At 39.3% G+C, this 67,844-nt stretch overlaps 11 protein-coding genes and 1 long non-coding RNA gene across 15 annotated transcripts in view; 7 read left to right on the top strand and 5 right to left on the bottom strand.

Moving 5' to 3' along the window:
- Nucleotides 1–7,175: 7,175 nt before the first annotated feature.
- On the top strand, nucleotides 7,176–13,204 carry chrnb1 (cholinergic receptor, nicotinic, beta 1 (muscle)). The gene is made up of 10 exons (XM_087788313.1): nucleotides 7,176–7,310; nucleotides 8,040–8,084; nucleotides 8,161–8,270; nucleotides 8,999–9,107; nucleotides 9,177–9,321; nucleotides 9,453–9,638; nucleotides 10,472–10,695; nucleotides 11,230–11,423; nucleotides 12,794–12,941; nucleotides 13,007–13,204. The coding sequence occupies exons 1-10, from the start codon at nucleotides 7,284–7,286 to the stop codon at nucleotides 13,151–13,153; spliced, it is 1,335 nt and encodes a 444-aa protein (XP_087644439.1). The 5' UTR covers nucleotides 7,176–7,283; the 3' UTR covers nucleotides 13,154–13,204.
- Nucleotides 13,205–18,324: 5,120 nt separating this feature from the next.
- chrnb1l (cholinergic receptor, nicotinic, beta 1 (muscle) like) lies at nucleotides 18,325–24,536 on the top strand. Its single transcript, XM_087788312.1, has 10 exons — nucleotides 18,325–18,450; nucleotides 18,527–18,571; nucleotides 18,765–18,874; nucleotides 19,521–19,629; nucleotides 19,693–19,840; nucleotides 19,902–20,087; nucleotides 20,163–20,386; nucleotides 20,470–20,648; nucleotides 24,138–24,276; nucleotides 24,337–24,536. The coding sequence occupies exons 1-10, from the start codon at nucleotides 18,409–18,411 to the stop codon at nucleotides 24,475–24,477; spliced, it is 1,323 nt and encodes a 440-aa protein (XP_087644438.1). The 5' UTR covers nucleotides 18,325–18,408; the 3' UTR covers nucleotides 24,478–24,536.
- Nucleotides 24,537–26,912: 2,376 nt separating this feature from the next.
- On the top strand, nucleotides 26,913–33,399 carry cldn7a (claudin 7a). The gene is made up of 4 exons (XM_087790147.1): nucleotides 26,913–27,169; nucleotides 30,257–30,421; nucleotides 31,051–31,135; nucleotides 31,667–33,399. Exons 1-4 carry the CDS (start codon nucleotides 26,947–26,949, stop codon nucleotides 31,833–31,835), a joined length of 642 nt encoding a protein of 213 aa, XP_087646273.1. The 5' UTR covers nucleotides 26,913–26,946; the 3' UTR covers nucleotides 31,836–33,399.
- Nucleotides 32,514–35,173, bottom strand: LOC148082917 (uncharacterized). Its single transcript, XR_015710949.1, has 3 exons — nucleotides 35,009–35,173; nucleotides 34,550–34,797; nucleotides 32,514–33,786 (listed from the first exon to the last, which is right to left on the bottom strand). It is a non-coding gene; the product is annotated as an uncharacterized LOC148082917 (long non-coding RNA).
- Nucleotides 35,174–35,202: 29 nt separating this feature from the next.
- Nucleotides 35,203–37,562, top strand: LOC148082916 (placenta-specific gene 8 protein-like). 2 transcript variants are annotated; one of them, XM_087790149.1, is made up of 5 exons: nucleotides 35,203–35,283; nucleotides 36,450–36,512; nucleotides 36,715–36,822; nucleotides 36,912–37,066; nucleotides 37,262–37,562. In XM_087790149.1, the coding sequence occupies exons 3-5, from the start codon at nucleotides 36,723–36,725 to the stop codon at nucleotides 37,439–37,441; spliced, it is 435 nt and encodes a 144-aa protein (XP_087646275.1). In that variant the 5' UTR covers nucleotides 35,203–35,283; nucleotides 36,450–36,512; nucleotides 36,715–36,722; the 3' UTR covers nucleotides 37,442–37,562. The 2 variants fall into 2 exon arrangements, with proteins under 2 accessions (XP_087646275.1, XP_087646276.1); XM_087790150.1 differs by lacking the exon at nucleotides 35,203–35,283 and adding an exon at nucleotides 35,434–36,009.
- Nucleotides 37,563–37,803: 241 nt separating this feature from the next.
- Nucleotides 37,804–40,883, top strand: LOC148082915 (cornifelin homolog A-like). Its single transcript, XM_087790151.1, has 4 exons — nucleotides 37,804–37,857; nucleotides 38,596–38,730; nucleotides 38,799–38,953; nucleotides 39,935–40,883. The coding sequence occupies exons 2-4, from the start codon at nucleotides 38,625–38,627 to the stop codon at nucleotides 40,055–40,057; spliced, it is 384 nt and encodes a 127-aa protein (XP_087646277.1). The 5' UTR covers nucleotides 37,804–37,857; nucleotides 38,596–38,624; the 3' UTR covers nucleotides 40,058–40,883.
- A 665-nt stretch (nucleotides 40,884–41,548) lies between these two features.
- On the top strand, nucleotides 41,549–43,975 carry ugt5g1 (UDP glucuronosyltransferase 5 family, polypeptide G1). The gene is made up of 2 exons (XM_087790146.1): nucleotides 41,549–41,610; nucleotides 42,040–43,975. The coding sequence occupies exon 2, from the start codon at nucleotides 42,043–42,045 to the stop codon at nucleotides 43,615–43,617; it is 1,575 nt and encodes a 524-aa protein (XP_087646272.1). The 5' UTR covers nucleotides 41,549–41,610; nucleotides 42,040–42,042; the 3' UTR covers nucleotides 43,618–43,975.
- Nucleotides 43,976–44,974: 999 nt separating this feature from the next.
- On the top strand, nucleotides 44,975–47,317 carry LOC148082913 (G protein-coupled receptor 4). Its single transcript, XM_087788311.1, has 3 exons — nucleotides 44,975–45,106; nucleotides 45,169–45,854; nucleotides 46,340–47,317. The coding sequence occupies exons 2-3, from the start codon at nucleotides 45,274–45,276 to the stop codon at nucleotides 46,731–46,733; spliced, it is 975 nt and encodes a 324-aa protein (XP_087644437.1). The 5' UTR covers nucleotides 44,975–45,106; nucleotides 45,169–45,273; the 3' UTR covers nucleotides 46,734–47,317.
- Nucleotides 47,318–48,076: 759 nt separating this feature from the next.
- LOC148082912 (uncharacterized) lies at nucleotides 48,077–51,531 on the bottom strand. The gene is made up of 6 exons (XM_087790251.1): nucleotides 51,515–51,531; nucleotides 49,531–49,898; nucleotides 49,132–49,470; nucleotides 48,897–48,989; nucleotides 48,464–48,492; nucleotides 48,077–48,377 (listed from the first exon to the last, which is right to left on the bottom strand). Exons 1-6 carry the CDS (start codon nucleotides 51,529–51,531, stop codon nucleotides 48,327–48,329), a joined length of 897 nt encoding a protein of 298 aa, XP_087646377.1. The 3' UTR covers nucleotides 48,077–48,326.
- Nucleotides 51,532–52,006: 475 nt separating this feature from the next.
- LOC148082911 (uncharacterized) lies at nucleotides 52,007–53,667 on the bottom strand. The gene is made up of 6 exons (XM_087790157.1): nucleotides 53,313–53,667; nucleotides 52,901–53,245; nucleotides 52,502–52,840; nucleotides 52,326–52,433; nucleotides 52,222–52,253; nucleotides 52,007–52,157 (listed from the first exon to the last, which is right to left on the bottom strand). The coding sequence occupies exons 1-6, from the start codon at nucleotides 53,347–53,349 to the stop codon at nucleotides 52,017–52,019; spliced, it is 1,002 nt and encodes a 333-aa protein (XP_087646283.1). The 5' UTR covers nucleotides 53,350–53,667; the 3' UTR covers nucleotides 52,007–52,016.
- Nucleotides 53,668–59,782: 6,115 nt separating this feature from the next.
- Nucleotides 59,783–63,484, bottom strand: LOC148082910 (RNA-binding protein 4.1-like). Its single transcript, XM_087790145.1, has 4 exons — nucleotides 63,374–63,484; nucleotides 62,399–62,817; nucleotides 61,680–62,326; nucleotides 59,783–61,504 (listed from the first exon to the last, which is right to left on the bottom strand). Exons 2-3 carry the CDS (start codon nucleotides 62,805–62,807, stop codon nucleotides 61,707–61,709), a joined length of 1,029 nt encoding a protein of 342 aa, XP_087646271.1. The 5' UTR covers nucleotides 62,808–62,817; nucleotides 63,374–63,484; the 3' UTR covers nucleotides 59,783–61,504; nucleotides 61,680–61,706.
- A 1,822-nt stretch (nucleotides 63,485–65,306) lies between these two features.
- The window catches only part of LOC148082909 (RNA-binding protein 4.1-like), a 3,055-nt gene continuing 517 nt past the window's right edge, over nucleotides 65,307–67,844 (bottom strand). For all 3 annotated transcript variants that reach the window (XM_087790144.1, XM_087790142.1, XM_087790143.1), the window contains 3 exons: nucleotides 67,320–67,746; nucleotides 66,607–67,249; nucleotides 65,307–66,404 (listed from right to left, as the gene is read on the bottom strand). In XM_087790144.1, the coding sequence (XP_087646270.1) occupies nucleotides 66,612–67,249; nucleotides 67,320–67,728 (1,047 nt within the window). In that variant the 5' untranslated portion in view covers nucleotides 67,729–67,746 and the 3' untranslated portion in view covers nucleotides 65,307–66,404; nucleotides 66,607–66,611. The remainder of the gene's footprint in view (nucleotides 66,405–66,606; nucleotides 67,250–67,319; nucleotides 67,747–67,844) is intronic.

Raw genomic sequence — 67,844 nt, 5'->3', positions numbered from 1 at the left:
GAGAAATTTGATGCGTGGTGACGCATGCAGTAAATAACACTGGAGACACTGAGCGGAAATCCTGCTTGCAAACAATTCTAAGACTGTTTACATGTACCTGTGTACTTGTGGAGACATGCATCTGAGTGTGACATGCGATGAGCCACGAGGGGTGACTGTCGCCTAGGTTTACACCTGCTTGACCTCGCGTGTGGGTTGCAGTGGATCCTGGCATTGTTTTGTCGGTTTATGAACGCGAAAGCGATCATATGTCCAAATGAACCGCTAGGAGCTGATCCACCCGCTGCCCGGTAGGCCTAGATAATGGCCGATCTCACCCAATGAGAGACCTCTGAGGGGTGGCCCACTCACCCACCCAACATCTACCATGGCAGATGAATAAGGCATCAAAACAAAACCCTCACAGGACATACATGTTCAGTTCAGTGTATTTAAAAGGGAAAATGTGCAGTTCCATTAAAAAGATGGCTGCACCAGATTTAGCAAAATGCTTCTTTCCATCTGAAGTCCTCAACAAAGATGCAGACAGTTTACATAATACATCAACATACAAATGAAGCAAAAACACAATAATATACAAAAATACAGTACAATCTAATAAAGTCATCTGATGGCCAAATACTCGTCTGGTAATATTAGTGCGAGCAGGAGGTGGTCTTAAAGCCAGTCTTTGACACCCTTTGTTCCTTAGATTGTCTGGGAGCAAGTTCCATTCTTTGATGGCTTTGTATGAAAAGGCTGATTGAGAGAACGCAGAGTTTCTTTTGGGAACATTGCAGTCACCCCTGGACACTGACCTTAAAGCTCTGCTTTTTAGTTGAGAGCGTGGCTTTATAAAGGTCTCTAGGAGAGGAGGGGCAGCATCATGCAGGATTACTCAAAGTAAGTAAGTAAGTAAGTAAGTAATATTTATTTATATAGCGCTTTTCGAGACCAGAGCTCAAGATTTGATCTTTTTCATTGTTGCTATCACTTCCTCTACATTTCTGATAGTGAAATTATCCATATAGATATTTGGAAGGACACTTTGGTTTGTCTGTTTGAGAAGAACATTGAGACCGTCTTCTCCGTGTTCTGTGTTGGGCAGTACCTGTCAAGCCACTCAGGTGAAGGCGATCTTGACTCGGGTCCAAGTGAGACAGCAGTTGGAAGGCCCGCAGCGTAAGGAGAGGTTGCAATGACACTGATGACTCCTCAACTAAAAAGGAAAGACACTCAAGGCTAATTGGGAGCGTACAGAGCTCACTCCCTCTCTTCGTGGATGTCAAGACCAGAAGAAGCGTATCCTTAAAAGATAAAATGTCACTCATTTTTAGCAGGCCCAGCCGCACCGCCTTGTGAGCTGATGCCATGAGCCCCAGGAGGGACACAACAGCACCTGATGTCAAGCTTCCAACAACTGTGTTGTCAGCTGGACTAATGGAGAGAGAACAAATCTCGCTCGCTCTCTTCATGTATGTCAGCACCAGAAGGAGCAAGACCTCAAAAAACAAAATGTCCAGTTGGACGTGGTCAAATGGCTTAATGGTCAGGCCTGCGAGAGAATCCAGCACCAGTTGGAGATCCCGCTGAGGGCTGGAAGGCCTCACAGGAGGTCGAGGCGTAGATCTGACCCGAAGTGCCTCCCCAACCTGTCAGGGATGAGTCTTTGAACACCTGAGTGTAACAAGGAGGCAACCTAAAAGGAACTTTCCGCCTGAGAGTGTCAAGACTGGATGTCCTGCAAAAACCTGTGCGGTAAGTAACACTTTTCAACCTTGGTACCGCTTGGGATTTAGCTTTAGACGACCAAACCATCTCTGGCGCTCCCTCATTTTCGCTTTTCACTTTCAGGAGCTTTCTGCTGAGTTGAAAAGGAGGAAGTGCAGTGGGGATTCTCCACATCTTATAGTAAGTGGGCTGCACCCAGCTGGGTGGCAAGTTCATTTAACTTTCTCAGAGACAAGGCAGGGCCTCAAGGATAAACCAGTAACAAAGCAGTTAGAGGGCGGAGTACCAAATGGCGTAGAAGTAATGTGGCAAGTAAAAAGGTCTCAAACTCAAACTGCCTTCATTTCGATGTCTGGGCAGCAGTTAGCCCGCCTCCCTTTCTTTTCTGGCTCATCTTCATCCGGTCCGCCCGTAATAAAGAAAATAATTAATTGCGTCCTTTTGGTTCTCACTCAGCCACGTAAGTAATAAGTAAGTAATTTGTATTTATATAGCGCCTAGACCAGGGTCACAAAGCGCTTAAACAGTGAAAAAGAAACTAAAAAATATATACTTAAAAGATCAAGATAACACCAAGAAAAACACAGGTGTCCGAGAAAATCAGGTAAAGCCTGCACAAATGAGAAAGTCTTAGGATGTTTCTTGAAGGAGTCAGTAGATCCATCAAGTGCAAAGAGAGAGGAAGATCGTTCCAAAACTTAGGAACAACAACCTTGAAGGATTTCCCTCCTCTGGTCCTGAACCATCTAGAGGAACCATCAGTAGATTCTGATCCACAGACCTCAGAGCCCGTGCTGGGGTGTAAGGCTGGATCAGATCACTGATTTAAGGAGGAGCCTGACCATGAATAGCACTGAAAGTAAGAACCAGAATTTAAAAATTGATCCTGAAAGAAACTGGAAGCCAGTGAAGATTTTTAAGGATCGGAGAAATGTGAGTTCTTCTACTAGAGCTGCTCAGAATTCTCGCTGCAGAGTTCTGTATCAACTGCAGGCGAGACAGCTCTTTCTTGTTAAGAAAAGAAAACAAACTGTTGCAATAGTCCAGACAAGAAGAAGAAATGCATGGATTACAAGCTCCAGATCATGTTGTGACAACATTTTCCTAAATTTTGAGATTTTTCTCAGTTGAAGGAAACAGTTTTTTGGTCAGTTTTCTGCAGTGTTGAACTAGAGACATCTCTTTGTCCAATACAACACCCAGGTTTCTCAGGCTCAGATTGACAGACTGACCTAAGTCACCCAAGTACTGACTCAACCCTGGAATCTTATCATCAGGAGCAATAACCAGAGTTTCAGTTTTTTTCCACATTTAGCTGCAAAGTGTTTTCTTGATTTGATTTCTAGTAAACAATTGACTAAGCTACTTAGCCTCCGGGGCTCAGTTGGATCTAAAGAGCAGTAGAGCTGGATGTCATCAGCAGAAATGTGGTAAGAAACATCAGGAAATGATTTTACTCAGGGGAATCAAGTACAGCAAAAACAATAAAGGACACAGAACAGAGCCTTGTGGGACTCCACACAACAGATCCATTTGATTGGCAGATACACTGAAACTGTGCCCAGAAACGTATGAAGAGAACCACTGTAACACCCAGACAGTCCCATTTCATCCCTCAGTCTTCTCAGCAGGATCTGGTGATCAACTATGTCAAAGGCTGAGGACAGATCCAAGAGAACCAGAACAGTGTATTGACCCGAGTCAGCCGACATCATGATGTCACTGGACACTTACAGTAAGGCTGTCTCTGTAGATGGATGTTTACGTAAGCCAGACTGAAACTTCTCATGAATGTCGCTCTGAACAATGACAGCTGCTCAGACACCACCTTCTCCAAGATATTGGACAAGAAAGGGAGCTTAGAAATAGGCCTGAAATTACTGAGGTCAGTCGGGTCTAAGCCTGGCTTTTTGAGTTAAGGCTCCACAATGGCATGTTTAAATGCATTTGGAAAAACCCTGTGGAAAGGGAGAGGTTCACCATATTGGTAACCCAAGGGCCAATTACATCAAACACTGTGATGAAGAGCCTACATGGAAGGACGTCGTCTGAGCAAAAGGAGGGTTTCATCTTGTTCACCAGTGCCGAAATATCACCCAGAGATACAGCACTGAAGGAAGACCTCGAGGTGGAGACAGGCTCAGTGACAGCAAGGGTTCCACACAAAGGGTGAGAGATTTTCTCTTTGATCAATTTAATTTTGTCAATGAAAAATCTCAACAATGCATTGCTGTCAGCTTCATAGAAGACAGGCGTGATTTGAGGAGCAGGAGATACGAGAGAATTGATAATGTCAAACAACACTTTTTCTGAATTTTCAATTTCGATTTAACAGGTGCCACTTAATTCAGTATTTCAACACAATGAGTAGTGAAACAGTGAATCAAACTGTTCACGTGTGGGCAGTCATCAAAGGAAAGAGCGTCAAACATAGCAGAAAAACTGTCTGCAGTATCAGCTGAGATAACACGCCTCTGAGACCTAACTTTCAAGGGCTTAGGTTCAGGGATGAAGGTTAAACATCCAGGTTAAACAAGACAAGAGAATGATCACTCAGATGGACATCATGTACAGATACATTAGAAATGTCCAGTCCAAGAGTAAAAACTAAGTCTAAAGTGTGGCCTTTTTGATGAGTGGGTTCAGAAACATGTTTTACAAAATTAAAGGCTTCTATTAAAGTTAAAAGTTATTTAGCAGAGCAAGATATGATGTCATCAACATGAAGATTAAAGTCTCCAAGAATAAGAACAGATTCCATTTGAATAATGGAAGATAAGAAGTCACTAAAGTCTTTCAAGAACACCGCCGCAGGACCAGGCGGGCGGTAGATTGACACACAATAGAAAGGTCTTGTAGAACCAACCAAGATCATCTGAGACTCAAAAGAAGTGAATTCCTGTGTCTGAATTACTTTGCAAGAACAACTCTCCCTAAAACTGTAGCAAGACCTCCCCCACGACCAGAGAGGCGAGGCTTCCCCAGGACAGCGCTCCCTACTGGACAGAGTTCATTTAGATGAATAAACTCTTCCTTTTCTTTGCCAAGTCTCAGACAGACATAATAAATCCAATTTTACTCTTGTGAAAGGATCATTCAGAGAAAAAGTATTTATTTGTAATGGAGCGAACATTCAAAAGTCCCACATTCAGCACCGATGACGTCACTGATGACACCGAGTCACTGACAGGTGTGCAGAGCAGGATCTTTTGGAGAGAACAGCTGCGGTCACGTGGATGACGGCTGTCACTCACGTTCAACTCTGTTGTAAAAGCCGAGTTAAAAAGTGTAAATGAAACGATCTGACCACCACTCGTTGAGGTCCAAGGAGACGGCAGTGCTGACGTGTCGTCACACTCTTCAATGAGAGGAACGTTGATCAAACATCGATCACATGTCCGTGAACATAAGCATGCTGCACCAGCGAAATTGCCGCTTAAACCTGGTTGCTGCTGTGCGTTCATCCATCTTGTTGGGGAGAGATCTTACGACACCTCTTCATTAATTCTGAAACGCCTTGTGTCCGCTTCATTCTTAATTACTCGCTTGGTTATTTACCAGCCGCTGAAGCAGACCACCAGGGGCAGTAAAGAATCAACTAAAGTCTCAATATTGAGGCCATCAAACTGTCATGTGTGCGATACTGTGGACTGCCATTAAGCATCCAATCATCCCCCAGTCTTGTATAAACGATGACTCTGGAATTTCACTGAAGCAGCAACATGTGCAAAAAGAAATTTATTTTCACACAAACATGTGAGTTATTAAAATAAATAGTCTACACTTTAACCACACGATTGTTTAAGCCTGTCAGCTGCTACAGAGCCATTACGTGTTGAATTTGAAATTATTAGGCAAATTCTTAATAATAACACATAATCATAAAAACATTAAAACAGAAATGATGCATTTACCAAAAAAAAGACCTGGCAACAGCTGATTCTGCTGCATCGGCCTTATTCTTCTGCTGCTAATAAATTCCAGAAACACATTCGAGAAAGAATTGTTCCCAAGGGACACTTTGTCTTAAAATCAGACTCAGGTTGATGCTGTTAATTGTTAGTTTTGTGTTAATTAAATTGGCCAGAATCCAAAAGCAACTGTGTTACGCATATCTATGAAATTACTTGCATTACATATCTATGTGTCTGACCAGACAGAGAACATAAAGGAAGTTCAATCTTTGTCTTTAATAAAGAGAAGTTCATATTAAGGGATCCTTAGTTTAGAGCAACATATCGATGAAATAGTAAATTTGTTAAGCTAATACTGGAGACGCAGAATATATGGTAGAAGATAATAAAATATGAATGTTGCTGAATTGAGAACAAATTAATAGAAAACAATTGAAAACATGTAAAACCAACATGTTTTAATGTAGTTATCTTAACAAACTTGAATTAACTGTAACAACTCATTTGCATACTACAGTCACATGGAGGCTCGTTTATAAAATGAATTTCATGAATTTATTCCTGTTCTGTGTTTTATTGATTCATGTTTTCAGATGTTTGGGAGTTCTTATCAGGACTGACAAGCCCTTTATGTACACAACCACACATGTCTTTCCACACACAAACATATACACAAATTCACCTGCACACAAATTAACTTGCATATGCACCTACACAAACACACACACATGTACCAGGACTAACACACATGCACCACCTTCACACATTCACGATCACACACACACGCACACACAGGGACAGAAACACACACATGCATACACACAGCCCCACACACTTGCACAGGGACACATACATTTTCATCTACACACACACGTGCAGGGACACACACACATACATCTACACACAGTTTCACACACTCGCACAGAGACACGTACACACTCATTCATCTGCACACACCTACACACAGGGACACACACACTGTAATTGGAGCAGCAGCAGCAGTTGTCAGCTCTCTGACTGACAGACAACAACAGTTCAGTGAGTCACAGTGAAAAAGTTTCCGAGCTAAGCATCAAGACAGTCCAAAGAACATTAAGTAATCTGGATCTTTGAGCTACAGTCGTGTTCGTTGGGACGTACGCGATGAAGTACCAGGATTTGGCTCAGTTGCTGTGTCTGTTCTGCTGTCTGAGTCCAATCCAGGGTAAGGCATGAATAAGAAACCATTATGTCGTCATCTGACACTTTTACTACACAAAGAGACACAAGCCTTGATTTAATATAATATAAAAGTCTTGTTTAGAACTGCCAAGGAACTATCAACTGTTTGACTTGAGCCAGCTAGCTTGTGCTGCTTGATGTTTATCTTAAACATTCCCAAATAGATATTTTGACTTAATTATGATCCGTCTGTGTTATTTAATAAGCGTTATAGTGCACATTTAAAATCAACTCATTCTGTATTGTTTTCTGTTCAATATTTTGTGATGTTTATTATTATTTTGTATCTTCTGCACAACAAACCCCTTCAGAGCTGTGTGTGTGTTTACAGTGAGTGCAACCGTGGAGAAGGAGCTGTGGGATTTTGTCTTCAAGGACTACAATGTGAAGGTGCGGCCAGCTCCGACCCCGGAGCAGAGAGTGGTCGTCCGGGTGGGAATGACGCTTTCCTCATTTGTGGGATTGGTGAGATGCTAAATCAACTTCACTTCCACACCATGGTTAATCTTTTGTTTTATTCTTTAGACTATGACAGAACTGACATTTTTGGTTACTTGTTTGGCCTTTTTTTTCTTCTGTGTCAGTTTAAAACTTATTTGAGGTTATATAGAATTCAAATATTATGGAAATCAGTGTGCCCTCTCTTGGCCAGTAAATTTAGGACACTCCATAACCATCCCACTTCTGCCACCATTTATGGACAATAGAAACTGAATATCCCAAATTATCCTGAAAAAGAAAAGTTTATTTTCAACAGTTATCAACAAATTGTATTTACCTTGTATGTGTTGATGACGCCTCATGAAACAGCTGATGTTGTGTTATGATGCAGTATCTTAATTTTTAATGACCACTAGATGTCACTTTCTGCTTTTTTATATTTATTTTAAGTTTTCATTGAACTGGTAGATCATAGCCAAGTATTATAAAACAGAGAGTGCCATCTAGTGGTCTTTCAAAATGAATATCTCATCAGCTGTTTTATGAGGCCATATCAACACATCAGTAGTAACTACATAACAATGTTTTTGTGGGACAGATGGACAAAATATACTGTAGGTTGTATTTGTAATGGTGCAGTAGGTTAAAAGGTCTCATCTGACTTGTACAGGTCATTTCTTTTGGTATTCAGTCTATTATTTTCAACACTAACAATACCTTATGACACTCTGACGGTTTGATTCCAACTTTCAGAACATGAAGAATGAAGAAATGAGCACCATCGTGGTGATGGACCTGGTAAGTAACTGTCGCGATTCTTCGCCTTAGGAGTAGCGAGTACCTCTATTAAACCTTTTTCAAACCCTACAAACAGGAGTGGACAGATTACCGGTTTAAATGGAATCCAAGGGACTATGACGGGGTTCAGGTGCTGCGCATTCCATCTGCTAGAGTTTGGCTGCCTGACATTGTCCTCATTAACAAGTAGGAAAAAAAGAAACTTTCTTTAAATACTTGGAAATTGTTTGATGAACTGTGAAGTTCCAAAGCCTGGTTACTTTCAGATTTCTGCCTGGAATTGTCACACTCTGACTACTTATTAAACATAGTTCATAAATCTACATTTTGTTCAGCCCTAGACTTAGACTGTTAATAGACTGTTTAAATATTTTGGCCCCTTGTGTTAAAGTTCGACAAGCCTGGTTTGAACTGTCCAACATTGGGAAAGAAATAATTTACCAGTGAGGTAATAAAGGACCAAAATAGAGAGTTTCTGGCTTCAATCTTCTCATAAAAATCTCCTCTTAACCTAGCTACATACATTACACTAAGTTAACTATAATTTCAGCACATTAATTAATAGTGATTTAAGAAAATTCAGCTGTGTTTCCTGGCTCCAGATATGATTTGTACTGCAACATTAGCAGACTTTCTTGTGAGGATCATTAAACATCCAGTAAAATGAGTCAATTTATTCTCTTTTTGCCACGGGTTTATAGTAGTTTTAGTGTAAGAAGATTCTCTTAAAAAGTGTTTTAACCAATACTCCTTTGGTTAAACATGATGAAGATGCATACCTCTGCCAAGGAGTGTGTGTCATTGTAGTTTTTATGCTTGTTCTGATGTTAGATGATGTCATTTATTTCTTTTTTTGTTTATGCAAATATAATGTCAAAATTAATGTCTCTTCGATATTTTCAAATTGTTTGTAGCAACGATGGGGTCTTTAACGTAGCCCTGCCGGTTCACGTTCAAGTCTACAGCAATGGCAGAGTGACCTGGACACCTCCTGCTCTCTATCTGAGCTCATGTGGAGTCAAAGTTAGAACTCGCCCTCTCAACTCGTCCTTTGCTGTTACATCCCGTGATCAGGTTATCTCCTCTTTTCAGGTTGAATATTTTCCCTTTGACTGGCAGAACTGCACCATGCAGTTCCGCTCGTACACGTACGACTCCACTGAGATCGAACTGCAGTACGCTCTGGATTCTAAAGGAAAGGAGATCCAGGAGATAAGGCTGGACGACGCCTTCAGCGGTAAGTCAGGAGAAAGACAAAAAAAAGGGTTATGACCAGAACATGTAAATGTTAAAGCTATCAAAAGTGGAAAAAACTGATGTGATGTTTTATTACTCTCATAATTCACAAACCTTGGAATTTCTGCTCAGAGGGAGCGGAGTGGCACATCCGCCACAAGCCGAGCAGGAAGAACATGAACGATGACCTTTACGAGGACATGACCTTCTACTTGATCATCGAGAGAAAGCCTCTGTATTATGTCATTAACATCATCCTTCCTTGCATCTTCATTACCATCATTGCTATCTTCAACTTCTACCTGCCCCCTGATGCCGGTGAGACAGCAGTTTGTTTGCGGGAACATAAATAGTTGTCTGATGTTCATTCTATGTGAAGTCAGTCAGACACTTTTATTGACTGATTTCAAAGGTTTCAGCCGCAGACACATGACTGTGGATCATTTTATTACTTATTTTATGTAACTATAGACATTATCTAGTAGAACAGTAAACATGTTGATTTACCCATTTATTACCACCAAAGGGTGTCTCTGTGTATTTGAAAACGTGTCATGTAGAGTCAGATCAGGACAGGAAACAGTGAGGCTCAATGGCGTTTATCTTGACTATCCATATATTTCCCAGATTCTTTTATATAAGATAAAGTCATGTTTTTGTTTTGACCCTCCACTTTCCTACATGTGCACAGTGTTTCGAGGTTTTATAAATATATAATATATAATATAATATAAAACCTTTTTTTAAATTGTACATTTATGGAAAAGCTACTTTGTATTTCATTAGTTTCTGCACTTGGCATGTCATTTAATACATTTGTATTTGTTTAAAATAATTTATACTAATGAAGTGACACATATAAAGTGCAAAGTATGACCATTTAAAAGTATTAGTACACACACTTTTAATTGTAAATTAAAGTCAAAGTCACTCTTTCCCTCAACCTGATGGACCTCAAGGTAGTAGTTTAGCTTTGAGTTATAGTGACGCAAATAAATATTTTAGTATGCAACAACGATACACATTCACAACTCTAACTGACCCGCACTTGAGTTACAAGATAGTAAGATGTAAAACTTTGTCTTATCTGGTGTTTTTCAGTAAATTTTTTACTTTAAGTAATGCCATGTAACATTTGTTTGGTGCACCAGGAGAGAAGATGGGTCTGTCCATCAACGTTTTGCTGACCCTGACTGTGTTCCTGCTGCTGCTGGCAGACAAGATCCCTGAGACCTCCCTGGGGGTCCCCATCATTGTCAAATACATCATGTTCACCATGATCCTGGTCACCTGTTCTGTCATCCTCAGTGTGGTGGTGCTCAACCTCCACCACCGCTCGCCCAACACCCACCTCATGCCCATGTGGGTGCGCAAGGTCAGAACCCTGTTTACATCACTGAAAGGTCAACTCTTATCATGGTAACGAAAAGTCGACTTTAATTACAAGACTTAAACACATTTGAACACAGGAATTAAGATGCTAATGTATTCAGTTTTAAAGTTAATTAAAAGCCACTTGAGGTGGGATGGAGCGGATTACTCAGACTACCCCCTCAACGTACTAAATTATTTGATTCTGACATAAACACTTCCACACATTTTTTTGTTAATTAGAAAATTAAGTTGTGAATTAACCTCCATCCTCGACCTCAGCTGTTCTTTCTGTGTAATTAATTTAATGGAACTTAACTTGGACTTAATGCTCCGACAGGATTTCTGGGAGGTCGAAGTTTGTTGTGGAGAGAGTTGAAACGAGAACTAAGAAATTGACAATTGAACTTCATGGTGTTCGAATACAAGACTAAGAAGATTCGAACAAATTTAATCAAATTTATCTGAAGGTCTTTAGAATGAAGCAGGGAAAATCTTTTGTATTTCACAACCTACACCAGTCTCTCTCCTGAACCAGATCTTCATCCACTTGCTGCCACCTTTTCTGGGCATGAGAAGACCGAAAGTGGAGACCCCACTTCACATGCACGCCCCCATGTATCTGGAGTCCATGCCCCGCAGGGAGAAAAGGGTATTTGCTATTAGCAAAGCTGCTGACGAATACTTTATCAGGAAACCAGATGGATTTACTATGTTCCCCAACCCTAACAGGTGAGCCCCCCCCCCCCCTTAAGCTTAGAACATACAACCAGTAATTCACGAGACAGCTTAATATCCTATACTAAAATGTTGTTCGTTTCAAACTCTCTATTGGGACAAGAAAATAATGGTTTCACTGTCTCACAAGTATACGCACTCCATGAGTACGCAAAAAACAAATCCGTTCTGATGCTTTGAAACGGTGACACACTGCCAACTGGTGTCCATTAGTAGAACTACAACAGCTGTACAAAATAATGTACTGGATGAACAATTGTTAGTTAAAGACAATATTTATATTTCGATTTATTTTATTTTATTTCCTCACTCAACATTTTTAAAGTCACCATTAATCAAAAATATAATATTTAACAAGAAGGACTAGAAAGTGATGAGTGATGTAATGAGAAAATAATTTACTGTATTTAAGTGACTGTATAAAAGACTAAATTAAAGGCCATCTAATGTGTTGATTTGAGTGTGTCTTAAATTGATCTTGGACCTCTATTTTATTCATCAGTATGTCTGTTTGTACACATATGTTTATCCTAAACTCTTTTGAATATTGATGATTAATGTGTTTAAGCCTTTAAACTCTATTCTGGAGATTACATCTCGTTTACCATGACCATAGCCACTCTGCTGTGAAACATCGAGGTTTGTTGCCATGCATCAATCCCGGATGTCTTTACCTCCAAGAGACTTGTTGTATAAACAAAGCAGCGAGTGAAGCCATTATCACAGACATTGGAGAACTTTATTAAGTTATCGTTATTTTAGGATAAGTTGCAATTTAAGTAAAACATAAATAAATTCCAAGGATCAATAAACTTACTGGATGTCAAAAAAAGGAAGTGTGCTCTCAAGGAATCAGATCAAGAAGGCAGAGGTAAATGTTCAAGCACTAACCATGAGACCGCCAGTCATTCTTTAAGCAACAGAAAACAATATATAATGAAGTCACATGCAAGTTGGTCAACAGTATAGTCAATATATCAATTGTTTGAGATTTATTGTTGCTAATTCCCAACCAAACATTGTGTTGTTGGAGCCAGACGAGTCAATTTCTAGAACTAATGTCAGACAATCACATAACATCCTTGGCAGAGTTTATTTAGATAAATAGCAATATCCACAAAGCTCCATGAGGTCAAAGGAGAACACAACCCGGTTCCGATTAAATGAAACTTGCTTTAACATTTTAGAGTCAGCAGAGTCATATATATGGATCATAACTAATCTTTAAATCCTCAGTGTTGAAATATGTTTATTTTTTTGCGCCAATAAATTCTATTAACTTTTCTTTTTTTTTTTGATTATTTTTTACAGTAAATAATTTAATCTAACTGTGTTTAAACTTTATTTCCCCTGTGGTTGTGCAGGTTCCACTCTGAGGGCATGTGTTCTGACATGAGGAAGTTCATCGATGGCCCCAGTAGTTACCTGACACTTCCTGATGAGTTGAAAGCTGCCATTGATGCCATCACGTACATTGCAGAAGCGCTGCAGGCCGAGAAAGACTACGAAGCTGTAAGAACGGTAGCACCTCTGTGTTTGGATTGTACTTTAACCTGCTTCGTCCTCCTCTGACACAGCTCAAGGAGGACTGGCAGTATGTGGCGATGGTGGTGGATCGTATGTTCCTGTGGATCTTCGTTGTTTTTACAGCGGTCGGCACATTGGCTATTTTCACAGCAGCCAGTTTCAACCACACCCCCACTGACCCGTTCATACCCTCCTGAGAAGATGCTGCATCCAGGTGGTCGTCTTCTGAAGGAGAACTGCAGACGACTGTTTTGAATTCATTATTTTAATAAAAAAAGGAATAAGAAGAATTAGTCTTGAATTGAAAAGTGATATGATAAAATAATCGCAGAGTTTGATTTATTGTCAATTAAGATATTTAACATGATCCTCCCAAACTCACCAAAATTGTAACAACAAACTTTTCTGACAGAAGTTTCCCAGACTTCTTTTGTTATTTTGAAGGTTTTATCCAGCAACACAAAACAGTCAGCTTTACTCTTACAATGATTGCAACATGTTAGATGTTAAGATGTTAGACATTAATTAATATTTGATTCAAAACCAGCTGTACTTTAGTGTTTGTTCCCATTAGGTTTAACAGTTTTGAATGTTTTCTTGTCAAAATGTTCATTTTCCTTAATCCATTCTTACCTCAGTGTTGCATATGTTGTCGGGCCAGGTCGTTGGGTTTAGACTAAAAAATATGGATGATGTTGTCTACGACGTCACCTGTCTGTTACTGATCCATGGTTTTGATACCAATTACTGTTTACGACCTTCTTGGAAATTCAATCTTCTGATAAATGAACTACTGGCTGCTTAAACCACTACCATTCAGTTGATGCTAACAAGCGCTCATTTGACACAAACCAAGACCCAATCTGATTTTTACCTCCAATTTCTCTTTTACATTGGATAACTTTTAAAAAGAGGTAAGGTAAGGTAAGGTAAGGTAAAACTTTATTGATCCCTCAGAATCAGGTAATGCCGTTATTACTGGTAAAAAAGTGTGATCACACCAGCCACTTCAGAGTTGTCCTAAGTATCCAGAGATTTTCAGGGGATGCAGAACACAATCAACAGTTGACTCTCAATGCCATGATCAAATCCTTCCTCTGCTTTCTTCTTGTGACCTTTCTATAGGATGTCGGTGCAATAAACTGTGTTCAAAGGTTAAACCTGGATTATGAGGTTGATGAAACCCCGTGAAACAGTTGATGGGGTATCATGATACCGTGTCTATAATTTGAAAGTCCACTAGATGGTACTCTCGGTTTGAAAATGATGCCATGTTTCTTTAAAATAAATAGATTACATTCAAATATTATAAAGCAGAGATTGAAATTGGGTGTTACCTGTTTCACAAGGCCACATCAATCACTACTACTAATTTTTATCGAAATCAACTTTAATATCGTCAATTTGAGCAGTGATCGGTGTCAGCACTACTGTCTGAACTGTTGTATATGTTGTAATAAATAAACACATGCACATAACAGCTGATAGAATGAGCTTTGTGCCTCTGCGTGTAAGTTTGTGAGTACACGAGTGTGTTTTTTTGTGTGTGTACCAGGGTGTGTGTGTGTAATGGGAATTCCAGGGTATATTGGTGCAGCTGGTGAACTGGTGTGACACACTCTAGAGCTGAAAATACAAAAGGGATTACTCAAAAATATCCACCAGGCATGTGTGACACCACACACAGCTACACACACACAGCTACACACACTGAGAGGACACTACATAGTGGGCTTCCCTGATATTTGCTCCCGAACTCGTGCAGACATTCGTCAGCTGCAGCCTGACAGTCGGCAGCAGTTCTTTGTGGCGACACTGACATTTTTTCACTGTATTGAAAATTCGAGAGTGAATTTACAGAAAATAATGATTTGCCATTGTACAGGGTGTTTTATAAGTAGAGATGTCAACATTTACCTGGCAACTTTTAAGAAGGAACATGGTGATGCAGATGGAAGAACATTTAAAAAAAAAAAAAAACAGTATAATGAAAGTTTTATCCCCCAAATACCTGCAACCTCACATTAAAATTAACTATGAACAATACACACAAAAAGAGCCTTATTTTGAATGATGTACCATAGTTTTTAATAACAGGCATTCGATTCTGATCAGAGGAGAAACATTGAACAGAATCCAACTTTGAACAAATAAGGTTGAGTTACTGTTTCTGACCACTTTTGTGTAAACATCGTTCTGCATCTGTGAAACGCATGCCATGCATGACAGGTTCACACAAACACACAGGGGTCACTTTGACTGATGTATTTATAAATGATGTATGTTGAACACCGTGACAAGTGTATTTGTGTCATGTGGCCATTTCACCCACTTTACAGCGTTTCAATATGACAAAGAGTTCAAGTGCAGCCATGTAGCGCGGTGTCAGCTTACATGTAATATATTTGATGGAAGAAAATAAAGGCGAGAAGGGCCGTAGAAAAAGCAGCAAAAAAGAACGCCTTCATGTAAGAGCTTTCAATTAAAATTTGACTTACGAAGAAATTCCTTATATTGAGGAAAACATTTCAAATAAATATGTACTAAAATTAAATATTTAATGTTGCACTCGTTTTCTTATGAAGGTAGATATGTGGCCAATGTTTTTCAATACAAAACTAAAAGTAAATCAATCCATCATAAATGTTGCTTCAAAAAAACGAAATTTAAAAATAACATTTAATAAAATAAAAAAATATATACTTGAGAAACAACTTATTTAAAAAACAATTTTTATTGGAACTGTTTTCTTTGATTTATAAAACCTTTTTTTTTGTGTGTTTTGAGTCATTTCATTAAAAGGACATTTGTGTTCCAACGAATGCCCAAGAAAGCTGATTCAATTAAAAAAAGCTTTTTGTAATAAATAAAAACAACGTTCAAATCCCAAAAAAAAAAATAAAAAACAGGATTGAATCAACTTTTTTTTTTATTATTAAATAATAAGACACGTCATGTTTGCTGCTTAGATGGCTGTTGATGTTAAATTTGGCTTTTAATTAGATTAACATTAATATATATTTTTTAATAAAATGTCATCCTCAGATCTTATTTGTGTTTAGTTCAGTTAATTTCAATCTGTTTTTTAATGGGGTTTTTCAATCATTGAAAAAAAAATCAATTGAACAACTCAACTCAACTCAACTTTATTTATAAAGCGCTTTAAAAACAACAACAGTCATTACAAAGTGTTGTACAGTGACAAGAAAGCATAGTTAAAACACACAGAAGGAATATATGTGAATAAATAAATAAAAATGGCGAGGTCCACCTCTGACCGATGTGATGTTCATTATCCATCCCCCTCCACACGCGTCCTCCAACTCTCCACGTCTCTGCAGTCCTAACCTCAGATTGGTGAAAGCCGACAGGTGGCTGCCACCAGGCTTCCCGATACAAAAACATTCCTGTTTATCGTCACTCCCAGTCAGGCCGCCGTTTGTCCCAGAGACAGGACTAGACAAGACCAGGGAACTGGATCTGACACTCGGCGAAATCTCGACCAGGAACCACAGGACGGTTTGTTGTGGTGATCTCTCAGGGTTAGGGTGCAAGTGTCGGGACTGATGATCGATCTTCATCTACAGGGACAGTAAAGATAATGTGATGAATGCCACAAGTGGATTTTTTAAGATGAAAATCATATTGTTCCTCATGTGGAGCTGCTTCAGTTTGAACCTCATAGGTGAGTTGGATTATATTAATACATTTATTTTAGGATCCATTCAGAAAAATAAAAATATTTAACAATCTTTGTTAAAATTGTTACATTATTTTTTGTATTTTTATTATGTTATCAAAAAAGTTTCACACTTGACAAGGTTAGTAAGACACAGCTTAAGAAAATAGATGCCTTTGACCTTTGACAACATGTTTATCTACCTGCTGATGACCCTCAGCTGCTTCCTGACCAGTAGTCTGGAAGGAAGACTGAATTTTCCGTCAGGTGTTCTGCAATCCCAGCCTGATCTGATTATTGATATTATACGCTGATTCACACATTAGACACACACACAAACAAATCATAGACAAAGAAAAGTAGTTTGATCCTTCCTATAAAACAGACCGATCGGTCCCAAACATGTGTCATCCAGCTGAAAACAGTCGTGAAGCCACTAATGAAGCATCTTACCGGATGATTATTTGATAATCACAATCTATTTTAGTGGGAGGTGGCGCCGGAATGCCACTTATCCCTTTGATGAAGCTCCCCTGCCACATATCACTTACAGCCGTCACCTTTGCTACCAGTCTTACGCCGCCAACACCTGCCACCATGACCCGTCCTTCTTTGTCTTTCCACGTGTTTTCGGAATCAAGTTGGAATGAAAAGTGACTCGGACAAATGTTTAGAGATCTGTGTCATGCAGGGAATTCCAGGAATATACAAACGTCCCAAGGGAAACCAAGTCAGTGGTGGATAGTTGCAGGCTAAATTGACTGGACAACATATGCTACAAAAGAACCCGGATACACCCCCTCCAATTATAATACTATAAAGAATGAAAACAATTGCTGGTGTTATAAGGATTGTAAAGTTAACTGTGTAAGTAGGATTGTTCCACACAGATAGGAAAAAATAGGAAAACTCCCAAGTCCACTGACTTGAATAAATGAACAAAAACTTATCTTGGAATTTTTATAGGGCTTATATTTGATTTTTCTTTTTACAGGTGCATATTTGATTCCTTTAGTGGTTTCTTCAAATATGAACATCTTAGCATCTGTGCAGGTTGATATATTTATAAATATAAAAGCATTATTTTGTAAACTAATTAAGTTATTGAATAATTTTATATTTTTAAGCAATCATTTTTGTTAAAATCTTAAGACTTGAGTTTGTTTATTTAGCATTTATTGTGCTATCTTAGGGTCAAGGCCTTAATACAAATGTATTTGTTTTATCCCTTGGGTTTTTTCTGGGTCAAGATGAAGGACGCTTCACACTGACCCAAAAACGAACACAAGGGATAAAACATTTACATTTGGTTTTGGGCCTTTGGGTCACCTTGACCCTGAGATAACAAGGGTTAAAAAACAGTGAACCACAATATGACTTTTTAAATCATTTATTAAAGATTTTCTTTTTCTTTATTCATTACTTTAGACATTATGATTATATTGGGTGCAAACAAATTCAAATACATTCTTATCAAATAAACATTAATGTTTTATTATAATCTATATATGATCATGTAATAAAATGAGGTTTTCTTCTAACTTAGATACTCAGATGGACCTTCTATTTAAATATATTTATATAAATATATTCAAAACTATATAAATATACATTTAACTGATGTGTCAGATTCTTGTGGAAATTACACAAAATTCAATCCTATTCTATCCTTGTGGTCCAGGAGCGTCTGAGTCTGAGCGGCAGCTCCACCAGAAGCTTTTCAAAGATTACAATCTGAAGGTCCGACCGGCTCAGCACTGGGAGGACAAGGTGATGGTGAGGGTGGGCATGACCCTGTCTCAGCTCGTCAGCTTGGTAGGACACACTGGTCGGAACACACTCCCACAATTTCTAGAAACACTAATCTTAATCTTCCCCTGTCTGGACGCAGAATGAGAAGAATGAAGAGATGACAACCAACGTTTTCATGAATTTGGTACGAAGCACTGAAGGTTAATCTTAATTTGTTCTCCCGTGTTAGTCGTTATCGGAAGACGTCGTCCCTGTTCATCAGTTCGACAGAAACTGAGCAAGACTGACAGAGTGTCTTCCTCACTTTAATTCGATTAGCCTGACAAAAGTACTTACACTTACACATTCTTGCTTCTCAGTCTTATCTCTCTGCTCAGGCGTGGACTGACTACAGGTTGTCATGGAAACCGGAGGACTTTGACAACATTACTGTTTTGAGGATTCCTCCCAACAAAGTGTGGCGTCCAGACGTTTACCTCATCAACAAGTGAGTGTTGAACTACTCTATACAACGTCTTTAAACTGTTGGCCGACCTGCCAAATGTCAGACTGCTTACTCTGACAAAAGAAAACAACATTTTAATGTCTCGATAATGTCACAAAGGAAACCAAACCAAAGCTTGCGCTTTTAGTTTTAACTAAGTCCCAGCATCCTCTTTAATGCAAACAAACAAGGTTTCTTGTCTGTGAAGGATTGATGAGACCTCTTGAAACAGTTGATCAGGTATCATGATACAGTGTCTTTACTTTTCTAGATATCACTGTCTGTTTTATAATGTTTGATTCTTGGATCTATTGAATCAATAAAACCTGGAATCATTATCAAACTCAGATTGTCATCTAGTGGTCTTTACAAAATGAAGACACTGTACCATGATACCTCATCAGCTGTTTCATGAGGCTTCATCATTCCATCACTACTTTTGAGGTACCTTCTGTTACATTTTCTTGATGCAGAGGTGCTAATAGAAGGTTTTGTTCATTCAACAGTAGACTCACTACGGACAAAACCATTCCTGCTGCTTGCTGGAAGAGCATTTGTGTCAAAGTATTGTCGTGAAAATCTTGAAATTGTATAACAGAGACTAATTATCCACTAATATTGACGTTAAGTATGGATGTTCACACCACAGTAACGACGGCCAGTTTGACGTGGCTCTCTATGTCAATGTGCTGGTTTATAATGACGGGACAGTGAACTGGCTTCCACCGGCCATCTACAGAAGTTCCTGCTCCATCGAGGTAACGTCTTCTTTTCTTTTACTTTTCACCTCTCAATGAACTGTCGATCGCTTTGCTGTCAAGGTGGCGTACTTCCCTTTCGACTGGCAGAACTGCAGCATGATTTTCCGTTCCTACACATACGATGCCTCTGAGGTGGACCTGCAGTACTTTCTGGACGATAACGGAGATGAGATCAAGGAAATCGTCATAGATGAGAATGCTTTCACAGGTAGGTGGCGCCAACTCAATGACTGTAACATCAGGCATTGAATGTTGGTTTCTTTGAACAGAGAATGGAGAGTGGGCTATATGTCACAAACCTTCAAAAAAGAACATCAAGGAGGACCTTTACGAGGACATCACCTTCTATCTGATCATCGAGAGGAAGCCTCTGTTTTACATCATCAACATCATCATGCCCTGCATCCTCACCAGTGTGCTGGCTATTTTTGTCTTCTTTCTGCCACCAGGAGCAGGTCAGCAAAAATAAAATAAAAAAATGGAAAAATAAGAAAAGCTATCAAAACCAATGATGTCGCTTCTCTTTCCAGGAGAAAAGATGACTCTGTCCATCTCTGTCCTCATCGCCTTGACTGTCTTCATGCTGCTGTTAGCTGACAAAGTTCCGGAGACTTCACTGGCCATTCCCATGATCGTCAACTACGTCATGTTCACCATGATTCTGGTTACGTTCTCCGTTATTCTCAGTGTTGTGGTCCTCAACTTGCATCATCGCAGTTCCAGCACTCACATAATGCCCAACTGGGTTCGAAGGGTAAAGCGCGTGATCTTCTTTTCTTATCCATTCTTCTTGGCTTGCAAGATGGTTGGTGCAAATAATGGCGATGGAATCTGTAGGTCTTCATTCATTTCCTGCCGAGGTACATCGGCATGATGAGGCCAGAACCAGAGGTCCCGATGAAGACAGAAAAATCGGATGACAAATTGCACATACCCATATTCAACGGCCGTCAGCCTGGAGGAGAGTACTTTTTCCGGATGATCAACCCAGACCTTGTTCTACCATGGAGGGGCAGGTTAGTCTTAAGACACACAGTCAACCTGCATAGAAGTATTCATTGAAGTTCCGTCATCACAAATGTTAACCTGGATTATATCCATAATTTGTTCTGACCTTGAAAGACTCATGCACCAAAGAACATGTTCTGAGAAAAACTCCCCACAATACTTAGGTAGTGGAATTTGCCATTTTGCTAATTTTCTCGGTAGTTGACATAAAAAAAACATTGTTTTGAAATAACACAACCTCTCATTGAAACACAATCACAATGAGAAAAATCCTTGTCTCTTACATACTAATTATCCCTTCCAAACTCAACTTCCAACCTTTGGCTTCATTACGGGCTATTGTGAGCGATTAGTTTCCCAGCATGCATTGCCTATAGGCATTTGTTCACTATCTTACTTTTGACATGTTTCTTCTTTTATTTGCTGTGTTTAATGGGATCCTTTAAGGGCAACTGATGTGAAACTTCAACTCTAATGACTCACTCACATCCATTGTTCAAATGTTGAAGTCTTTCTATCCAAGATGCAGTAAGTCCCTCACCATGACGATGCTCCGATCTGTATATAATGAGTCCATTGGAGGGGTGGAGACTTCTTGGATTGATGATGCTGCACTGATAAACCTCGTTACTAGACCTGACCAATCACAGCAGAGTGGTCGTGGTTATAGGAAACAGGAATTTACATTTTCAGTGGACGGGATTAAGTGCATTTTCTAATGTAAATATTTGTGTATATATTATGAATGTGATTGTGTTTATATTATGAAAAGAGAGTTTTGTACAAACAGAAACATACTGATGAGTACAGTAGAGATCCAAGATCTATTTAAGGGACACTTAAATCAATTTATCTTAAGACTTTCAGTAAGTAAGAGAACATTCATTCTTTCTAGATAGAGTCCTATTGTGAAAATAGTAAAATGTGTCTCAGCTATTTTAAGACAAACCACACCATGATATATCTGTTGACACGCCTCAAAATAATGAAGAAAAATCTCAAGCACAATTTTTTCCTTCATTGAGTTTGACTCTAGAAAACATTTGTAAAGCTTCACCTGGTAATATGACGAACGATTGAACCAATAGTTATTTTCACTGTGAGACCCCAGCAAACACATTGAAGAAGGTGTGCTGACACATTTATTATCTGTAAGAGAAACAAATCATAAAAAACAAAATGTGCATCACATTAAAAATATCCTTAAAGGCCACCCTCAAAAGTAACCAGGGTGGCCAGATTTTTTTTCACAGCTGATCTACTCCCCTGAACAGAGCGAGGTTCTGGCCTTCTCTTGTCCAGTTCCACAGGCATCAGGTTCAGCCCAGTTAAGTCTGTCACCCCGTCCACAGTCGCCATCCTCTAATCTTCTGTTTAGGTTTGGAATTAGGGGGTAAGCCACCGACAGCAGAGCGAGAGGGCGAGGGCTGTTGGTGGAGGGCGGAGGGTTGCGGTGTATGATTTGATGGGAAGACCAGTGCCGACTGATGAGACCAGAGGAGGATTCTTGAGATTTTTTAATGTGGTGGTGACAGAGATGATTACACACACTCAGTGGGGCTGTTTAGCATCTCACAAGGACAAACTAGTCAAATACCGAAGGTTCACTGGATGCAGCTGATTTGCTTCTTAGCATGTTTGATGTTGAGGCTCCACCAAAGCCATTCCTCAATATCGGAATTCAAATCAACCATGCCACATGCTGTTGAGAGCAACGGACGAGGGTCTTGCTCAAGGGCACTGTGGGTTTGTGACCTTCGGGATGTCAGCAGGCCTCAACTGTTTGTAGCAGAGAAGTTTAATTAAAGAGGTTAAACCTTTCAACAAAAACTATTTTGGTAATGCTAATTATTTGCTTAGTTAGTTAAAGTTATATATATTTTTTTTCTACAATTAGACTTAATTATGGCTGTTGACAAGTTGGTGATCACATCAACTTGAGACATTATTGTACTTGATACATGACAACCAATTGTTGAGTTGTGAGCATGTGTGTGCATGCATGTGTGCGTCTTTCACTCACAAGTGGAACAGCCTTGGTGGTGACGTGGTTCTAAACACAAGCGGGAGAATGTAGATGGTATGCAGCATGTAAAGCACAACACACTCCATGCAGTCATATGTTTTCACCTTCAGATGGTTTCCCAAATGACTTTGCTAAATATGTTCACACCTATTCAAGGCTGTCGTGCTTTAAACCTTTTCTTCAGAATGCAATTACACAATATGTGTGTTGTGCATATTTATGAGCTGCTGCTATATATACATATCTGCCTGTCAGAGTCCCTGAGTCTATTAGTGTTGCATCTGGGAAGGAGCATTCTGGCACTCCATCTGCTTCTCTGCTCACTGATGACAGTATTCAGAGGATGATGTCATCATCCATGATGGACAGTAGTTTTTTTTTTAGTGATCTCCTCTCTGCAAATGTCACCAGTTCACCAGAGTCCAGCTTCCTGCCAACCACAGAACCAGCCTTTCTGATCAATCTGCCCAACCTGTTGACACTCCTCTTGGACCCATTCCCACCCAACACACCACATCATAAAACAGGACACTGGCCACCACAGACTGTTAGAACATGCCGAGGAGCTTCCTGCAGATGATTGAAGTCTCCTCAGAAAGTACAGTCTACTCTGAACTTTCTTATACACATGGTCTGTGTTGCAGGACCAGTCCAGTTTACTGTCCAGCCACACACCGAGGTACTCATAGTCGTCAACTATCTCCACCTCGTCACCTCTGATGGACACTGGATGTGGCTTCGTTCTGGACATCCCAAAGTCCAAGACCAGCTCCTTGGTCTTTGAGTTGTTCAGCTGCAAGTGGTTCCTCTCACTCCAGTCCACAAAGTCACATGTCAGACTCCCACGTGATGTCCTTCAGCCTGACATACTGTGGTCGATCAGTAAGATTGTCTGAGACCTAGGAGACCAGACCAGGGCCCCATGCATCTTTTCAGTTTGTCCTGCAGCAGAGTGAGCTGGATGGTGTGAAAGTCACTAGAAATGTCCAGGAATAGGATCTTCACTGAGCCGCTTCCTTTATCCAGGTGGGAGAAGGTCCGCAAGGTGAAGGATGGCACCTTCTACACCAACCACGGGCCGGTATGGGAAACTGCAAGGGGTATTGTTGGGGCTGAACTTTTGGCCTGAGACAAGGACCAGCCGCTCCAGTGTCTTCATCAGCTGTGAAGTCAGTACCACCGGTCCATAATCGTTCAGCTCACTCGGCCGAATCTTTTTCGGGAGTGGAACAATACAGGAAATCTTCCACAGGGTTGGTACAGCTGTAGACTGAGGTTGAAGACATGATGAAGTGGCTCAGCTAGTACAGCAGCGCAGGTCTTTAGCAGGCAAGCAGACACCTTGTCAGGACCAGCAGCGTTCCCTGGGTGTTACATTGCAGACCATTGACCCACATTGATTTTAAATATAAAAAGATTATATAATGACGTAAAACTATTTATTTTAAGTGTTAGTTTCTTGTCTTGTCAGGTGTGAGACCCCAGTGCAGCTCCAGCGTCTACCAGATACCGACAGCTTCTGTCTGATTCTCCCTCCGAACCTGAAGTCGGCCATTTCTGCGGTAACATACATGGCTGATCAGCTGAAGAAGCAAGACGTGGACGATACTGTGAGAAAATAATCTTTTTGAGAGTTACTAAATCAGCTGACTTTTTGTGATGTCTTGTAGATGACTGATGACTGGCAGTACATCGCTCTGGTGGTGGATCGTCTTTTCCTCTGGTTGTTCGTCGTCATCACCACACTCGGGACCCTCGCAATGTTCCTTGACGCCAGCTTCAACTACACACCCGACAACCCGTTCCCCTGACACATGATCACTAACAATCAGGTTTGCCATACTCACCATAAAAACTCTGTCTCCTTGAAAATATTTAACAAGATGCTGAAAAACTAGTGATGGTTGTTGAGGCCTCATGAAACAGCTGGTAAGGTATCATGATACAGTAGCTCTACTTTATTATCTTCAGCTTTGATCTACTAATTTAATGAAACCTGGAATTGTTTAAGCAGAAACTAAACAGCACACAATACAACAAGTTTTCTTATTTTTTTCTGAATCATAAGGTATTGGAGGCTAAAAAAAATATAATTGTTATTGTTTGAATTTCCTAAAATGTATGTTTTTTAATCAGGGATTTAGATTTTAAATGTTGACTCTTTAAATGTAGCATAAAATGCCAGATAACGTCAGACATTGTGGAATTATGTGGCAGCTCTTATATTGTCGGTATCTCAGAACTACAGTAGTCTGAAAGCTTCATAAGAAACATATGCTGCCACAGTATAATATGTAAGGTAAACACTGCATGCTAAGTAACTATTTTCTGTAACATAATTCACACATGTAAAACCTGGACAAATATTAAATTATCTTTATATACTCTAATGTGTTCTTTTTGCCTTTTCTTTTAACTGCAGAACATATTAGATGTAATTCACTTCTTTGCACGTTAGATGGCGGTAAACGGTTGCTATTGACACAGAGGACAGTAACTTCAATTTATTTAACTGGTTTTGAAAAGTAAAAACGTGGAAAAAGTTGAGTGTAATGGAATTTATTTTTGTAAGGTTTTACTATTATGTTATGCCATGACAATTATTTACAATTATGTTTACACTCAACTACTTTTATACAATAATCTTCAAAAACGTACTCTATTATAATCAATATAATGTATACATACATTAATTAGTTGTTATTTCCTTAATTTTGCCATGGAAAACAATAATATTGAATTCCAAATGATTAGTTTCCATTAAATGTGAAGGTTTTTAATGGAGAAGATTTCTCTAATGGAACTGTTGCATCTATGTTTACAGTCGGTCACTCACGTGTATCTGTGTCAAAGTTTCTCTGCTCTCTCGAGTAAACACTGGGGGGGGATTACAACAACAAACTGGTGCTTGTTCCCATCTGGTCGTGTGAGAAGACCCCCCCCTTTCAGACTACAATCCAAGTGGACCCCCATTATTCGTGTTGCTCTACTAGAGTGAGCTTTTCAGAGAAAGACAGAGTTTTACTGCCTGAGTGACTTCCAAGAATTTTGTATTCATCCTACTCAGGAGAGGCGGAGACTGTATGACCCTTGACCTCTCCTTTATTTGCCAAGCTTATTAATTGTCATAGTAAATTAAGTTGTAAAATAAGACAGATCATCAAGGAAATGTATTAAGATAATACATTTTTATAATATAATACTTAATATAATATAATATATATATACTACTTGTGTGTTGTCTTTGTGTCAAGGTGACCCTAAGGCCCTAAAGCATATGTGTTTGTGGTATCCATTGTGTTGTCTCTGGGTCAAGGTGAACACATATGCCGTGGTGGAGGTCGTTCATCTTGATCCAGAGACACACATTCAGTCTGTCAAACTGAGCCTGAGAAACCTGGGTGTTGTATTTGACAAAGACATGTCTGTAGTACAACACTGCAGAAAACTGACCAGAAACTGTTTCCTTCAACTGAGAAAAATCTCTAAAATTAGGAAATTGTTGTCACAACACGATCTGGAGTTTATAATCCATGTGTCTTGTCTTTTAGACTATTGTAACAGTTTATTTTCGTGTCTAAACAAGAAGGAGCTGTCTCTCCTACAGTTAATACAAAACTCTGCAGCGAGAATTCTGACTCGCTCTAATAGAAGAACTCACATTACCCCGATCCTTAAAACTCTTCACTGGCTTCCAGTTTCTTTCAGGGTCAACTTTAAAATTCTGGTTCTTACGTTCAGAACTATTCATGGTCAGGCTCCTCCTTACATCAGTGATCTGATCCAGCCTTACACCCCAGCTCGGGCTCTGAGGTCTGTAGATCAGAATCTACTGATGGTTCCTCGCACACGGTTCAGGACCAGAGGAAAGAAATCCTTCTAGGCTGTTGCTCCGTAGCTTTGGAACGATCCCTCTCTTTGCGATTAATGGATCTACTGACTCCTTCAATAAACATCTTATGACGTTTTTTTTGTGCAGGCTTTTCCCAAATTTTCTGAGACTCTTGTGTTTGTCTTATGTGTCTTGATCTTTCAAGACACATCTCGATATCTCCTCAACCCATCACTTATGTTCACTCAAATGTGATGATCACACATCAACACACCAGTAACCACCTCATGCACACTGTCAGGCTCCTCCTCCTGAAGAGTGTCTAGCAGCACACACCAACTCTTCCAGCTGATCTCACACAACTTTTCCCATTGTTGGATTGAGATATTCATTCAGAGACTAGCTCACATTTTATACAGATTTTGAATCTACAATCGAGAGCAAAGCGATGGCCAACTCTGGGATTCAGCTCCTCGGGTTCTTCATGTCTCTGGTGGGTATAGTGGCTCTGATCATCGGGACCATCCTGCCACAGTGGAAGATGTCCGCCTACATCGGGGACAACATCATCACGGCGGTGGCCATGTACCAGGGTCTGTGGATGTCCTGTGCTTTCCACAGCACTGGTCAGCTTCAGTGCAAGATCTACGACTCCATCCTGCAACTAGACAGTAAGACCGAGATGTTCAGATCATGTTGTAAATAATATCACTGTCAAACAATGGTATTTATACAATCTATTTTGTTTATGATTGAAGACTTAATCAAATAGTTTAAATTGAATCCTAACTTTATATATATTATCCACTTCCAGCTTTCAATGAGCTATAAAGGCTTACCAACAGTGTTCAGAATTCCCTTTCTTTCTAACTACATGTAAGTTTGACAGACATTCCTTAATCAGAGTCTAAAGGTAAGTTGCATTTGATCATTAGTCTTCTTGGTGATCTCCCTCCAACAAGGAAAGTTCCTTAAGTTAGGAGGTTTAGGTTAGGTTGCGTTCCAAAGGAGATTAAGATCTTATCAAAGATCTAGCTTATATAAGTATAATACTTTATGTTCATTTCATATTTTTTTCTTCTGGCATTTCCAAGTTTCAATATCTTGCCTAGATGTCAGTTATTGGTTTACTAACTCTAAGCTAATTTGTAGAACTATGAATGAACTCCAGCTAACATTTCAAAAGAACACAAATAACTGTAAATATATTGCCTTCTACAAGTTTACTGTTGTCCTTCTTATACAGAATTAATGACTATTCTATAGACCTCACTGTTTTTTCCACAGTGTGATATAAGTTTTTGAAACCTTTTAAAATCTATCTTTATATTCCTAATGCAAACTATAACTTCTGAGACTAAATAATTCTAAATTGTTGGTTGACATTAAGTCAAGTTCTATGTCAAGAGTACCTTCCTCCGAATGTCCCACATGGCACCCCATCATCTCCCACCTCACCCCCCTGGTAGGATGAGCAGTTTATGTCATGGATTAATTTACAGACTCCACATTCCCCAAACAACCGTGAGAAACTACCCAGCAACAGGAAATACTTGGAGCAGGACAGTAGTGTCAGAATGGTAGTCCATGAAATTTGTATCACCTGATAGTCTACTTTACTCTCTGATGGAACTTTTCACCTGTAAAATCCATATTTAAAAAAATGATGTGGAAGTTGTGATGCTCAGAAAGCAGAGGAAAAATCTCAGCGTCTATTTGTATGCAGTAGATCTAAGATCTTGTCTGATTTAAATATGGAGAAAGCCTTGCAATAAGATGAAAATATTTGAAAGGCGGTTGAAATACCTACCTTTTTTACTTGTTGCACTATATGTAGGGGAGGCGTTGAGAAATCTTTTTTTTTCTGTAATATGAACCATCCATGAACCATAAACATTTGTATAAGATCTAAGATAGTTGAGGGATCTACAATACTACGTGTTTGAAATCCTCAGGAGGTATTTATCTGTAGCAGGCTTACATAGAGACGCAGAAAAATCTAGATCAGAGACTTGTTTACGTTGCTGAATACAGTCTTGTGACACAAATAGAAGACAGAATATCTGACTGTGATAGACTACCAGGTTGAGTGAGCATCCATCTGACAGTCTAGTGGTCCATCCATCTGTGTTTATTTGGTGGATATAAGCACTGTTCTACTTAAAATGGAAATGAATCCTTATTCATTTCCTTTTTTTTTAAATGGAAATTAATCCTTATTAATTTCCATTTTTGGGGGGGTTTTGAACAGTTTATGTGCAACAAACCAGACAGAATTATATTTAGGGACAAACCTGCAGATGTAAACAACTATAATCAAATAGCATTAGAATTTTTTAATTCAAAGTGCAACTAATGTGAAAACCCAATTCTCCTTACTTACTCACATGTTTAAAATGTTCCTCTCCAAGATGTACTCCCTCGTAAGTCCTTTATCATGATGTTGTTATGAAGTTATAACTTTACAAAGTTCTCCCCCATCTAAAATCTCGGCAAATGAAAGGTTACGAGAGTGGAGTCCATTATGACGTAATAATGGTCTGTAATCACGTCCGCTTTGTTCATAAGAGGGGCCCTTGGAGGTGGAGACTTCTGGGATTGATGATGCGTGGTGACAAACCCTGATGATTGACCAATCACAGAAGTGTGGATGTTGTTATGGTAAACAAGAGTTCAGTATTTTCAGTGGAAAACACATTTTGTAATGTAAATATTTCAAAAGAGAGTTTTGTACAAACAGACAGGTACTGATGAGTACAATAGAGTCCAAGATCTATTTAAGAGACACTTAAATCAGAACATCAGTCGGCCTATAAGTAATGCAATACAAACACAATTTCTAACAGCTCATTGTAATCTTAAATATTCATCTGTAATTATTAATTAGTTTCTCTGCGACAAAACGGTCTCATATAAGGAAGCATTCATTCCTCGTGCTGTTGGGTTGTTTAATTCTGAGTTTGGGAGCAGGAGTGGCGTGAAAAGATGATTCTATTCCATGTTATTCTTTGAATCCTTTTTTTTGGGATTGTCTTTGATCTATGTTCTTTCTTTGTTTCTATCTATCATCTATCTAGGGTTATTATTTGAGTCCAGTCCTCCTTTTCAGCATCTAATGTACGATACAACATCAATTAAAAATGCAGTCGAAAAAAGATGAAACTGTAAATGTAAAAAAAAAAATGTTTTCACTTGGTTGTTAGTTATAGTCTTGCCCCCACGTTTGATGTCCGGCACTAAAAATTGTCCTAGGTTTGAACCTTTTAGGAGACTTCTTGTCTGGATGCATCTCAATAGTGTTTCCACGACAACCAAAGTAGAAACAAGGAGGGCACTGTGATGGACTCTGTGGTACATCACCCACGTTTACTGTAAAGTACTTTCTTTTATTTGCACCTCTGCTCTCCTCCCTCCTGCTGCTGGGCCTGTTTGTTCGTCTCAGGCTGGCACAGACCGGTTCTGGGTGGACCCGGAGACAAAGGATGTGATAGGTTTATGGGGTGAGGCTGACAGATGAGGATACTGACCACAGCAGATGCTTGTGTGCTCATGTGTATCCCAGGATTCGCTTCCAGGAAATCAGCCAGAGTCCTGGCAGGATGATGTTAATGTAGCTCACCGGCGAGATATGTTTCGGTGCTGACGTATTAACCCCAGTATTAACACCTCAGTATCCCAACATGTATCCCAGGACCACCATTATAGTTCCACTGACTGCTACACTGGGGTCTGGATTTTATGTATATTTCTTTCTCCAGGTGCGCTGCAGGCCACGCGGGCTCTCATGATCGTGGGCATCATCGTGTCAGTGGCAGGTCTGGGAGTAGCCTGCATGGGGATGAAGTGCACCACCTGCGGGGATGGAGACAAAGTCCGGAAGTCCCGGGTGGCCATGACTGGAGGAATCATTGTGCTGGTTGGAGGTAATGATCAGATTTGTTTAATTTATTTTCTGTCCTGTAGTTATTTCTCCTGTTTTATTACCCAACATTCAACTTGTATCATGTAGCTGTTGGTTCCCTTTCTGTATGGTTTTTGTACGGGGGTGGGATTCTTAGAAGCATTCCAGTTTCTTCCCACACAAAGATATTTTATTTTTTAGATTGTAGATGGGTGAGAAGATTTATCTTCTTTTTGTGCGTCATTTGTAATATTTAATTTTTTGAGAGAAAACACAACTATCAGCCACAACCCACACAAACATAGAAGACAAAACATTCATTAAAAACCAAAGTACACTTTTTTTTTCTCTATAAAAAGAAAACAAGATATTAGGACAATAGTTCCATCTTCGGCCAGACTGTTCTTTCGTAATTTAAAGTCTCATTTTGTTCCATTATTTTAACTATCTTTAACTGTCTTTGTCTTTATACACTTAATTTGTTCCATTTAAACTCGTGATTCAGGAACCCAAACTATGGTTTTTCATCTGTCCAGACATAGCATTAATAACAGTGCTTGTCAGATCAATGTCTAATCCATGACATGAAGAAATGAAGTGACTTCTTATGATGTCATACATGAGTGGAGCTTACGATTCTATCTTTTGCAGGGCTGTCTGCCATTGTGGCCTGCTCCTGGTTTGCTCACAACGTGATCCGGGCGTTTTATAACCCATACACACCCGTCAACACCAAGTAAGAGTGGGCACAATTCTTTTTTTTTTCCCATAGATAATATGACCATGTGTGTCAAACCCAAGGAGCAGGGGCCAAATACATCCTATTATGTGGCCCGCATGATGGTAGTATTTTCAAATAGATTAATGTTCATGAATGTATAGAGATGTTGTGTTTTAGATACATATTGTTTGATAAAAAGATGTTGGACCCTTGTGTGACTGAAGAATATATGTTCAGATCAACTATGAGATCTACTCAATTAATGACATTGAGTTATTTTTTCGAATAATAATAATTTCTAGACCAGGGTCACAAAGCGCTTTGACAGCCATTCACACATACTGATGGGAGTACCACATGGCACCGAATCTGCCATAAGGAGCAATCAGGGTAAAGTGTCTTGCTCAGGGACACAACGACACAAGCATGTCTGGAGCTGGGATTGAACCTGCAACCTTTTGGACTGCAGGCACCCACTCTACCATCTGAGCTATAGGCGCCCAATGACATTGAAGATCCAAATAATCGTGAATGTCTCTTCATCAGGTTCGAGTTTGGAGCCGCAATCTTCATCGCCTGGGGGGGCTCTCTGCTGGACGTGTTGGGTGGAGCCATGCTGGCCGCCTCATGTCCTCGAAAAAAGCATGTGACCAAGTATCCGACGATGTCGGGCGCCCGCTCAGGCCCTCCGAGCAGCAACAAGGAATATGTTTGAGATCAGGAAGTCCCCCTCAAAAAAGAACCTGAAGCAAGACTGAAATGCAAGCACATACTACAGAAGCTCTCTATTGTCGCCTTGACGTCAACTGTTTATCACCCCACAGCACGCCAACATTCACACTCACCAGAAAATTATACCCTGCTCTGTCCAGCTGGTCCAGTGGAAGAACCTCCGGACAGGCAGGTGGACTCAGTCCAGATGTCGCACCATAGTGTCAGCACCGCCAGTGATATGAGTAGTCTCAAAAACACATACTGCAGAGCTCACATTCTTCCCAACCCTCCATCCATTATTTATTGTTGCCGTTTAGTCCTCAGCCTTCTTCTGTAGGGATATCTTAACAGTTGATCCATGGCTACATATTTGATTTACAGATCAAACTTTTTCAAAAGTTGTCCATGTGTTTTAAACCGTTTCTACTTACAAAACATTCGCTCGCATGCATATCTAGAAGTTAACCGTGTGATTGTAGATTAACAGAAACTTGAGAATGAATAACACCTATTAGTGCCCCACCGCCCATATACTTGTCCCTCCTTCTCACCCTTCCTCATCCCGAAAATCTTGTAGTCTCTATTTATTTTATATGTTTTTGTGTCAAAAGTGTTTGTTCATATGTCGTAGAAGTAAATGTGTATTGAAGAAAAAGACAAATAAAGTTCAAGACAATAATTTGAATTCAACATATTTTGACCAAGTATTTAAAACGATCACACTCATTTTCATGCAAACAGACGCAACTGTTCTGATGACATCATCGCTGGTGGGAAAAAAAAGAAAGTTTACGAAGGCAGAGTTGCACCAGATGCTTGACATGTCATTTAAAAAAATACTGTGACAAGTCGTGTGTAGATCTTTTTGTAATATTCTCACGATGTTAGTCAACGAAGACACGAATATTTCGAGTCAAAGCTATTATTTTAACGTTAAGGACACTTATTCTTTCTATACAGTTACATAAGAAAACGAGTGGATATTGAGCGACCTCTAGTGGCAATTTAAATAAATATATTTGACGTTTTTACGAACAATACAACATAAACGTGCCTCAATTACAAAATATGAAAAAGTTAAGTGCAAATTCTCAATTTGGTCTTCACAGTCACAGAGACAGTCTTTCTTTTCATTTTTATAATTACAACCATCTAATGCTAATGCATGAAGAATCAAGTAAAATATCATAGTCAGAAATGTAAGATATATTTAAATTAAAATATACATTTTTTTCCCTGGAGAGTTAAGTTGATTCAATAAATTCGTTTCTAATAAAATATGGATCAGAGTATTTGGTTTTTGTATTAAATGTAAAGAATGCATAAATACATATCTTCAATTCTATCGAGCAACAAACGTAGAAAGATTTTGAAACACAATAATAAATATTATCGCAGAAAACTACAGTTGTACATTCAAATTTCCTTTAAATCCAGAGTTTCATTTTCAAAAATATATCCTGACATCAGCAGAGGAGATCGTGGCCGCTACATGCTGTTAAGCAGACTATTCAAGCCACTCATGCACATCGACAGTCAGGTCAGCGGCAGCAAGAAATCAGATCCGAATCATTCAATCTTCAATAAATTAGTCAGATGCCCGTTATTCCAAGACCAGAGGTACCATGATTTCACGGTCATGTGACCTGTAAGACCCTAGTTTAAGAATCAAGTGTTGGTGATTCCTTCAGAGTGCAAACATCACCAAGTTATCACAATAACACCAAGTCAAAGTCACTGTTTTTGCCACTTGAGTCGACGATATGTCGCTCTGACCTATGGCACCTTCAACACTGGGACCTGATCAGAGATCGGTACCATGAGGGGGGTGTCACAGATCCACAGGCTGCATTTGGTCACATCCTGTTAAGGATTTTAGGAGACTGGCATGGAGACGGCACACTGCCCGTTGTTGTTCATGATATCATCCAAGTCTTCGTCGTCCAGGTCCACTGAGGGTGAGAGATCAAGTCAACTTAACTTTATTTATACAGCACTTTAAAGCAACAGCAGTTGACACAAAGTGCTGTACAAGAAAAGAAAAGAAAGTTACTGAAATAAAAACAGTTAAAAACACTACACAATAAAATAAAATAAAATAAGTAAAAGGCAAAAAGAAGAAGTATCGTGCCGTGTTAAAATCCAGGGAATAAAAGGTTTAGAAATCAGTTTAAAAAATGGACAGTGAGGGCATCAGAAATCATATTCAGTTTCAGTTTAGTTTCAGTTTATTTATTTGATAATAATAATAATATATTTTATTTATAATGCACTTTACATTTTTCACAAATAAAGTGATTTGATGAGCAAATGAAAATAAGTTAAAGCTTCTTTGGCAAAAATAAAGATAAAAGCTAAAGGCCAATCCTAGCGATGACTGAGGACAAGAGGATACAGTCGACTCCAGTAGCTTTGAAAAGCTGATGATTGGACATATCTTGGTTTCAAAACAAATTAAAGCAGTTACTACATTGTCAGGAGTCACCTGGTGTGTAAATTCAAGAGTCAAGTTACATACAATACTAAAAATATATCTTTGTTCCTACAGTATCGCCAAATATCAAGTCACTACCTGGGTATCGTGATATCAGGAGATCCTTGCCAATACAGAAGCCTTTAAATAATACAGTATGCCTCTTAAAAAACATATTTTTGAAGATTAATAAGTGTGGCCAGTACAGTTTTTTTCTTGTATTTATTAATGTGTCTGCGTACCTTTCTTGCTGCGACCGATCTGGCCCAGCTTGGGAGCTCTCTGGCCGAGTCTCTGCGGGTTTTCTCCACCGGCGTTCTCGCCCGCCGGCTGGTGGCCCGGGTTGAAGGGCCCCGGGTTGACGGGCTGGTGAGGGGTGGCTTTGGGTGGGAGGAGCTCGGGGATCCCCGAGGACCCGTACATTTCTCTGCGATGTTGCGATTCCACCTCTGACAAGAGGGTGTCAGCAGAAATATGACGCGATGGTTCTCTGGAATGAAGTTTAAAAAATGAATACAAATATGAAATGGAGTCGAAGAGACACCTCGAGTTACACGTGACCCAGGTACGACTGTGGTCGAACACGACTGAAACAATCACGTGATTCAACACATGTTATTATTTTTAAACCACATGGAAGTGTTGCCCTGGAAAAGGGGGAAGTCCGGAATTATCAAATGGATCAGAAGAGTATTGTTTACCTCCCTCGCGCTCTCTCTCCTCCCTTGTTTACACGCTCGCTCGACCTGCTGTGTTCGTGACCCTCAGCGTCGTGTCTGCGGCGCGGACTCTCGTGGGTCTCCAAGGGTCTCCAAATAATGCTGGTGCTGATGACAAGACCTGCGAATGTTTCCCCACGACTCTTCAGGTTCCTGCGGGGGTGTGACCGTGGGCTCTCGGCGTCCACGTCATGGCGTCATGGAACTGGTCGCGCCGGTTTCAACCAATGATCGTTCACGCAGAACGAAACACGGAAGTACTTTTTTAATTATTGTTTTTGTCCTTAGTATACAAATCAATATGTCTTCTTTTTATTTTACCTAATCGTATTGAAATTTTAGCCGCACGAAAATATACAAATAAAATAAATGAAGCCAATATATATAATAAAATAATAAATAAAAGGGTATGGTTTTGAGTGATATTGAGTTCTTATATTCTTAAATATTCGTACTATAATAATAACACACCTTAAAGGTTAATTAAATATTGTGTGTGTGTATATATATTTTTTAATTAAATACAGAAAACAAACAGTCTTTGAAATAAGTAAGTGAGTAACTGGTTATCATGACCCAGTTGGTTACTGTAGTTAAGTTTTAATAATTGATTATCAATCTGTTTTAGTAAACTATTTACCAAAGTCACGGACAAAGTCCATTCTTCATGTTATACATATACTTTTTTCCGATGGAGAAATAATTTTGTCGAGCAGCAATAAAATGTCATCCATCCAAACAAACATCCATAAATACATGTAAAACAATCAAATAGATACATAGATACAATCAAATAAATAGATAAATATATGCAAAACAACTGGATCTGGAAAATAACTAGAATTAAAATATATTTTCGTTGTCCCAGTATCAACATATCTTGGTGAACGTCGTAATTCAGTAACAGGGAAAATACGAGGAGTAAATGGGAGAAGATTGAGGATTTAAAAGGAAACTCGATGGCTATATAGATATTTATTGAGGTATGTATTGTCTTAATTATTGTTTGTTATAATTCTTTGACAATTTTTATATACATCATATTGTCAAGCCAATTCATCTAATTTCAAATGTTTATTTTAAACTGGTTGAATCCAATACGAGAACCATTTAAAAAGGAGCATGTATCAGCTAGATGGTGATCTATACATAAAATAATAATAATTTGAATAAAAAACGTTAATTCAGCTTATTTTAATCTTTTAATTTATTCTGCTATAACGTTGTTGGTTTGATGAAGTATACATGTGTCATGACTGAAATAGATAACACTACATCACAATTACTTACATTTCTCCAGCAACTGTTTTTCACAGTAAAACATGACTCATAGAAATGGGAGCCGTGACCACGAGTCAGCCATTTAAACCCTTATGTGTATGTTTACATTTCTGATCTTTAGTATTTACCTCCAAACAAGCAGCATCTGAGAAACCTGAGACAGAGAGGGGAAACAGAACAGCTTGTTGAGAAGTCACTTCACACGGTAAGTTCAACTTACCAGCGTAGTAGACTAAAAAGGTACTTTGAGAAATTCTCAATAGATGATAGATCTTATTTAAATATAGGATACAACTAGATTTAACAGTGTTATTTTTCCATTGTTTTCTTTGTTTTAAATTGGGGGGATTTTATGGAACTGTCACTGAGTTATTTATTGTTTGCACTCTAATTGTTTTTTTCATAAGACTCTGCAATGTCTCATCGAGTGATCACAATTCAACCCAAGAAACACGAGCATGTGTCTAGAACCTGGAGCACAGGTCTGTGCGACTGCCACAAAGACCTGGGAGACTGTGAGTAGTTTCTCGTAAGTAAGGATCTATATTAATCGTAACAATAGTAAAGATAAAAACAAAAAAAATGTTCTTTTCTCAACGTCCAGGTTGTTTTGCTCTCTGCTGCCTCCCAGTGTTCACCTGCCAGGTTAGCAGGGCTGGCGGAATGTGCTTCCTTCTCCCTCTGCTGGACATTATTGGTTGTGTTCCGCCCGCATCTCTTGCTATGAGAGCGTCTGTCAGGGAACGATATGCAATCCAGGTAAAGAAACAGACTCACAACTCTGACCTCTAAGTATTGACGATTTTCCTTCTGTTTCATCCAAATACCACGATTTCATTTTTTTTTCAACTTAATTTAAAGTGTGGTAAATGTAACCTTATAAATGTTGTATTACGTCTATTTAGGGATGTTTCAATGAACACATATTTTACCATGTATTTGTGTGTGTTTTAGGGTAGTGTGTGGGGTGACTGCTTCTACGGATGCTGCTGCTATCATCTGTCCTGGATGCAGATTTCTCGCGAACTCAAAAGAAGGGCTTCCTCTCACCCTGCGTCATCCTTCTCCTCCACTGCGAGATACACTTCCCTCGCCGGCAGGGGGAGTACTTGCTCTAGAAATCACCTTACTTGAAGAAAATACTCAAGGATTACTCGGTGCAATCCTTTTCAATGATTTTTGTTTATGGTAATTATTGCTTTTGTATGATTTAAATAAAACTCCGAATCACAGGATGAAAAAGCGTATGAAAAAATATGTCTACAGTGTGTAATTGAGACAAGGACAAGCATGGACGTGTATCTGCATAATTGAATGAATGAAGAAAACAAGAATAAGATGCAGTGATTTGAGTCTTCAATCATTAAATGAAGCCAACCTTCAGATGAGATGCATTCTCTGGTAAGTGGCAGTAGATAAGATGAGAGCATGCGATGGTCTGTTAGTCGAACTGGACTGACTAGTTGCTGACGTCTTCAGTCAGTATATAAGTTTGTCAAAAGTCTCACTCTTCATCACTTCTGACTTGGCTGTGTTGAAGAAGAGAAAAGGTAAGCGCACATACACCTGCTTACACATACACGAATACACTTTTAAATCCTATTTGAAGTACCTGGAACACAATCATCTCTTGATTCTGAATGATTTCTGATGCAAAAATGCAGAAAATAATTATTTTTATTTGCATCAAACAATTCAGCCCCATTAACAGAGGAAATAATTGATCAAAAACTATACATACATTACGGATTTTATTATTTATTTGCGATTATTATATTTGCTACCAAGGCTTTTTATGATATACATTTTTAAGGCAAAATAATAAAAACGTTAAATCCAGTTAAAGCTTTTAAAAAGATAGTAGCTTTATATTTAATATTCTGAAACGGTGCAGTATCGGATCAACGTTTATGTAAGAAACTGTGTTTTTTTTCTCCCTCCATTATTTATGTGTAGGACATACACAAACGTTTATAAATGTTCTACTTAGTTTGGAAGAATTTTGTCACAAATGTTTTTTTTGTCATTCATTCATTCATTTTCTGTGCGGCTTATTCCCTCATGGGGATAGCGGAGAGGCTGGAGCCTATCCCAGTTTCACTGGGTTAGAGGTGGGGGAAACCCTGGACAGGGAGCCAGTCTGTCCCAGGGCAAACAAATACATACATACACATTCACACACACACACTCATATCTACGGACAATTTCCCAAACAACCTCTGAGTAAAATAAAATGAGTAAATAATAAGTAAAAATCAATATCGAAACAATCGTTATTTTTATTCCAGGGTCAGTCCTTTCTGCTGCTTTCCTCAACATGTCCAGAATAACAACTACAACTCAACCAAAAATGTACACCATGACCACCATATCCCATCAGTGGACCTCTGGTATCTGTGACTGTTGCCTAGACCTGCCCCAGTGTGAGTGACAATATGTCGATTTTAAAACTGGGAAACAGCTTCTGATTGTTCATCCTGCTCATCCCCAGGTTGCTTGGCCTTCTGGTGTTTGCCCTGCTTCACCTGTAAAACTGCCCATGAGGCTGGAGAGTGCCTATGTCTGCCTCTGCTGGACACCTTCGGATGCATCCCACCAATGACAACCGCCCTCAGAGTGTCAGTGCGTCAGAGATACGGCATCGAGGTGAACATTTTTTTTATGTCTTAAATCCTTCTGGGTAATATCAGGGCAGAGATCGGCACCAGCCTTTATCAGCAAACATTCTGTGCTGTTGTTTAACAGTCTGGATCTAGAAGTCTTGTGAAAGGTTATTACACAGTATCATTAGAGGGACAAATTCCAGGGCAGGGCGGTGTTTTTGTCTCATCATAAAATCTTGATTAAAGTCCTGTTAAGCCTCCTAAGAGACAAATATTCTATCTCAGTCACTCAAGGTTCGCTGAAATTGAACTGGATTAAAGTGAAGGGAGAACACATTAAAGTATCCTGAGCTTAAAGACTAGGGAAACTAATTTGAAAACCCAACTCTCCTGACTCACCTGTTTCAAATGTTGTAGTCTTCCTCTCCAAGATGCAGTAAGTCCCTCATCATGACCATGCTTTCAAGTTATTACTTTATTAAGTTCTCCCCAGTCTGAAATCTCGGCCAACGAGGGGTTACGAGAACGGAGTCCATTATAAAGTATTAATAATATGTATAGTTAATGTATTCGGCGAATCACAGCAAAGTTGGTGTGATATGGTAAACAACATTTTATTCCCGGAAAAAATGTTTTTTTTTTCAGTAGGCGGGGGCCTTGTTGTTGTTTTTCATATGTAATTCAAATTATTTTCTGCAAATAATCCTATAAAGGAAAACAATTAAAAAAGTCTTGTCTTTGACAAGATATATTTGGGATTGAACATGTTATAAATAATATCATTAAAATAGCACATAAATTAGATTTGTAGTTTTAGTCTGACGCTTATATTGGTCTGCCCTACATGATCCTTCTCAAAAGAAACCTGTCATGTCCTGTGTTGATCTGCAATCTACAACATCATTCACCCAAAGCATTATGTGATCAACCTCTATATCTGTTTCTCCTGGTCTAGATCAATATCAGTTAAGCCTGTTTTTCACCTCATATTCTTTCACCCACTGACTCTGTCTTATCTCTGCAGGGGACTATTTGCACTGACTGTGTCCTTGCCTTCTTCTGCGGACCCTGTACCTGGTGTCAAATAGCAAGGGAGATCAAAACCAGAAGGAACCCTATAACTTTTGTCAACATGTCCAGTCATTGAGTCTGAGATTAGGGATCTGGTCTCGGTTGTCTGCAAGCTGGGAATGCCACACGACAGCTGATTACGTCATCATCATTCACCGTGAAGGTCATGAAGAGGACAATTTCTGCTTAAGAAAAAGCTTGTCTTCTCCTTTCTTCTTGTTTGTTTAAAATGTAACACTGATGTGACTGCTTCTAACATGAGTGGCCTGGGAGTGTGTTCACACACTTTCTTGAATTCCTCTCTGCTTCGTCAGAGTGAAAGAAATCATAAACACATTGTATCATACTTCGGAACAATTAAAGGAAGGAAAGCTCGCTAGTCTGCTGGCTTTCAGGGAGCTTTCTCTACATATTCAGGCTTTATTAGGTGCAGAGAATGTAAGGTTCCACAAGGAGAGGTGATTAATATCCCTATAAACATGTATTGTTCACTTGTCACCACAGCAAACGTGTAAATAGCAGCAGCAGCCGCCCAGATTTGACAACAATAACAGCTAAAAATGAATTTTGAGATAGCCACGTGAACCTGTTTAAAAATCTGTATGAGTAAAAGAAAAAATAGAATCTTATACTGCTGGACAAAATGGTTTGAAAAGTGAAGGTTTTAGGGGGTGAAGACTAAATTAAGTAAAAGAAATAAGTATTCAATGGGACATAATCCTATATATTAAGTAAGAAATATTACCAGAATTCTAGCTGGTTTTGTTAACTCTAAGTGGACAGAGAAGAGGGAAGAAGACCATACTGAAAATCCAAGGTCCAATATTTGTGATGTTTTGGATGCATTATAAAATGGAATTCATAAAATGTCAAATATATAACATATTAAATATTAAATATTGTCTGGTGTGTGGTCCTGTTTTTCTATTTTGTGTGTAATCTTATTTAAAAATCCCAATCTGTGTAAACCTTTTATTTTCATTTAAATATAATTTATAATTTAATTCACTATTTTTGTCAGTTTAGTTTCGGATGCAATATAAAACGAAATATTATTAAACAGTATTAAACAATAAAGTTTATATATTATATATATACATATATATGTATATATATATATATATATATATATATATATATATATATATATATATATATATATATATATATATATATATATATATAAGGTGGAATATATATTCATATATTCATAACAGAGAAAAGCTATCATTTAAAAAAATGTTCCACCTTTAAATTGTACTATTGAACTTACTGAGTTATTGAGTCCCAGTTTCTTTGCATCAGTGAGATTTTTAAATAAGGAGGTGAATTTGTTTCATTAAACAACCTAAACGTTGAGTTGTAAAAGTACAAATGAACAGTTAACCAAATTGATAAATTGATGTTTGAACAAGCCTGGATCATTAATAAGTTTGTGTCTTTAATGAAATATCAAAGCAAGAACACGTCAGCATGTTGCAACAGCCCATGTCAAGAATGTGGCATTAAACGGTTAAGACTTTTGTTAGCACACTCTTGCACTTCGACCTGCCCTGCCTTGTGTAATCACGTATGGAGAAGCAGCGTTGAAACATTCAAGAACTTAAACCCACGGCGGATGTTAGAAAGGTAAGAGTGATGACAGCGTTTTATCAACACCTGATTGGTTTTCCCATGTTAAAGTAAAAATAGTTGTCTCTGTCAAATGTCATATGAGTCATTGTTTCATAGTGGAATTGGTGAAGCTTTGAGAGACGGGTAGAAGTGTGATTTATTTATGGAGGTGTTACACTGACACTGGACTTTTTATGGATTAACTCTGATGGATGATGCGTTTAATTTGGTAAATTAAATGTCAAGAATATTGGAAAACTTATATGGAAAGTCTAAAGGCTGTGTGTTATTCTTTAAAATAAATAGATTCTATCATATACTTTGTATATTTTCCATGAATAAAGCTTTCTTTCCAGATATCGCGTGATATTACAACACTTCAGGTATATTCTTTTTTCCTTTGTACCTCAAATTTAATGATTTTATCTGTTGTGCTTTTTAAAGAAAATGTTGAAGAATCTGCCAGTGCTCCTCATCTTGTTGATGGCTCCAGCCTTTTCCAATAGCAGCAAGATCCTTGTTGTTCCGGTCGATGGAAGCCACTGGATAAACATGAAGGTGATTCTCGAAAGGCTGCACTCCAATGGCCACGAGCTGACGGTGCTACGCTCAGCTAAAAGCTGGTACATCTCCAAAGACTCTTCCATCTACAAATCTTTAGAAATAAAGATGTTGGAAGATGAGACGGATAGAGAGTACTACAATACAATGCTCCTGAAAGTTATTGAATGCAGAAAATATCCAAGTTTCTTTAGGAGCTTCTGCCAGCAGCTCCTGCTTGAACGAATGCTGGCTAACGGTCACAGTATTCTGGCCAGAGCAGCTGCCAACATGTTGGATGATCCTGTTTTCATGAAAACAATGCGGGACATGAAGTTTGACTTGATGCTTACTGACCCTGGATTGTCCCTTGGCGTCTTGTTGGGGGCTTACCTAAAGCTACCCATGGTGTTTAACGTTCGCTGGATAAACAACGGAGAGAGTCATTTTGCCATCGCCCCTTCACCAACATCCTATGTTCCCGTGCCTGGCAGTGAACTCTCCGACCAAATGAATTTTGTGGGCAGGACGAAAAATGTGCTGCATTATATTTTCAGTCTCAATGAACACTACAATAATATTGAATCTGCTTATACCGACTTGCTACAACGTCACTTTCCTCCTGGCACCAGCTTGTTGTCCTTAGAACGTCAAGCAGACATATGGTTGATGAGGACCGACTTTGTGTTCGAGTTCCCCCGTCCCACCATGCCCAATGTGATTTATATTGGTGGATTTCAGTGCCAAGAGGCGCAAGCCCTACCAGCTGACCTGGAAGCCTTCGTACAAAGCTCGGGGGAACATGGCATAGTAGTAATGTCGGTGGGGACAATAGTTTCAGCTCTGACAAAAGAGATTACAGACGCCATAGCTGCAGCGTTTTCTCAGCTTCCACAGAAGGTGATCTGGAAATTCTTGGGGGAAAGGCCATCTACGTTAGGTAACAACACAGTCCTAGTGGAATGGCTGCCTCAGAACGACCTCCTGGGACACCCAAAGACTCGCGCTTTTGTAGCTCACGGGGGCACCAATGGCATTTATGAGGCCATCTACCATGGTGTTCCTGTTTTGGGTCTGCCTCTACTATTTGACCAGTTTGACAACATGATGCGTCTAAAAGCACGGGGGGCAGCCAAGATGGTGGAAGCCCAATCTCTTACAAAGGATACGTTTCTGGAGGCCCTCACGGACGTCTTGGAAACTCCTTCTTACCGCCAGAACATACGGCGCATGTCTAGGCTTCACCGCGATCAACCCACTTCTCCCATGGACAATGCCATCTTTTGGATAGAATACGTCATTAGGAACAAAGGAGCTGACCATCTTCGCGCAGAAGCATTCAACCTAACCTGGTACTCCTACTTCTGCTTTGATGTGGCTGCTCTGATAGCCTTGGTGATAGGAGGGTTTTCCTGGTTTTCTGTGGCACTCTGTGGGAGATGCTGCTGTAGGAAATCTATGAGCAAGAGGAAAACAGAATAAAACAAGTACAAAGTATACAAAAGCAACTGTTCATTATTGAACAGTCTATCTATATTTGTATTCTTACTTCACCTTCATTCACACCCTATTATTTATTTTAGCCAAAATGGACCTTGTTGAATGTGGACTTGATGACCTGGCTGAGAGTCTAAGGTTAATTATCTGAGAATCAGAGCTACAGAATCTTCACATGTCAGCCTAGTTGGATTTGGTATTAGAACATCTTGTGATTGCAGGTGGAGTGGTTGACATTTTAAACAATACCTGTCCCTTAAGAATTTAATTTAAAAAAATAAAATTAAGATGAGCCAGTGTAAAGAACATGCTGTACTAGTAAAATAAATCAATAAATAATCAACTTTGTCCTTTTGTGTTTTAACCTTGTTTTATTTCTTGTGTGCTTTTGCAATATTCTTTTTTCACCTATTTATGTAAACACTTCGATCTTGATATCTGTGGCAAAAACAATATGTCTAGGTACTGCAATATTTATTTCTCTCGGATCAGAAAAGCTAAAGACAATAAGTTATTGAGACACCATTGTTCAACTCATGAACAAAAAAACTTTTTCTTGGTATTAAAAAATGTTTCACTCAAAGGCTCAGAACAATAAACAAGGTGCTAGAATGTTTGTTTTTATAGGTGAACCAAGTTATTATTAGACAATACAAATAAATGTACTTCTTCCTCATTGAATTTACTTTGCTTTTTGCAGATTTATCAGTAATGGGTTGATGGGGTCTCATTCAACAGCTGATGAGGTATCATGATACAGTGTCTTTATTTATAAAATATATATATGGCACTCTAGGTTTGAAAATTATACCAGGTTTCATTGAATTAGTAAATTAGAGTCAAAGATTATAAGGCAGAGAGTGCCATTTAGTGGTCTTTCAAAATGAAGGCACTGTATCGTCATACCTTATCAGCTTTTTTATGAGGCCAGATTCTCTGCATTTCCGACTTATTTCATATTGGACATAAATTTAGCGTCTGGCTTTTTCCCCCATTATTTCCTCTAACTGGGACCGCCACTGCTTCAGAAAGTGCATTCACCACAGAAACAATTTCTATTGTGTACAGCTATACTCCACCCTGTGGTGCCTGCTTGCCAGATTGCAAAAAAATGATAGCAAAATCAAGACTTTAAACACTAAATAAAATCTGAAATATTTGAAACATTTTAAGGTGAGAGGGGCATTTCAATGTTATTGTTAGTTTAGATATATTAGGTAATAAAGTGCATTCCTTTTTAATAAAAAATGTTTATTTTTTATACAACATATAGCTGTGCAAAATTTATACAGTCAAATGCATGTGTGTGTGTCTGAAAGGCGGTCTCTCCCTTCAGGATGTGGCCTTGAAAACTAAAGAAGTGAACTTCCTGTGAAGGAAACGATCACAGTGGACTTGGTGGAGTCGCCGTGTTCCCGACTCTGCAGGTCATTTTGTCTGCTCGGTCTGCAGTGTGAGTTTGCAGCTCAGAAAGGTGAGATGAGTGGATCTTGTAGACGTGAAACATCTCATCATTGTAATGTTCTTCTTCTGCAGGTTGAGGGATTCCAGACCCCATGCAACTCGACCAGGGAGAAATCTTGACTGAATGATTGATGGGTGGTTTCACAATAACTTACTTTTATAATCGTCACCAAAAGAATGTCGAACGACAGCTGTGGCCTCCCCTTGGACTCAGACACATTGGGTCTGACCTGCATCTACAGCATCATCTTCTCCCTGGCCCTCCCGAGCAACCTGTTGTCCCTTTGGGGTCTGTACCAGCTGGGCCGCACAGGTGTGGGAGGCTGTCAACTAGTCCACATTCTCAACCTGCTGCTGTCAGACCTTCTGCAGCTCCTCACGCTGCCACTCTGGATCCTTTACCTGCGTGGGGGCCACCGCTGGCCCTATGGACCCCTCACCTGTGAGCTGGTGGGATACGTGTTCTACGTCAACGTCTACGCCAGCGTCATGTTCCTGTGTCTGATAGCACTGGACCGATGCCTGGCCATTGTGTACCCGCTGACCAGTCGCCCGCTGAGAACTGTTAGGGTGGCAGCGTTTGTGGGCGTGGCCGTGTGGTGTGTCACCTTCCTGTTCTGCTTGTTTGGACTGCTGCCATCTGTGTTTGATGCTGACAGCCGTTTGTGTCTGGAGCAGTATCCAGTCAGCACCAAGTATGCCGCCTTCAAGATCACCACGGTGGCACTGGGCTTCCTGCTGCCATGCTGCATTCTCGGGTGAGAGCGCGATATTTAAAACAACTGTGGCGACAAGTTAGTTTCATTAATGTCATTTTTACTGAAGTATACACATTTTTACATCCTTGGGAAAATGGGGAATGCTTGCACCACACCAATTTTTTTTGTAATACTTTCAATCATTTTTGGTATTTTAAATTAGCAAAATATGTTTTTCAATGAGAAATTATGTTGGTTTTGTGTAATTATTATGTAGCGATGGGTTGAAAAAGTCTCCTGAAACTAATGAGGCATCATGACACAGTGTCTTCATTTCGAAACACCACTAGATGGCACTCTGAGTTTGAAAATAATGTCAGGTTTCATTAAATCCATCCATCAATCAAATGCCATCTAGTGGTCTTTCAACATGAAGACACTGTATCGTGCCTCATCAGATGTTTCAAGGTGCCTCATCAACACATCACCAGTAATTTCAATGTTAATCTCTATTCACAAACTCGTTTTATTTTTAATCCTTGCAGATATAGCTCTGCCCACATTGGCGTGACACTCCGGCGTTCCCCCTCCCTCTCTGACCACGAACGTCATAAAATCGTGGGCATCCTCATCGTCATCACCATCAACTTCATTGTCGTGTTTGGGCCATACCACTTGGTGGGTGGCTACAGGTTCTTGAGCCTCCTTCTGACAAATGAGCCATGTAAACTGGAGCGCTCCATCTTCCTTGTCTATCGGATTTGCTACGGCCTCACCAGCCTTAATCTGGTCCTGGATCCCCTTTTTTACATATTCTTGTGTCCCGATGCCCGAGTTGAGCTGAGGAAGTCACTGTCATGCTTTGGAAAGAAGTTCAGACGGCGGAATGACCCACAAGACAACAATGATCATAGACACAACCGCTTCCCATGGATATAATCTGAAGTTAAATCAATTATGAAACGTAGAGGAGAGGAACTGGTGTTCATCCATGTGGACGTCCAGAGTTCATAGAACTAATGTAGGTTTGCCCCAGCAATATACCAGCACTCAAACTCATCTGTTCACAGCAAAGTTCGGAGATCTGAAAGGGTCTTAAAGTTCAAATTCTACTGATTTTGTACTTGCCCTTATGTTGACCACGGGTTGGGATTATTTTCAGAGCAACCTGTTCCTTTTTGGAGTTACAGTCAGAAATGTAAGTCCATATGTCTAAAAGGCTTACATGCTACAAAGACACAAAACACCATCGCCGAAGATTTACAATAAATTGTTTAAAATAAATTGTTTCCATGCTTCGCTCGATATAATCAGGTCAGTGGCCCGACACCACAAATCTTTTTTTTTCTAAATTTTCCAAATATTTTTTGTTTGTTTTCTTCATTATCGTGAGAGTTTATTACATGTCACATCAATTTTAATTATTTTCTTATGTATCCAAAAACATTAACATTGTGATGATGTGAATGACAGATGCTTATATTATGTTAAAATATATTTAGTACGTCTGTGTTTATGACAAATGAAATAAAAAATGTATATTAAAATGCCCCCAACTACAGCTTTCTGCTGTCTTTCCAAGTGTCGATTGAAAACACGTTAATTATTTAATAAGTGATCTGCAGAAGAGACCCATGAAACCATATCATAATTTTCAGAGCTCAGCAGGTTAACCCCTGAGATTACAAATATGGCACAGTGGTGGGAGCACGGTGGCACAGTAGTTAGCGCGGTCGCCTAACAGCAAGGAGGTTGCTGGTACGCATCCAATTTGTGACCATTCTGTGTGGAGTTTGTATGTTCTCCCCATGTTGCATGGGTTTACTCCTGACACTCAGGTTTCCTCCCACAGTCCAAAAACATACAGAGGTTGATTGAAAACTTAGGGAAATATTCCATAGAGTGTGCGTGTGAATGGTTGCCTGGCTGTCATCCTGGGTGTCCCCTGCCTCTCACCCAATGACACTAGGATAGGTTCCAGTTTTCCCACGACTCCCATAAGGGAGAAAGATATGGAAAATGTTATGAATTAGTTAGTGATTATAAAGAAAAGAGCACCATCTAGTGGTCTTTCATTACCAAATTGTTTCAGATAGCTTAACAACTGTTGTTATGTTTTTGGAAACACAAGGTTAGATGCTTGTATTCAATTGACCTAAAATGTAAGTACATTCATTTCTGGTGAGAACTTACTGTAAACTGCCCTCAGTCAATGAATATTAATGTGCTAGACACGATCTTTATTGTTCAAGACAGCATCTTGGCAATGGGTCACATGTTCAAAACAATGTTCTGTGACAGCGATCAGCAGACATTCCTGCAGATGTCCTACTTCCACTGCTTTTTATATAAATGTGGTGAATAAACATCAACAAACCACTCAGACCAAATTTCAGAGAACATGTTGTTGCAAGGATGAACAGAGTTGTTTGTGAGTCTAAGACTAAGAAAAGTATAAAACCAAATATGTCTGAGCGTGTTTGTCTGAATGTCTATTTGTGTGTGTGTGTAATTATGTCACATGTACAAACATTAGCTCAACTTCTTCCTAAAGTAGACACACTGGCTCCAGGTTCCATTTCCCTGAGAGAAATTAAAAAAGACAAATTTAACCGGCAGATAAATAGTAAACAAACTAATCACCAAAAGAGTAGGTAACATGAACAAACCTTTGAGTCAGTGTAGCTTACTTGACGCTCTGAAAAAAACAAAATTATCCAAGATGAATACAAAAAACAAGGAGCTTGGAGATCATTCAAATATAAAGATCAATTTTGAATAAAGTGGAAAAAAAATTGTATTTACTCCGTTTACAGCTTAATTTACTCTTTTGGGAAATGATTAAGGTGATTAAATTAATGATTAATATTAACAGGATTTAATTTTTAAAAACTTTTTGAGTCCCCTTGGACAAAACTATTCAAGATTAAGCCACCGTTAATCAAAAGGGCAAATCAATCTAATGTCAATACATTTTAATCTAACTTTATATTTTTAAATGAATAATGCAACAAAATGAAATCAAGATTCAACTTCAAGAGAGTATCTACGGTAAATAATACACTATCAGTTATGTGTCATTTAGCAGGAAATAATAATCACCAGAACATTTGCTTGTGATGAACAGACACAAGGAGGTCAGGAAAATGAGAGTGAAGATGATGATGGACACAAAGATGGCCGCAACAGACCCATCTTTAGAGAAAGGCACAATAGAACTGGTTTAATGTTTCCCGCCTTTACAAAGCAGCATTAATCATGATAAATATAAAAAGATGGTTGAATAGATAGAAGGGTACGGAGGATTAAATACGATTAATAACTATGTTTTCATTACCACTGATGTTGTTTGTAAAGTTCAGCTCCGTCCCACCACCCAACAGAAGTTGTCCACACGCAGCAGCTACACAGTAGAACGTTCCAGAATCTTCAGAGCTGAGGTTCTTCAGGAGAAGATCGTACACACATGTTTCATTCATGCAGCGACTCTCATCACTTCCAGACCAGTGGACCATCTCTGGAGGAGGATTCTTTGGAGTCTTCAGCCATGTGACGCTGGTGTGGTTCGATGTGCAGTGATCAGTGTGAACAGAACAATGAAGAGTCACAGATGCTCCAGGTGGCACCGGCTGAGACGAAGGAGTCTGAATGACATAATCATTGGATACATTCGCACCTGCAGAGGAGAGCGTCATCATCATCATCATCTTATTTGTTCTTCTTATCTACTTCAAACCTTCCAGCTTCAGGAACGTTCCTCTTCCAAACTGAACACGATCAAGTCTAATCACACCACAGAAGTAAGTTCCGATGTCTGTCCAGGTGGTTGTTGATATTTTCAGATGATACTTGATGCCTTCAGTAACAACTGAATATCGACCCACGAGATCCTCATGTAGATCCACGTGACCATAGCGTGAATCGTAAGTGGCCACAAACTTGAGTGTGTTTGCAGATGTCAGTCTGTACCACACTCTGAAGTCAAAATTGCCCCTTATGTGACACTGGATGGTGACAGAGTCTCCAAGCTTCACAGTTTTGACAGAAAGAGGCTGTGAAACCTCAATGAGATGTGCTGCAGCTGAAACAGAGAGGAGATCGTCACTTCACACTCATTCAAGCTTATCTTACCATCTTTTCTTACTTACACAAAGAGCAGAGCAGAAGAACCTGAAAAAAGAGCATCTTGCTTCTTCACTGGTCCAAACCTTGTGAGCAATTGTCCCACTTAGACCTGCTTTCGTCCACACACACTGAATGGTTCATCGTCACAAAAACTCCTGATTGGATGGTTCACTCATGAGCCTCCTCCCATTCAAAAGTGTGACACTATTTTTCACTCTCCAACAGATCATTCATGTGGTCAATGCTGCTTGAACATTTCTAAATGTTCTCACATTTCTCAAGTGACTTTGAGAGAAAGTGTTCACAAGCGTTGCTAGAACCTGATGAAATGGTTGCAGATATAATCGAGAAACACAGAATCACACCCACTGCTAAACAACTAGTAGCTCAGCGTTTAAACAATTATGGATTAAAGGGGTAAAACACAAAGTGGAAGCCGGAACGATTGATCAGATGGGAGGGTTAACACAGACCCCCCCTGCCAGAGACTGGATACTGGTCCTAGAACTAACTCACCTGAGAGATTTGAGCGACTGTGATTGAGCGACAGAAATAATACCCACTGCAAACTTCACGGAGACCAATGAGCTGACCTATGCTTGGACACAAGATGAGAAGTGCCCACCATGGAGAAGACGACTGACGATCAGCCAATTGTCCAGAAAGATGCAACCAGGTAAGGAGAATTCTACAGGCATATGTCTATACAAGAGTCCTTGAAAACTGCTAATGAGAGGCTCCAAACTTTCATCTTGTACTGTAATTTGATCTTTGATGTCAGATGATCTCAATATAGTTTTCCTGTGTTCAAGTTTCCTTCTGAAGAACTCAACCAGCCATATTTGTCTTCCCCCCACTGCAGTGATCTGTGTTACTCTTTTTATTTTTTAGGAATCTATTAAATTGTACTGTTTCATTTGTAGATTTGCTGAATAACTATGTTTCATACTGAAATTCACAACATTTATGTTGATAGTCTTGAACAATGACATCTCCTTATTTCATGTTCTCTTAGGATTAACACTTTTAGTTTATAAACTGGTCAGAGTCTACTTGCTTCATTCATGTGGATGATTATCTTTTCTATGGAAGAGTGAACATATTCATAACTCTACCGTGTTGTTTCATGGTCTAATATTTATACCATTCTTGTTATCGATAATAATAATGAAGTCGTAAAAAAACAAAAAACAAAAAGACAAAAGTGACACAAGATCATCACTTTAATGATGGACACAAACTATATCAGGCTGTACTAGCACTGCTATACCAAATGACTTTGTAAATATAAAGGTCATATGTTCATGATTGGTCCGTTCAAAAGATGAAACTCTTTTTTTGACTTGTGCTACTTTGAAACATCCTCTTGCACCCACTAACTCACTCTTTCTGATCTTGTCCTGCTCCAGCAGTTGTGGTTTGACCTGTTTTCTGAAACAAATATGTTTTTTACATCGTAGCTCTTTGTTTGCTTCTCAGAGTGATCAATGGCAGGTAATTCTAAACTAAATACATGATTGATTAAGGTATATAAGTAATTTTATATCCTTGGACTGTTCAGTAGAGTCACACTTTTGTACTTTGTATTCTCTTACCCAGGGCTGGGGCCCATCCTAGCTGCTATACAGACTTCCATAAATTTATGATTTTGTTTTTCAGAATCATATAATGGGGTTTCATGATACTGTGTCATGAAACCCCATTTCCCTATCACTATCCAAAAATAAGTCAGACTTAAAACGAAAAAAAAAGTAAATAAATAATTGTTAGACAGTTATACTCTTATATTGAATAACTTGAATATCCTGACTTAAGTGAGTCAGACAAGGATGAGGAGTCACCTGGTGGTCCCAGTATTTTTTTGTCTCTTTCAATTATGTAAAACAAATTGTTGATAATTTTGATCTTGGTTTATTTTGTGCATCATAAATTCTGCTAGGTCTTTAGCTCTTAAAATTATACACCAATTTTCGTTCTGCTTCCAAAACCATTAATGCTGAGTCAGCCAAACCTTAAGCTCAAGGTACTTTATTGATAAAGGTAATAGACAATTCAATATAAATCGTACCGCTATGATATCAGGCGTCATTACCATTATTAGGTTCTTGTTTGGCTTCTTTGGGGGGCAGTTTTGATGTCAGAGTAGAGAACAGAGTCTTGGGTGGACAGTAGGGTAGATTTTCTTGGGTGACTTTTGGGCACTGAGTGGACCGACACATAGACAACTCCATTACCCCCCTGTAAATATTAAAGTCATCACATATCAATTTGTTCTGCAATGATAATCCACAGGTGTACTTACCTGAATGGTTGTTGAACCTTTAACACTATTTTCTGAAACAAAAATAAAAAATACTATTAAAAAACAAAGTCAGTTGAAGCATGACATTGTCAACATGTTCTTACCTGTGACCGTTTTCTTCTGGAGTTTGCATGCTATGAGAATCAGCACCAAAGTAAGTATCCCAAACACGATGTTTGACAGGATCAATCCGATAACAGTTGGACTCAAGCCTCCGGGAAAAAAGAAGATATGAACAAACATTTTATAAAACCCTTTTCTTCAACCATTTTTTCATTACTTCTGATGTTGTCTGTAAAGTTCAGCTCCGTCCCACCACCCAACAGAAGTTGTCCACATGCAGCAGCTACACAGTAGAACGTTCCAGAATCTTCATAGCTGAGGTTCTTCAGGAGAAGATCGTACACACATGTTTCATTCATGCAGCGACTCTCATCACTTCCAGACCAGTGGACCATCTCTGGAGGAGGATTCTTTGGAGTCTTCAGCCATGTGACGCTGGTGTGGTTCGATGTGCAGTGATCAGTGTGAACAGAACAATGAAGAGTCACAGATGCTCCAGGTGGCACCGGCTGAGACGAAGGAGTCTGAATGACATAATCATTGGATACATTCGCACCTGCAGAGGAGAGCGTCATCATCATCATAATCTTATTTGTTCTTCTCATCTACTTCAAACCTTCCAGCTTCAGGAACGTTCCTCTTCCAAACTGAACACGATCAAGTCTAATCACACCACAGAAGTAAGTTCCGATGTCTGTCCAGGTGGTTGTTGATATTTTCAGATGATACTTGATGCCTTCAGTAACAACTGAATATCGACCCACGAGATCCTCATGTAGATCCACGTGACCATAGCGTGAATCGTAAGTGGCCACAAACTTGAGTGTGTTTGCAGATGTCAGTCTGTACCACACTCTGAAGTCAAAATTGCCCCTTATGTGACACTGGATGGTGACAGAGTCTCCAAGCTTCACAGTTTTGACAGAAAGAGGCTGTGAAACCTCAATGAGATGTGCTGCAGCTGAAACAGAGAGGAGATCGTCACTTCACACTCATTCAAACTTATCTTACCATCTTTTCTTACTTACACAAAGAGCAGAGCAGAAGAATCTGAAAAAAGAACATCTTGCGTCTTCACTGGTCCAAACCTTGTGAGCAATTGTCCCACTTAGACCTGCTTTCGTCCACACACACTGAATGGTTCATCGTCACAAAAGCTCCTGATTGGATGGTTCACTCATGAACCTCCTCCCATTCAAAAGTGTGACACTATTTTTCACTCTCCAACAGATCATTCATGTGGTCAATGCTTGAATATATGAATTAAAAACATTTAACGTTCACACACTTCTCTTGTATTCACAAGTGTTTCTTGAATATAATCATCGTTTCACTCCGCTCCCCAAACTCAGAATCCAACAATCTAATAGCACGAGGAATGAGTGAGTCCCTGAGTCTATTAGTGTTGCATCTGAGAAGGAGCATACGTGCATATGAATATGTTCCTATTTAATTTGCTGTCATACTGGGTTTTTTTCAGGGGCCCGAAATATTTTCTTTGTCCATTCCTATAGATTAAGATGACCATATAATTACCATGACGAGCCAAAAGGCAACATTTTGGGAAACCTTTTTTTACTTCCACACAAGTCAATCTCTTATTTAGGTAAAATGTACTTCATTAACTGAAGTTTAGTAACATTTTGTGTACATAAATTTTATGCTAAGATTAAATTAATTTGTGGGTGCAAATGTTCAAAATTGCTGGCTTTTAGATACAGTTTTGATTTTAAGACATAAAGTATTGACAGTTAACCGGAAATATGTCAATTTTGTATTAAGCACAGGAAGTCATCTTTCCACCCATAAATCAGACTACAGCTATAGAGGCCAAAGCAAAAGAGAGCTCCTAGATGTGGTTTAGGTTTTGAAGCAGACCACATCGACAAAAAAAAAAGTTTTGCAGAGCAAGGCACATTTAGCAGGGCATCATAACCTTACTAGACAAAAGGGCAATAGTCCAACAACGTCCACCCATGGTAAGTACATCTGTTTATTATCATTGCAGAACAAATTGATATGTGATGACTTTAATATTTACAGGGGAGTAATGGGTCGGTCCACTCAGTGCCCAAAAGTCACCCAAGAAAATCTACCCTAATGTCCACCCAAGACTCTGTTCTCTACTCTGACATCAAAACTGCCCCCCAAAGAAGCCAAACAAGAACCTAATAATGGTAATGACGCCTGATATCACAGCGGTACGATTTATATTGAATTGTCTATTACCTGTAAAAATAAAGAACCTTGAGCCTAAGGTTTGGCTGACTCAGCATTAATGGTTTTGGAAGCAGAAAGATTTGCTGAATTACTATGTTTCATACTGAAATTCACAAAATTTATGTTGATAGTGTTGAACAATGAAATCTCCTTATTTCATGTTCTCTTAGGATTAACACTTTTAGTTTATAAACTGGTCAGAGTCTACTTGCTTCATTCATGTGGATGATTATCTTTTCTATGGCAGAGTGAACATATTCATAACTCTTCCGTGTTGTTTCATGGTCTAATATTTATACCATTCTTGTTATCGATAATAATAATGAAGTCGTAAAAAAACAAAAAACAAAAAGACAAAAGTGACACAAGATCATCACTTTTAATGATGGACACAAACTATATCAGGCTGTACTAGCACTGCTATACCAAATGACTTTGTAAATATAAAGGTCATATGTTCATGATTGGTCCGTTCAAAAGATGAAACTCTTTTTTTGACTTGTGCTACTTTGAAACATCCTCTTGCACCCACTAACTCACTCTTTCTGATCTTGTCCTGCTCCAGCAGTTGTGGTTTGACCTGTTTTCTGAAACAAATATGTTTTTTACATCGTAGCTCTTTGTTTGCTTCTCAGAGTGATCAATGGCAGGTCATTCTAAACTAAATACATGATTGATTAAGATATAAAAGTAATTATATATCCTTGGACTGTTCATTAGTCACACTTTTGTACTTTGTATTCTCTTACCCAGGGCTGGGGCCCATCCTAGCTGCTATACAAAATCCATAAATTTATGATTTTGTTTTTCAGAATCATATAATGGGGTTTCATGACACAGTATCATGAAACCCCTTTACACCCATCATCAAAATTGGTGTATAATTTTAAGAGCTAAAGACCTAGCAGAATTTATGATGCACAAAATAAATCAAAATCAAAATTATCAACAATTTGTTTTACATAATTGAAAGAGGCAAAAAAATACTGGGACCACCAGGTGACTCCTCATCCTTGTCTGACTCACTTAAGTCAGGATATTCAAGTTATTCAATATAAGAATATAACTGTTAACAATAACTGTTATAACAGAGTATAACAATTATTTTACTTTTTTTTTCATTTTAAGTCTGACTTATTTTTGTCTGTTTTTTAAGTCTGTATAGCAGCTAGGATGGGCCCCAGCCCTGGGTAAGAGAATACAAAGTACAAAAGTGTGACTCTACTGAACAGTCCAAGGATATATACTGTAATTACTTATATACCTTAATCAATCATGTATTTAGTTTAGAATTACCTGCCATTGATCACTCTGAGAAGCAAACAAAGAGCTACGATGTAAAAAACATATTTGTTTCAGAAAACAGGTCAAACCACAACTGCTGGAGCAGCACAAGATCAGAAAGAGTGAGTTAGTGGGTGCAAGAGGATGTTTCAAAGTAGCACAAGTCAAAAAAAGAGTTTCATCTTTTGAACAGACCAATCATGAACATATGACCTTTATATTTACAAAGTAGTTTGGTATAGCAGTGCTAGTACAGCCTGATATAGTTTGTGTCCATCATTAAAACTGATGATTTTTGTGTCACTTTTGTCTTTTTACGACTTCATTATTATTATCGATAACAAGAATGGTATAAATATTAGACCATGAAACAACACGGAAGAGTTATGAATATGTTCACTCTTCCATAGAAAAGATAATCCTCCACATGAATGAAGCAAGTAGACTCTGACCAGTTTATAAACTAAAAGTGTTAATCCTAAGAGAACATGAAATAAGGAGATTTCATTGTTCAAGGAAATCAACATAAATGTTGTGAATTTCAGTATGAAACATAGTTATTCAGAAAATTAACAAATTTAAAAGTACAATTTATATAGAATCCTTAAAAAAAAAGAGTAACACTGCATCTAGATCACTGCAGTGGGGGGAAGACAAATATGGCTGGTTGAGTTCTTCAGAAGGAAACTTGAACACAGGAAAACTATATTGAGATCATCTGACATCAAAGATCAAATTAAAGTACAAGATGAAAGCAGATAGCTGCCAGTATAAGACAGGCAGAAAATGTTGTTTATTGGTCATATGAAAATCTCCTCAGCAGTTGCCCAAAGTCCCTGGCTGATGGTGGCTACCGTTGGCGCCATGACCAGGTACTCAAAGCAGTTGCTAAGAGCATAGCCTCAGCCATCAGCTCCAGCAAGAAACATCATGCTCCAAAGAAGGCAATCTCTTTCGTCAAATCTGGAGTGAGACCTAGTGCTCGCCCACAGACAACAGGACTCCTCCACACAACCCCTGATTGGCAGTTGCACGTTGACCTGGGAAAATAAGTGAGGTTGCCCCAGCACATTGCAACAACATCTCTCCAGCCAGACATGATCATTGTCTCAGAGGCTTCGAAAACAACTGATCATGCTGGAGTTAACGGTGCCCTGGGAGGAGCGAATGGAGGCCAATGAAAAGAAGTGCAACAAGTATAGGGACTTGGTGGAGGAGTGCAGGGGCAGAAAGACTTTCTACCACTCCATAGAGGTTGGCTGTCGAGGCTTTGCAGGACGCTCCCTCTGCAGAGTCCTTGGCCTATTGGGAGTCACAGGGGCGGCAAATGTATCCAATGATTATGTAGTTCAGACTCTTTCCGTCTCAGCCAGGAGCCTCTGTGACTCTTCATTGTTCTGTTCACACTGATCACTGCACACCAGCGTCACGAGGCTGAAGACTCCAAAGAATCCTCCTCCACTCGTCTGGAAGTGATGAGAGTCGCTGCATAATTGAAACGTGTGTACGATCTTCTCCTGAAGAACCTCAGCTCTGAAGATTCTGGAACGTTCTACTGTGTAGCTGCTGCGTGTGGACAACTTCTGTTGGGTGGTGGGACGGAACTGAACTTTATAAACATCATCAGTGGTAATGAAAAAATAGTTGAGGAAAAAGGTTTTGTAAAATGTTTGTTCATAGCTTCTTCTTCTGCGTGGCTCGAGTGAAACTGTTATCTGACTGATCCTGTCAGGCAAGTACACAATTGTAGATTACCATTGCTGCAGAACTTCATTTCTGATGACTTCAATATTTATGACGATTGAGTGGTCTATGTGTCTGTCCTCTCAGTGCCCCAAACTCCCAAGAAAATCTACCATGTCTACCCAAGACTCTGTTCTTTCTTTTGTCGTCAAAAAACTGTCCCCAAAAGAAGCCTATAATGAACCTTATATTTGTAGAAGCTTATTAGCTCGAAAGAATGTCTGGTTGCCATTTCTAGTGCCAATAAATTCATATACAGTGCCTTGCGAAAGTATTCGGCCCCCTTGAACCTTTCAACATTTCGCCACATTTCAGGCTTCAAACATAAAGATATAAAATTTTAATTTTTTGTCATGAATCAACAACAAGTGGGACACAATCGTGAAGTGGAACGAAATTTATTGGATAATTTAAACTTTTTTAACAAATAAAAAACTGAAAAGTGGGGCGTGCAATATTATTCGGCCCCTTTACTATCAGTGCAGCAAACTCACTCCAGAAGTTCAGTGAGGATCTTTGAATGATCCAATGTTGTCCTAAATGACTGATGATGATAAATAGAAGGCACCTGTGTGTAATCAAGTCTCCGTATAAATGCACCTGCTCTTTGATAGTCTCAGGGTTCTGTTTAAAGCGCAGAGAGAACCATGAAGACAAAGGAACACACCAGGCAGGTCCGAGATACTGTTGTGGAGAAGTTTAAAGCCGGATTTGGATACAAAAAGATTTCCCAAGCTTTAAACATCTCAAGGAGCACTGTGCAAGCAATTATATTGAAATGGAAGGAGTATCAGACCACTGCAAATCTACCAAGACCCGGCCGTCCCTCCAAACTTTCATCTCAAACAAGGAGAAGACTGATCAGAGATGCAGCCAAGAGGCCCATGATCACTCTGGATGAACTGCAGATAACTACAGCTGAGGTGGGAGTCTGTCCATAGGACAACAATCAGTCGTGCACTGCACAAATCTGGCCTTTATGGAAGAGTGGCAAGAAGAAAGCCACTTCTCAAAGATATCCATAAAAAGTCTTGTTTAAAGTTTGCCACAAGCCACCTGGGAGACACACCAAACATGTGGAAGAAGGTGCTCTGGTCAGATGAAACCAAAATCTAACTTTTTGGCCACAATGCAAAACGATATGTTTGGCGTAAAAGCAACACAGCTCATCACCCTGAACACACCATCCCCACTGTCAAACATGGTGGTGGCAGCATCATGGTTTGGGCCTGCTTTTCTTCAGCAGGGACAGGGAAGATGGCTAAAATTGATGGGAAGATGGGTGGAGCCAAATACAGGACCATTCTGGAAGAAAACCTGTTGGAGTCTGCAAAAGACCTGAGACTGGGACGGAGATTTATCTTCCAACAGGACAATGATCCAAAACATAAAGCCAAATCTACAATGGAATGGTTCACAAATAGATGTATCCAGGTGTTAGAATGGCCAAGTCAAAGTCCAGACCTGAATCCAATCGAGAATCTGTGGAAAGAGCTGAAGAATGCTGTTCACAAACGCTCTCCATCCAACCTCACTGAGCTCGAGCTGTTTTGCAAGGAAGAATGGGCAAGAATTCCAGTCTCTCGATGTGCAAAACTGATAGAGACATACCCCAAGCGACTTGCAGCTGTAATTGCAGCAAAAGGTGGCGCTACAAAGTATTAGCGCAAGGGGGCCGAATAATATTGCACGCCCCACTTTTCAGTTTTTTATTTGTTAAAAAAGTTTAAATTATCCAATAAATTTCATTCCACTTCACGATTGTGTCCCACTTGTTGTTGATTCTTGACAAAAAATAAAAAAATTATATCTTTATGTTTGAAGCCTGAAATGTGGCGAAATGTTGAAAGGTTCAAGGGGGCCGAATACTTTCGCAAGGCACTGTAAGTAAGTAATATTTATTTATATAGCGCTTTTCCACACACAGGTTTTTTTACAGGTTTCAAGAGAAATCACTCCAGAAACATGGCCCTTTGTTGAGGAATGCAATGCCTCTGCACACACCAAAGAGGTAGATGTTTATTCCTCTAAAAATATCAGTATTTATTTACTGCACTGGGAGAATAGAACAAGCAACCATGTTGATGTATTTGAAATTAAATAGTTTACCCAAGAAAAATGGCCAATCAAAGCATCTCTGTAAACCATCTGACACCATCAAATCAATCCAGAGATTTTTTTCCTTTCCTCATATGTAGATATTACAGAAACACTTGGGGGGGATAAACAGTTAAATAATTACAGTCCAGGATTTAAAGAAAGTATGCTTTATTCATTTTGTCCAGTTCCAAACATGAGGTTAAAAAATGAATGCATCAAAACTTAGGTAAAGAAACAGCTCTAATGCAATACAGTCATTTTGAGTCATTAAGCAAGTTATATTTTGGAGAAAATGACATAGCTGGACCATGAAAATAGGGAACTTACAACCCAATAATAATGGGATTGACTAATAGCTAAGTAAGTAAGTAATATTTATTTATAAGTCCAGCTTAGAAAGATATATATACACTTTACTGAAAAGCTTCATCTTAGTTTCACTTTAAGTAATATATTTGTAATGGATTCGCTCCTTGTGAGTTTAGTAATTCCCCAATATAACTAGAATATAAGAAAAATATTTCATTAGTTACACGGAAAAACATTACACCACAAGTCTTTATAGAAATGCACTGCAGAAATAAAACAATTATATTCTATGTTTTCGGCAGTCTTCCAATTAGTATTTTTTTTTTAATTTCCTTTTATAAAATATTTAAAATGTTTCCACTCATGCATATTGTAGGCACTCTAGTTATGATTTTCATTTTGGTCAGACTTTTTTCCAACTATCTGATTTTACCTTATGATTGCAACAGTCTATATTTATATTAACTGTAAAGATAAACATACAATTAACCTTTTGCCTTTAAATACCACTTGCTCTCCCAACATGAATAAACCATCTCAACTTTGTATTTTTCAGAGGATAAGCTTTTCATTTCTGTAAACCAACTGCCCTCTACAGTCTATTTTTGGCATTGCCGCACTTCCTCTGGAAGAAACGTTATATTAAATCAAAAGATGCACTTATGTTTATCTACAACTGCATTAACCAATACACTATTATACAAAATACATTAAGTATTTTTATACATATTCAAACAATGATAGTCTATTAGTGTGCAGAGCTTATTTTTAATTGTAGAGAAAAAGAAATGCATTTAGGATTGTATGGGTTGTCATTTTTAAACAATGGCCGATTGGCTGTAATCTACTTGCACAGCTGAATGTGAAATCAAACTTTAGTGTCAACAATTTCAAAAGTATTGTAGCCAGTGGCTATTTGTACACACAGCATTACACATTGCCGACTTTGACTTACCTGTAGAATCTGAGCATGCCCTGCAGCCTTTGATGGAGTTGGACTTAGGAGCTAGCTACATGAGAAGCTAGTAAGGAAACTGATCAGGATCAGTTATAATAAGACGTATATCGACAATTTGTTGGACAGGTCGGCACGTAGAGGATTTGGCGCAGTTCTATCCGAACGATTTCGATTAATGTCTGAATGAGCAGTAGTTGGGAATACGATGACGACGCGTTTTACGTTTTCATCTTGAACTTTATTTTCACAAATACGGCACATGGAGGATTTATTTGCGGGAGGAAGTTTATAATGGAATCGTCCAGTCGTGGTTTAGAACATGAGGGTTGGCATACACAAGTGACGCTTGGAAATTCTAGCTGAAACAGCTTCACAGAAAAATAAAACAAAACAATCTATAGTATAAAAGGAAAAACCTAAAAAAAAAAACACGTAACCTAAAACACGCCTACAGCTGACGTCCTAAGAAAAACATCACAATAAAACTGTGGAAGTCTGCATTTCGATTTCCTCCAGTGCCTGTCCTAGGGGAATAATACCGCGCGCGGCCAAAGACGTGGGGACGCATCATTGGTTGGAAAGGGACAACGCAGGCAAACGACGACCCTGAAAAAAGAACAAATCACACCAGTGAACCCTCACGAATATGTGTCCAACGTCTTCAAATAGACCGTACATTCGACCAGATTAATTTTAATTCATGTAGCGTGCGGGCAGATCATGATCGGTTGACTATAGAAGGGACCAACGACATTTAAAAACTTTCAGTCGAGGACCTCACCTTTGACGTCGCGAGCGTTGATGCGGGTTAATAAGCGTAGCGAGACGGGGGTGGCATGGGGAGTCGCTCAGTGTAGGGGTCCCTGGGTCGAGGAACACCGTATGCTGGGACATGTTTAACAGGAGAAAGACGGGAGCGCTCGTAGGGGTAGCCATTACCAGCAGTGGGCAAAGGCATGCTGGGTGGCCTTCTGACTGGGCTACGATCTCTGGGGTAGTACGATGGCATCGGAGGAGGCATAGGACGTCGGTCATATGAGTCCATCGGTGAGGCCATGTGAGGGTCTCGCACAGGGGCAACAGGCGGAGGAGGTAGTGGGACGGAACGCTGGCCCTCGTATGGTGACACACCATACGGATGTGCTCTATACTTTTCATAGTAATCTACGACGCTATATTGATCCCTGACAGCATTGTACGGATGCTCAGGATAAGCTCGCCTTGGGGGAGGTGGCGGGAGAGGTGGGGCAGGGTAACCTTGAGCCATGGGACCAGGTTGTCCTCTCATGTAATCAGATGCCCCTGGATGGGTGTACTCCCCAGGGTACTGTGGTGGCCAGTAGCCTTCCTGGTCATGGGACGGAGGGTAGTCATACTGCTCCTCATACTTTGGACGACTTTTGGAAAACTGCACATGGATACGTTTGCCTACAAGCAAAAAAATAATAATTTAGTATCTTATATGAGCACATGATTTATTTGTCATTTAACATTTACTACCTTGGAACTCTGTGTTATCAAGTCCTTTCATGGCATCCATTGCCTCTTCAGAGTTCGACATGTGCACAAAGGCAAAATTCTTGACAATAGCACACTCTGTGACGGAGCCGTACTCTTCAAAGAGGGCACGGAGCTCATCGTCTCCTCCTCTCTCCACATTGGAAACGTGCAGTTTGACTGACCCTTGGCTCCGTCCATTGCTGGCCTCTACATTGATAGGTGTGTTATGCAGCTTGTAAAGGTGAAGGTTTCTGATGGCCTTCGTGGCTGCCTTGCGGTCATCCATGTGGACAAAGGCAAAGTTCTTGACGATTGCACATTCTGTGACGTTCCCATACTCTGCGAAGAGTGCCTTTATTTCCTCCTCCTCTGCTTGTTCAGGCAGGTTGCCCACGAATATTTTAACCATTGTTGCGTTTCTGGAGTCAAAAAAGTAACATGATTAGAAAGAGCCAAATGAAACATCTAATTAGAAGACAGTGAACCAAGTCAAGTGAAAACATATTTAATACATTAAACCCAGACGGTAACCCATTTGTTCACTACCTGACCTACAACTATTATTAATGACTAAATTGTTGAATTAAATAAGGTAATTATACAGTTTTAAAAGTACTTACTAACATCAACGTTCATAAATACACGCCGGTTACTGTTAACATAAGATGGAATCGATAGGGCTAGCTTACATTAACATTGTTCGCTTTACACATTTTTTCGAGTAAGAATATAAGTTTTTATTCTGTTTAAAACATATTTTAAGTTAAAGCTTGGTCCGTTTTCCATTCTGGAAGCAAAGGCCCCAAAATAGGGTACACATAGCTTAGCAACCGTTTCAAACAAAGAAGCTCCAATATTCCACCGACGCAAAGACGTAGATCGAGCAGGGTTTTGTCAGTTAGTAAGACACCAGTTGTGTTTCTGATAAGTATTACTAGTTATTTCGTTAAGATTTGTACTTAAAAGTTCGCTTACCTCACGTTTCTACGGTGCAGTTCCGTTGAATTGAAGCTCCTCCAGGTTTAGCTAGCAGGCGGCCAGTTCGGTCACCGTCGTATTTACACCAATCAGGGCAGCTCAGCGCCATCTAGAGTACAGGAGGTAACAACGTTATAGAAAGAACAGCAGTCAATGGAAATCAACCCCTTTTTTTTCGTCAATAGATTTAAAAAAAATTCCAGTAATGCGTCATGGCGGCACGGAGTGAATTGTCATTTCAACGGTACATCTTTTGTCATTACTATAGTACTTGAGACAAAGAGAAACATTTTAATAGATATATGCTGCAATCATATTCTAAGGAGGTAAAAGGAGTTTGTGCAGGTTCCGATAGTCAATGGACTGTTTTGGTTATCTTAAAACTAAAATAATATTTTCAATTATTGTTAGTATAGAAATAGCAACATACTCCAATTTAAAAAGTTTATAAAGAACATACAATTTAATACTGTGATAAGTTCATGTTGAAACCAAATACTTTGGTAGATGTTTTCGTCAAAGCAACCTTGATACTGAGATAAATAGTATTTTGAAGAGCGTCATTTAACTTGTGACTTTGATGACTAATGATCACACAATGGAGAACATACATTCCACATACAAACATGTCACTAAGAACCAATCACTCGCGTCTCATTGCAAGACATTAAGAAACAAAACTAACCTGTTTTTGTTGAGGGTGCGGTCTTCTCTTCACTTACCATTTATTCACCAGCAGAGTGATTAAATACCTACGAAGAGTAAACACACTAAGAACAAGACTCTTTGGCCATCAAACAACAAATCAATGTTTACAGAGACAAGAAAAATTAAACAAAGAACAAGTGCCGAGAGGGTTCCGCTATTAGCCACTTCTTTTGAAAATAAAATACCTATATGTTAGCATGTAAGTAAAAAGTCTTGAGTCAGCTTTATTGTCACTTAACAATGACAACCTGTTGTTTTTGCAGGTGATATATATTTTTCTTTACTTTTTTCAATCATATAAAAAATTTAAGTTCAGTCTAACTCTGGGAAACAAGGCATTTATCCATGACCCTTACATTATCACATTCTTCATTCATGTGTTTTAAGCTGCAAAATTGCCCCATTGACTGCTCCATTCTTGAACTATCTCACAAAACGACTTGGCACAACATTAAACTTCAAAACTCTGGAGCCCTTTTAACTCTTTGTCCTGTATCAAGTGCAAACCTTTCAACGTTGTTTTTTGTTAATTTATCAAGAAGATAAAAACAATTGTAATACAGCGATTACACATGTTGCCCAACTGTGTTTTAATATTTTCCATCCAACGGTCCATGGTATGCTAAGAGATTGTTAAACTGCCTAAAGAAGAAATACCACGACACCAAATATCCAAACATGAGAATTCAAACTTGTTAAAAGAAAATCAGGTAAAACTTGAATGAAATATCTGTCTTAACAAAAGACCGCAGTGGAACAAAAGACTGTAGGGGAATTCTGTCAGGAATTGTACATGTGAAGGATCTACAAAGTACGCCACCTACTTCCCTGCATTCATGTTACAGTATATAAACAGTCAACAATGTTCTATAGACATAAGTTCGAAACGGCTGTACATTTTAGTTCAACCATAGCCTGATCTAATTAGTTTACCTTCTCTAATATGTATTTTTGTAGATGAAACCTTCTTTTACCCTACTCCATAACTAAAACACCACATGAAATGTATTGTCATTTGGTCTAATTCTCAAACATCAAAATGTTCAGCCAAAACATCCACAGGCAGTTAAGACGGAGCTGCAAATGTTGGAGATTCTTGCCCTGTGTGGAACAGTCCAATTAAGGAGGAATAAAACTGCTCAACATTTTCAAGGAAATGATGCAAAAAACAGTTAATATCATACATAGCACATCCAACGCTTGTTTACGTAAGCTGCCCTTCTTTTTCATCCCCTAACAAATCACACTAACAAACCATGTCGATGAGTAAGCAATCAACAAGATACATTAATTGCTTCCACTTTAGCCACTGCAGACTGTGACCCAAAATAACTTGCTCTTCAGGGGCAATTATCGAACATCAAGTTATGTCACAAAAGCAGCCTTATTTTTGACCGATATCCTCTACAACAGTTTTACCATCTGGACTTTATAATGAGAAGATAAATGATCAGTCGTTTGGTTAAAGAGGCTCTGCCATCAACCTTTATCGGGAAGCCACAAAAACAGGTAGTATACTAAAAAGTATGGAACAGTTAAGATGTTTGCCAGAGGATTTTAATTCGTCAATTACGAAACGGTGTAATTATATCCGGGATTATCTTGCTTTAATTAGAGAGCATTATTAAGTATTATTCCAAATTTGGTGAAATACACTTTAGGATTGAGAACTGGGAGGAGATGGGACAGCGAGTTGAACGGTTGAGAGAGATTCCGAGCACAAGAAGATGACAGCTAGAATTTTTCTTTGGAGCGTGTCGTTTATTTAAAAAAAAAAGAAAAAAAAGAAATTAAAACTGAAAGCAACTTAGAAGTCATACATAACATTTTTGTACTCTATCATGGCGCAAGGAACGATTAACACATAAAACAAAAGCCAGACTTAATCTGTTAATCCAAGTATGGCATGGCATTATTTTGAAGCCATTTTTAAGTTTAGTCGTTTATCTTACTTGTCGTACGCGTCAACGGCAAACATGATTAGAATTAATCTGAAAATCTTTGCTTGCTGGGAATATTTAAAAACATTTTTTTGTAATTCGGTTGTAGTAAGTGGGCTTTTTAGCTGTTCTGCGTGACTGACTATTTAAAACAATTAAGGTTTTCAACAATAAAACAAGCAAAGAAACAAATGGCATGAACAGCTCAAGAAAAGATGTCAATGCAGAAAATATCGGATTTGTGTTTTTTTTAAGAACGGGTCGGTCCGCAAAACAGTATCTTCCAGTAAGTCGCAGACGAACGCAACGCAATCCGCTGTAGACGAAGGATGTAGCGCAGCAAGTACAGCAGCAGACGGCGGCCTTGTCATATTCTAAACCTGGAGAGAGAGAGCACATCACATGTCAAGGAGCGCGATTTAGTCAGGAGTCGCGCAAGACTGATTTTTGTGTCAGAGCAGCATCTTTTGAGGGTTGAGCAGCATAGATGGTCAGAGATTTTAACTAAGTTTACGTGTACGTACGCAGCCGCGGTTCCATTTCATGAAGGAACGGGTTTACTGAACACAGACTGTTTCTTACCGTACTTAATAGCCAGCGTAACGAGGCGGTGGAGGTGGTGGTGGGATACTCCTCTCTGAATATGTGTCCTTGGGCCGGGGAGGAGGGTACATCTGAGACCTGGACAGCGGTGAAAGACGGGAACGCTCGTATGAATAACCATTACCACTTGCCGGTGCAGGGATTGGTGGGGGTCGTCTGATAGGGCTCCGTTCTCGTGCTCCGTAAGAAGGTGGAGGGGGGGCCAGTGGTCGACGGTCATACGGGTCATGTGAAGCCATCGTTAGACGATCTCTAACCACAGCCGACGGTGGTGGAGGTGGCGGCATGGCACTGACCCGCCTGTCCTCGTAACCAGGGGTAGCAAATGGACGGGCCCTGTATTTTTCATAGTAGTCAACCAAGCCATAAGCATCTCGCTCGCCATAGCCTTGATCCACATAGGTTGGTCTTCTTGGTGGAGGGGGAGGAGGAGGCGGGGGTGGGTAAGCAGACATACGGCCACTGTAGGAAGGCCCTTGTCTTTCCCCTGGGTAGCGATGAGGAGGTGGTGGTGGTGGTGGTGGTGGGTAGTATCCTCCTCTTGGTGGAGGTGGGGGATACTCCTCTTCTTCTGCTCCCCATCTGGGTCGGCTCTTGGAGAGCTGAACATGAATGCGTTGTCCTATGTAAAAATGAGAAAACACGACAAAGTATTATTGAGGGTAAATTAAAAGATCCAATTACAAGTTTACCTTGGAACTCTGCATCGTCCAGTCCCTTTATAGCATCCATGGCCTCGTCCGAGTTAGCCATATGCACAAAAGCAAAGTTTTTGACAATAGCACACTCTGTGACAATACCGTACTCTTCAAATCGCTCCCTTAGTTCAGCTTCAGAGCCTTTTTCCACATTTGCAATATGGAGCTTAACAGGGGTTTGGTTTTTTCCTCGACTGGGCTCTACATTGATGGGTCGTCCGTTTAGTCGATGAAGATGAAGTTCGCGGATCGCTTTGTTTGCCACCTTACGATCCTCCATATGGACAAAGGCAAAGTTTTTATACTTGGCACACTCGGTTACTGTGCCATACGGGCTGAAGAGAGCTTCAACCTCTTCTTTGGTTGTGTGCTCCGATAGGTTTCCAATAAAAATTTTCACCATGGTGACACTGTCGATTCCCTATATGAATCAAAGACAACAAACGATATAAATGACAATAGTAATACATCATGGCGCTAGAATACAATACGTACAACGCCAACATAAAACGTGAACAG

This window comes from Callionymus lyra, chromosome 4, assembly GCF_982586985.1.
Source record: "Callionymus lyra chromosome 4, fCalLyr1.hap1.1, whole genome shotgun sequence".
In the NCBI taxonomy this organism is placed as follows: Eukaryota; Metazoa; Chordata; class Actinopteri; order Syngnathiformes; family Callionymidae; genus Callionymus; species Callionymus lyra.
The sequence above is the reverse complement of the archived record's forward strand: the minus strand, read 5'-3'. Positions and strand labels throughout refer to the sequence as shown.

Bases quoted from the DNA above. Each gene is read 5' to 3' on its own strand.
- chrnb1 (XM_087788313.1), top strand. From the start codon at position 7,284: ATGACGCTTTCCTCATTTGTGGGATTG. The intron at 8,085-8,160 runs GTAAGTAACTGT...CCCTACAAACAG, and splicing joins CCATCGTGGTGATGGACCTG to GAGTGGACAGATTACCGGTT. The intron at 8,271-8,998 runs GTAGGAAAAAAA...AATTGTTTGTAG, and splicing joins GACATTGTCCTCATTAACAA to CAACGATGGGGTCTTTAACG.
- chrnb1l (XM_087788312.1), top strand. From the start codon at position 18,409: ATGGTGAGGGTGGGCATGACCCTGTCTCAGCTCGTCAGCTTG. The intron at 18,451-18,526 runs GTAGGACACACT...GTCTGGACGCAG, and splicing joins TGTCTCAGCTCGTCAGCTTG to AATGAGAAGAATGAAGAGAT. The intron at 20,649-24,137 runs GTTAGTCTTAAG...TTGTCTTGTCAG, and splicing joins GTTCTACCATGGAGGGGCAG to GTGTGAGACCCCAGTGCAGC.
- cldn7a (XM_087790147.1), top strand. From the start codon at position 26,947: ATGGCCAACTCTGGGATTCAGCTCCTCGGGTTCTTCATGTCTCTGGTG. The intron at 30,422-31,050 runs GTAATGATCAGA...TATCTTTTGCAG, and splicing joins AATCATTGTGCTGGTTGGAG to GGCTGTCTGCCATTGTGGCC. The intron at 31,136-31,666 runs GTAAGAGTGGGC...TCTCTTCATCAG, and splicing joins TACACACCCGTCAACACCAA to GTTCGAGTTTGGAGCCGCAA.
- LOC148082916 (XM_087790149.1), top strand. From the start codon at position 36,723: ATGTCTCATCGAGTGATCACAATTCAACCCAAGAAACACGAGCATGTG. The intron at 36,823-36,911 runs GTGAGTAGTTTC...CTCAACGTCCAG, and splicing joins CCACAAAGACCTGGGAGACT to GTTGTTTTGCTCTCTGCTGC. The intron at 37,067-37,261 runs GTAAAGAAACAG...TGTGTGTTTTAG, and splicing joins GGGAACGATATGCAATCCAG to GGTAGTGTGTGGGGTGACTG.
- LOC148082915 (XM_087790151.1), top strand. From the start codon at position 38,625: ATGTCCAGAATAACAACTACAACTCAACCAAAAATGTACACCATGACC. The intron at 38,731-38,798 runs GTGAGTGACAAT...GCTCATCCCCAG, and splicing joins TTGCCTAGACCTGCCCCAGT to GTTGCTTGGCCTTCTGGTGT. The intron at 38,954-39,934 runs GTGAACATTTTT...TTATCTCTGCAG, and splicing joins GTCAGAGATACGGCATCGAG to GGGACTATTTGCACTGACTG.
- ugt5g1 (XM_087790146.1), top strand. From the start codon at position 42,043: ATGTTGAAGAATCTGCCAGTGCTCCTCATCTTGTTGATGGCTCCAGCC.
- LOC148082913 (XM_087788311.1), top strand. From the start codon at position 45,274: ATGTCGAACGACAGCTGTGGCCTCCCCTTGGACTCAGACACATTGGGT. The intron at 45,855-46,339 runs GTGAGAGCGCGA...TAATCCTTGCAG, and splicing joins CTGCCATGCTGCATTCTCGG to ATATAGCTCTGCCCACATTG.
- LOC148082912 (XM_087790251.1), bottom strand. The intron at 48,493-48,896 runs GTGATTATTATT...TGTTTTTTTCAG, and splicing joins CATCACAAGCAAATGTTCTG to AGCGTCAAGTAAGCTACACT. The intron at 48,378-48,463 runs GTTTGTTCATGT...AATTTCTCTCAG, and splicing joins TAAGCTACACTGACTCAAAG to GGAAATGGAACCTGGAGCCA.
- LOC148082911 (XM_087790157.1), bottom strand. From the start codon at position 53,349: ATGTTCTTTTTTCAGATTCTTCTGCTCTGCTCTTTGT. The intron at 52,434-52,501 runs GTAATGAAAAAA...TTTTTCCCGGAG, and splicing joins CTTTACAGACAACATCAGAA to GCTTGAGTCCAACTGTTATC. The intron at 52,158-52,221 runs GTAAGTACACCT...TAATATTTACAG, and splicing joins AAGGTTCAACAACCATTCAG to GGGGGTAATGGAGTTGTCTA.
- LOC148082910 (XM_087790145.1), bottom strand. From the start codon at position 62,807: ATGGTTAAAATATTCGTGGGCAACCTGCCTGAACAAGCAGAGGAGGAG. The intron at 62,327-62,398 runs GTAGTAAATGTT...TTTTGCTTGTAG, and splicing joins TGATAACACAGAGTTCCAAG to GCAAACGTATCCATGTGCAG.